This window comes from Globicephala melas, chromosome 12 (genome assembly GCF_963455315.2).
Source record: "Globicephala melas chromosome 12, mGloMel1.2, whole genome shotgun sequence".
NCBI classification, from domain to species: Eukaryota; Metazoa; Chordata; class Mammalia; order Artiodactyla; family Delphinidae; genus Globicephala; species Globicephala melas.
Window position 1 is genome coordinate 14,699,704 of NC_083325.1, and position 70,915 is coordinate 14,770,618.

General features: G+C 53.2%; 1 protein-coding gene across 2 annotated transcripts; it reads right to left on the reverse strand.

Moving 5' to 3' along the window:
• Window positions 1–3,425: 3,425 nt before the first annotated feature.
• ATOH8 (atonal bHLH transcription factor 8) lies at window positions 3,426–37,731 on the reverse strand. 2 transcript variants are annotated; one of them, XM_030837484.2, is made up of 3 exons: window positions 36,848–37,731; window positions 27,093–27,284; window positions 3,426–4,481 (listed from the first exon to the last, which is right to left on the reverse strand). In XM_030837484.2, exons 1-3 carry the CDS (start codon window positions 37,601–37,603, stop codon window positions 4,476–4,478), a joined length of 954 nt encoding a protein of 317 aa, XP_030693344.1. In that variant the 5' UTR covers window positions 37,604–37,731; the 3' UTR covers window positions 3,426–4,475. The 2 variants fall into 2 exon arrangements, with proteins under 2 accessions (XP_030693344.1, XP_030693346.1); XM_030837486.2 differs by lacking the exon at window positions 3,426–4,481 and having other exon boundaries at window positions 27,098–27,284; window positions 36,811–37,731.
• Between the last annotated feature and the right edge of the window lie 33,184 nt (window positions 37,732–70,915).

The window sequence follows — 70,915 nt, forward strand, 5'->3', positions numbered from 1 at the left end:
GCCTGTGTCCGAGTCTCTCAGGGTCTTGAATAAATTAGCTGCTTGGTAGTTATTTGCGGAAGGAAGAAAATACATGCGTGACTTACCATATTTTTCATTTTTATCCATTCATTCGACAAAGAAACCAATATATACATTTTGCAAGGCCTTTTCAAGGATTTGGAGATGTATTTGACCTAATCTTTGCCCTCTAGGAATTCATAGCGCCATGTGGAGATTAGACACATGCCCGCATAGCCGTAAAACAAAGTCGTTATTTATAAATCCAAGTTCCTTGGAGTGCCTGGCTTTAGGGAGGCAGACGTAGCTTGTCTGGGGTCCAGGGGACCAGAGGGGACCCGTGAGAAGGTGAGGACCCTGGGGCAAAGGGCCAAGCCAGCCGCCCCCTCCTCTCCACCCCTTGCCTAGGCAGGGTCTCCTCCATGCCTTCCTGTCGTCCTGGAGCCTGGAAACGGAAAGCAGCTGTGCAGGTGGCAGAGAGACAGAGGGAGAATGGCAACACAAATCCGCTGAAGGAAACACGATGGAGATGTCTGAGTCTTGCTTTGAGAAGGCCAGGCTATCTGTCAGCCGGCCTGCTGGCAACAGTCCCTTTTAGCCCAGGAAGCAGCGTGGAAGGTGGGAGGCAAGTGCAACCCCTGCTCCAGGCCCCTAGCAGCCCTGCCCTGGCTGCCTTACTGTACAGCTCAGCCTATTTAGCGGTACCCAGGTCTCTGCCCTGTATCTCGGGCACACAGGAGCCCTGTCTGCACCTCAGCTCCCTACACGGTCCCTGCTCACGGCTCTGCTACCCAGTTCCCAGCCCCTGAGACCTGCCGGCTCCTGCCTCTCTCACTGGCTCGGAAGGAAGGGGAGATGGGTGGGAGGGATCAGGAAAAGGAATAGGACAGCACAGGACAAGGTGAGGTGGAGGGGGGCGGGGGAAGGAGGAGGTCCAGGACAGCGCAGTGGGCCATGGGGCCGGGAGGAAGGACAGTGTGGGGTGACAGAATCCACTGGGGCCCTGGCCACGCTGTGAGACCAAAAAGGGGCCCAGGGACATGTGGAAGGCCCTCCCCAGAATTCACACCTCTCTTCTGGCATTGTCCGAGGCCGGAACCGGGAAGCAGCGGGCAGCCCATGTGCACGGAGTTTTTGAAGAGTCTTGGAAGGCTCAGCCTTGAGCTGGGGAGATCTCCGACTCGCAGAGGCATTGTTTGTGGTTTTGTCCTTTGGAGAGCAGGAAGCAAGCACGCTGCAGGAACCAGGCATGCACCAGAGCTGCAGACACGTGTGTACACACGTGGCCTCCAACATGGACACCCTCCCTCTGTGGCTGGTGTCTGATGAGCCATCCCCGGCATGCGGAGCCAGGACCCAGAGCAAACAACGGAGCACAGAGGGGGTGTGTGCAAACAAATCTGTGACCACACCCTCGGCTGCCCAGGACGGGCGCTGTCAAGGCCCACGAGGGTGGCTCTTCATAACTTTTATTCTGCTGAGGGCCTTCTTGCGTGGCTGTTTACACAAACTGTTGAGAAGGCTGCCGATGAAATCTGAACCCATGTGAAATGGACTTCCCTTCCCTGGGAATGTACACAGTGGGTATCTGGGTGTGCATATGCACACGAGAAGGAGTGTGTGTGTGTACATGTGTGTGCACAAGAACACAAGCTGCTGTATTGGGAGAGGAGCCGAAAAAGGAAAGAAAAGCGTGGACTTTCAATCACTCATATACACACATACCTGTGTGCATACGTTCGTGCCGTCGTCTGACGGTATCACAATTAGCTTGTCTATTTGGATACGCACGCGCGCGCGCACACACACACACACACACACACACATATCCCTGTACATTTTTGGCACAGCCTGGAGCCCGTATCAGTGATTCTAAATCACTTGTCAGAGATCTCAGCCCACTTCAACCAGTAGCTCTCAACCTTGCCTGCACATTGGAATCACTTGGGGAGCTTTTAAAAATCCCAGATGCCCAGACCACACTCCAGACCAATAGAGCAGAATTTCTAGAGACGGAACTTTGGTATTAATACTTTATGTCAGTATTTTAAAATCTCCTCAGGTGATTCCAATGTCTTTCGAGGGCTGAATACTTCTCTGCATAGAAAGTCCTTCTTCCTTTCCTCTGCTCAGAAAACTTCTATTCATCCTTCATGACCCAACTCACATAGCTCCTTTCTAGGATAGCCCTTCAGGATACCTCCCCAGGGAGAGTTACCTTTTTCTTTCCCGAAACTTCCAACAACACCTTAGTCATCCAACTGTATCACAGTTATTTGCTTGCCTATCTGTCCGTCCCACCTTCTGTTCAGAACTCTGAGCTCTGTGAAGACACTGCATGGGATCCATCTCTCTATTCCTGATACCCAGCTTAGAGTCGGCTATGCAGCTGGTGATCAATAGATGCTTCAGAATGGAAGGGAAGTACGTAATGAAGGCCTTGAGCAGGAGAGGGGTGGGGAGTAGAGACCATTATTGTTTCTGGGTAGAAAGGCCACAGGTCTGCTCCCTTGTCAGCAGGATGGGGGTATCTCCCCAAACCGTTTGTAACAGGGTCCTCTTATGTCAACAAGTTTGATGCAGGTTGGTCCACATTTCCTGCTTCCCTAGGAAATGCCACCAGTGTTACTCAGAGGCTCAGAGGGACACCAGAGTGAGTCTGTCATCTGTGCCTAGAGGCCTGGGGTGACTGTGACCACCTCCCCCCGCAACTCCAAGCCCACTCTACCTGGCCTGTTTCCAGGGCACTGTTGCTCTGAGGAGCTCCACGAGCAGCCTGTGGCCCCTGCTTCTGCCCAGATCCAGCCCAGGAGCCCGGGAGTAGACAAGAGAGGGTGACACTGGGCGGAACCATGGGACAGGTGTGTATTCTGCAAGGGCACAGCCTCCTTCCCTCATCACCTCCCCTCTCCTGGGGCAGCCCTGCCCCTCCTACACAGCCCTCTGGCCTGACAGTCCTTTCCTTGTCCTCTTATTAACCCTCCCCCATCCCCACTGAACCATTATTGCCCCATCTTAGGCCAAGGCCACACAAAGACTTCGGGCACGAGCTGGCCTATGGGGCTGGAGAGGCACTAAGAGCACAGGCAGTGGAGTGAGGCCGCCCTGATGTGAGAACTGTTTCTGTCACTGCCTGGCCCTGTCTCCTCCCCGCCTCAGGTTCCTCATCTGTACAATGGGATTAAAACTTCAGTCCCCACCTTATAAACTCACAGTCTGGAGTGAACGAGGCACGTTCCTGACCTGGCCTCCTGGTCACTAGTCCAGGCCGAGGCCATGGCGAGGGCCCCACCCCCTTACACACATACAGCTCACTTCCCGAAGGGCTCTCAACCTCTCCCTCCTCCCACAGCCCTCTCCAACTGACCGGCCAAAGTCCTGGTCACCCACGGAGTCCATCAACACAAGCAAGTGTTTTCGTTACATGTTGGGGCTTTTACTTCAATTTGAAGCAGATGGTTGAGCACAGATGTGAACAGCTTTGGCCTTGTGCACAAGGAAGGAACAGGCCTTGACTTTGAACATGCCCGCCTCCCCACATACTGGCCCATTCCCCTGGTCCCTTCCTCCCCTCCGCCCCCCTGCACAGCCATCACAGCCCGCCGGCCCCCAGGCAGGGTGCCATCTTGTGTGCCCAGTCAGGAGGGCGGGGCCCTGGCAAGGAGTGGCTGGCTGGACCGGCTGGGGGTCACCTTGGGGCAAGTCCCTGGGGTGAGGTACGGGTGGTCAGTATTGCCCCCCACCCTCCCATTCACTTCTCACGATGCTTAGGGCCCAAGAAGGAGCCTGCGCCCAGGGAACATGGGAAAATCAGGGTCAGAGGCCTGGGCAGCCAGTGGGAAGGAGAGGGGGGCCGGGATCTCAGACCTCACTCCCCACAGGTGCCCCCAGCCTCCCTGTCACAGCCTCCCTATCACCGATAAGCCAGAAGGCTTATCTGCGTCCAGCCAGCTCGGGGCCCAGCTGTAGAAAGGGAGTTCCGGGTCAGAGGGTCAAGCGCTTCCAACAGTCACCAAACGTCCATCCTTTCCACGAGTTCCTAGTGGAACTGCTGACTCTTCTTTGGCGTGAGATGGGACCCGGGCAACAGGAGGAGTAAACATCACAGAGCAACAGTGTGGCTTTTCACTATGGGGTCTTCTCACCCCATTTTGTTCAGTGTCTCTGTCGAATCTTTGGCAATGAATTTCTGCAGCCAGACGGTGGGCCTCAGGCCTGGGCAAGGGGAAGGCTTTGCTCTCCCCGTCCCACCAGGCAGAGAGCAAAGTGCAAAGTCACTGTGGAGTGGTTGCGGGGTGGGGCGGGGGGAGAGGGCGAGAGGAGGCAGGCAAGCTTCTGTCCTGAGAGGTGGTGGTCTGAGCATCCGGTGGCAACTTAGAGAGGACGACAAGGCTGGACTTGGCGAGCTCACCTTCTCCTCAAGCTTGACTGGAAAGAGGGCCCACAGCAGCGTCCTTGGACGAGCCCATGGCCGGTCACTCCTGACAGAAACAACCAATGGGAGGAGAGGGAGAAATTAGGAGGTTGGGATTAACATATACACACTACTGTATCTAAAACAGACAATCAACAAGGACCTACCGTAGAGCACCGGGAACTCTACTCAATACTCTGTCATAACCTATGTGGGAAAATAATCTGAAAAAGAATAGATATCTGTATATATCTATATATAAAACTGAATCACTTTGCTGTACACCTGAAACTAACACAACATTATAAATCAAATATACTCCAATATAAAAAAATAAACTAAAGAAATAAAGAAACAGCAGCTAAGACCCGGCACAGCCAAATAAATAAATAAATAAATGTTTTTTAAAAATAAAGAAACAAACAAAAAATAAAATAAATAAGCTAAAAGGATATATTGTATAGCACAGACATTACAGCCAATATTTTATACTAACTTTAAATGGAATATAATCTATAAAAATTTTGAACCCCTATATTATATACCTGAAACTAATATAATATTGTAAACCAACTATACGTCAATAAACAAGCAAACAAACAAAAAGAAGGGCTTCCCCGGTGGCGCAGTGGTTACGGATCCGCCTGCCAACGCAGAGGACACGGGTTCAAGCCCTGGTCCCGGAAGATCCCACATGCCGCGGAGCAACTAAGCCCGTGCGCCACAACTACTGAAGCCCACAAGCCTAGAGCCCACGAGCCACAGCTACTGAAGCCCATGAGCCCGTGCTCCGCAACAAGAGAAGCCACCACAATGAGAATCCACAAGAGAAACCACCGCAATGAGAAGCCCGCGCACCGCAAGGAAGAGTAGCTCCCGCCCGCCACAACTAGAGAAAGCCCGTGCGCAGCAACAAAGACCCAACGCAGCCAAAAATAAAAATTAAATAAATAAAAATTTTTAAAGAGCCAAAAAACAAACAAACGAAAACCAACCAATGGTCAGAAGTAGCCCCTACTGGTCCTGACTCCACAAGGCCGACCTGTACCAGGTGCCGGCGCCCATGGTACCTCCTCTTACTCGATCCTCGCGGCTGCCCGGGGAGGGGCTCGGGAGGGACTCGTATGGCCCAGGCAGGGACTGAATCTTGAAAGGTTCGGTAAGGGATGGAGCCAGGATCTGGACCCAGGACCGGCTGCTGCCAGAGCCCACGTCGTCCCCTTACTCCCCACCCCTACCTTGCTGCATTTCAGAGCCACTGCTGATTTTGCTGGTTTGGGGGATGGGCGGGGTTGTAGAGGAAGCTCAGGGACCCCTGATCCTGATACCACAGTCCGCCAGGTCACACCTCTGAGGGATATCAGAGTCAGCCCTGTCCCCCCACGGGAATGGCATCCTTACCTCCTTCTCCCTACACCAGGGGTCCCCAACCCCCGGGACCCCTGTACCGGTCTGCGGCCTGTTAGGAACCGGGCTGCGCAGCAGGAGGTGAGCGGTGGCCGAGCCAGCAAAGCTTCGTCTGCCGCTGCCCATCGCTCCCATCACCGCCTGAACCCTCCCCTCCCCCATGGTCCGTGGAAAATCTGTCTTCCACGAAACCGGGCCCTGCTGCCAAAAAGGTTGGGGACCGCTGCCCTACACCCTTCAGACAAGACACTACACCGGCAGCCAAGAGGCTGACTCTAGGTGCAGCCCATCCCCCCGCCAGCTGGGCCTCAGTGGTCTCATCTATAAAATGACAGTGTCTTCATCTATAAGAGGACAGTGTCCTCAGCTGTAGTAGAAATGAAGTCTGACCTGGGAATTCGAACCCAGAAAACAGATGAACACGGTTCTAGTCTATTTGGATCGGGAGAGTACAGGGGACACAGAGAGAGGGGAGCCCAGAGTCTACAGTATTCCTTCCAACGTGGAGCCTGGGGTGGCTGTGAGAACCCAGGTGCTCTGGGGCAAATTGGGAAACCCCTAGGTTAGACCTTTCAGTTCCTTGCAGTCCTGACCTTCGGAAACTTCACACTGGCAGCTGAACTTGGTGTTGCTCATGAGAAAACTGACCAGAGGCATGATTTTGCTACAGGAAGGGACAGGAGATGCGAAAAGGTCCTGGGGCTGCCGGGCTTTAGCTTTGGGGGAGGTCAGAGCTGGTGGGGAGGCTCTTCAGGGGCTCCCAGTCCACCCAGAAGACGCAGGAGAATAACAGCCATCCGCTAACTGGGCACAGCACAGCCCTAATACCGCAGTTCCAAATCCTTCTCTCCCGTTTCCTGCAACAACCCTGAACAAACAGCTAAGCACTTATTTTTGCAGCAAAACATCTGTCAGGCACCTCTGACATGCCAGGGCACTTCTCACGTCCCCAGCTCAGAGGTAAGTGCTACGAGTTGGCAGCACCACGATTCGAATCCAGATCGGCCGTGTTTATTCTACCACAAGGAGCCTGCTCCTGCTGAAAGGGAGGCTCGGGGAGCCGGGCTGCAGCCAAACCACGAGGCTGGAGGGGCTGCTAACCACAGGCCCTAGTGAGCCTCAGGCCTGGGTGGCGCTGGGCAGGCAGCCAAGGTGCGAGGCCCGGGCAAGGCTGGAAGTGGGGTCCAGGGAGGGCGAGGGAGCCCAGCCAGGAGGAGGGAGTGTCCTCCAGCTAACAGAGGCTAAGAAGGGGAAAAGGAAAAGTGAGAGGAGGTAGCATCTTGATGTGGTGAATCCAGGCTCACATTCTCCGAGCCCATGGTGCGTGGCTGGCCCCAGCAGGAATCTGCTTTTTGTTACCGAGTCTGAGGAGGATTAAGAAGCGGAAAGGAAACCCGTGGGGATGGCACTGGGTCTGTGGTCCACGGGGTGATTTACAGCCGCGTCATCCCGGCGCTGGCTGCCTGGGCGGGCCCTGCGGAGGACTGGCCCGGAGTTCCTCCCTTGTTCAGTCTGCCTGCGGTCAGGGAAGGCACGGAAGGCTGGGGCAGCTGAAGCCATCCCACTGGCTGCCCTGTAAAGGCGGCCGCCTGGCCGGGCCCAGCCCCAAGCCCTCCGTCGGCTCTCAGACTCCACTGAAGCCATGGCTACCACCCAAGAGCAAGGGAGACAGGGGTTTCTCTCGCCAAGGCCCGACCTGCAATTCTCAACCCCACCCTTTCCCTAACGTCTACACTGGACCTGCGTTCCCACCACCCACCTTGGTCCAGGAATGCCAGCACATGCATCATCCGTCCAAGGAAGCCTTATGTCAACTGGAGCGTGGTGGGAAGAACACTGGGAGGCCTTAGGTGCCACGACCTTTTTTTGCAATTAACCAACTGTGTGACCTTGGGGAACTGACTCTCCCTCTCTGTGCTTTAATTCCTTCACCTGTACGGCAAGTGCACGTACGTGGATTAGCACTCCCCAAAGGGTGCTCTTCAGGATACTAGCCAGGTGAGGTATATCCCATGAGTTTGGGAAACATCACAGACCTTGGCCCGACTTTGGAAAGTCACCGTGTATATGAACATATTAAAGTCTCTGAAAAGTCCTACAGTAAAGAAATTCGTGTGGCTTTACTTACCCAGTGTTTCCCCAACCCATTTGATTGTGTGACTGCTACCGCATTGTGAGGAGTAGAAACTCCCTCTACTCTTCCCGTTATTTAAGGCTGCACAAGGGCATTTCAGAGGGGCTGGGGGAAAGTCTCAGGAAAGCTTGTTGAACTACGGTAGGGGCAAGCTATGGCCCTTCCCTCCAGGTACCTGCCAACATCACTCAGCCACCTCCAGGCTCTGCTTCTTTCTTGCCTGTCTGCCCATTGGCCCAATCTCTCAGCATCCCAACCCCGAAGACCCAGTGAAGGCAGTCAGTTGGTCCAGCCTCGGTCAGATTCCTTCCCCTAGACCAATCTGGTGTGGCTGAGAGACAGGAGACAAACCTACCTATGCCATCCCTTCAGAAGAGGTGGGGTATGTGTGTGTGTGTGCGTGCGCGCGCGTGTACGTAAGTGTAGGTGTGGATGTGTGTGCACGCACACATGCAAGCATAACTGCAAATACAGGGGAGAGGGCTGGACACACTCCCCACTGTGACAACCACACCACAGACCCCCTTCTCATGTAACTCCTGGCAACATCCTGCTTGGGTCCATGTGAGAAGCACAGCTTGAAAGGGCCTCTTGCGTCCCCTCTGGCTCTGGCCTTCTGTGGGTGGTGTTCCCACTGCGGCCAAGCCTCTGATTATGGCTGGGTAAGGCTCTCACCGTCCTGAGGAGCCCCCTGCAGCGTGACCCCTCCACACAAAAGATGCCCTTTAAACACAGGTCTTGCTGCTCACTAATACAAACTTTAAAAATGACTAGACAAGATGCCTCCCAGGTCCCTTTCAGCAGGTCTGACGTGCTGAGTCCGACTGAAGTGATTTGGTCAGGGTGACAAAGTGTCTGGGTTTATCACATTCAGAAATCATCTTTTTTTCTTTTTTGGCCACAGTATGGCATTCAGGATCTTAGTTCCCCAACCAGGGATCAAACCGTGCCCTCGGCAGTGAAAGTGCAGAGTCCTAACCACTGGACCGCCAGGGAATTCCCAGAAATCATCTTTTTATCTGCTCACTCATTTGTGGTCAGAATGTCAGCTCCACAATGGCAGGGACATGGTCGTTTTGTTCGCTGCTATAGCCCCAGAGCCTAGAACAGTCTGGACACACAGTAGCATCTCAATAAATATTTGTTATTTGTTGGACGTGTGAATATTTCCAGTTACCAGGCATTTTATTTACTGTAGCATTTAAGTACCACCAGATACGTTTCCTATTTCAAATGTAACACTGAGCATTTTTGTAACTGTGCCTATGTTTTAGGGGAACTTTTGGTAATTGTTGTGAACCCAGGAACAATGTTGTATCTGTCTGGTTTTGTTCACTTCCAGTTTTTAAATTTCTAATTATACCTCCTCTGCTTACTAAGTTTGTCCCTGGCTTTAAGTGGATTGGTTTCCTCTCCTCGTCACTTCTATGTGCTTCAGGGTAATTTTATCACTTGAGGGCATTTTTAAAAAAACGATTATTTCTGCCTATAAGTTATTTTACCTTTTAAGTTCATTTTCAGTCACTTCACCTATTTAACCTTTTTGTTTGTTTGTTTGTTTTTTGTTTTTCTGCGGGACGCGGGCCTCTCACTGTTGTGGCCTCTCCCGTTGCGGAGCACAGGCTCCGGACGCGCAGGCTCAGCGGCCATGGCTCACGGGCCCAGCCGCTCCGCGGCATGTGGGATCTTCCCGGACCGGGGCACGAACCCGTGTCCCCTGCATCGGCAGGCGGACTCTCAACCACTGCGCCACCAGGGAAGCCCTATTTAACCATTTTTGACTGTTTTCAAATCATACATCTTTCTGTTTTTAAGCAATTTGTATAGAGCCTTCTATGTGTAGAAAAAGACGTCAAATGGGATTGAAATCCTGAGTTTTTTGCTTTTTATGGTTTGTCCTAAAAGGAGCAGTCAGATTGCAATGTTACTTTAAAACTAAAATATGAAAGACAAGCAGGGAGGGCATGGGAGAAGTATTCTTCAAGCCCCACACTATCAGGCATTATTTTACCTTTCACTTTTACGTACACCAATATATGGGCTAGAAAGGGTTTGGTTCTAAATGCTGACCACTAGGGTTCATCTTGGCCCCAAAGTCAGCGGGACTCTGGGGCCCTGGGCAGGCTGGTTGATCTCTCAAAGCCTCAGTTTACTCATCTTTAAAATGAGCACAGGGGAGGGATAAACTGTGAGATCGGGATTGACATATACACCTATTATATATAAAATAGGTAACTAATAAGGACCTACTGTACAGCACAGGAAACTCTACTCAGTCCTCTGTAATGACCTATATGGGAAAAGAATCGGAAAAAAAGTGGATATATGTATATGTATAACTGATTCACTTTTCTGTACACCTGAAACTAACACAACACTGCAAATCAACTATACTCCAGTAAAAATTAAAAAGATAAAATGAGCACAGTAATAGTATCCACTTTCTAGCTCAGTTGCAAAGAATCAATGGGACGAGAGAGCCACACTCCCAGCAGGGCCTGGCACACAGTGTAAGCACCAGCTCCCATTCCTGCAAAGAGCTGGGTCCTTGGTGTGATTCACTGGTGTTTGAAAACATAAAATGGCATCACAGGCTGAAAGGTCTCAAAAGAAGTAACCAGAAATAGTCATATGGAACCAACTGTCATCTCGGCCAATTTGCTTTAGACGAATTCTTTTTTAAAAATAAGCACAACTTTTAAATTACTTAAGTCACATCCATGACGAATGAATAACCAAAGTGTGGTATATTCATACAATGGAATATTATTCAGCCATAAAAAGGAATGAAGTACTGACATATGACAGAACTTGGATGAACCTTGAAAACAGTACGCTAGGTGAAAGGAGCCAGGCACAAAAGCCCACGTATTACAGGATTCCATTCCCATGAAATGTCCAGAACAGGGAAACCCATAGATTAGTGGTTGCCTAGGGCTGGGAGGGAGGAGATTGCTAAAGCATATGGGGTTTCTTCGGGGGCTGATGAAAATGCTCTAAAATTGACTGTGGTGATGGCCACATTTTAGTGAAAAAAACTAAAAAATCATTGAATTGTACATTTTAAATGGGTAAACTATAATCTCAATAAAAATGTTAAAGATTTTGGGACTTCCCTGGTGGCACAGTGGTTAAGAATCCGCCTGCCAATGCAGGGGACACGGGTTCAATCCCTGGTCCGGGAAGATCCCACACGCGGCGGAGCAACTAAGCCCGTGCACCACAACTGCTGAGCCTGTGTGCCACAACTGCTGAAGCCCACGCACCTAGATCCCGTGCTCCACAACAAGAGAAGCCATCGCAACGAGAAGCCCGCGCACCGCAATGAAGAGTCGTCCCCGCTCGCCACAACTAGAGAAAGCCCGCGCACAGCAACGAAGACCCAACGCAGCCAAAAATAAATAAATTAATTTATAATTTAAAAAACTGTTAAAATTTTTGTAAACGCCTAAGTAGTATATGTTAATTATAGAAAAGTTAGAAAACACAGAAGAGTGAACAGAAGAAAACCATTTAAATCACCTCCATCTCCCCACCGAGAGAAACCATGATAGTGCTGGGTGATTGCTGTTCCACATACTTTTCCTTTTTTTTTTCCTAGTTGATACACAATGCTGTGTTGGTTTCAAGTGCACAGCAAAGTGATTCCGTTATATATATATATATATATATATATATATATATATATACACACACACACACACATATATGTACATATATATATATATTTTTTTAGATTCTTTTCGATTATAGGTTATTACAAGACATTGACTATAGTTCCCTGTGCTATACAGTAGGTCCTCACTGTTTATCTCTTTTATATGTAGTAGTGCGTATTTGTTAATTCCAAACTCCTAATTTATCCCTTCCCACCCTTTTCCCCTTCGGTAACCATGAGTTCGTTTTCTATGCCTTTGAGTCTGTTTTTGTTGTGTAAATAAATTCGCTTGTATCATTTTTAAGATTCTACCGATAAGTGATATCATATGGTATTTGTCTTTCTCTGTCTGACTTGCTTCACTTACTATGATCATCTCTAGGCCCATCCATCCACATACTTTTCCTATGCGTAGGCAGACCTATGTTGGATTTCATGGAGTGAAATCAGCTTGTGCAAACTGCACGGCAAGCTGGTGTTTGTGTTTTCTCCAACACTCCAGCCCATACATCTTTGCATCTGGCAGATCTGCTTCCACCTCTCCAAGGGCCAGGCTCTGCTGAGGTTATTCTGGGCACGAGCATAGGCCTGGGCTTCTGGCCTCCAAACTTCCCAGGGAACTGGAAGCAGGTATGGACCAGCCCACCCCCAGCGCCTCCCGCCTCGCCTGGCCTGGGCGCCACGGGTGACAGGCAGGAAATTTATGAGCAGTTGGAGCTGGCGGCCCTTTGCTAAGGGCAGGAACACGGTGTGAATCAACGACCACACTGTGTCCAGGCTGGGAGGGCTCTCCAGGTGCCAGGATCTAAGAGCTGCAAAGTTATAGCCAGAGCCCCTTGTGAGCCAGGAGAATCCGCCTGGGGACCATGAACTGGGGGAAAACTTCATTCAGTCATCAAAGATTTATTGAGTTCCTCCTGTCAGCTCTGTGACAGGCGTCAGGGTTGGAGGCCCTGCCCTGCAGCAGCTTACAGTCTAACCCCAGGGCAGAGCAGAAACCACCAAAATGCTATCCTGGTAGATGCTGTCGAGTCACCTCTTCCCCCTACCCCCCGCTGTGTCCCTCCAGGCCACTCATCAGAGAAGTGAATATGATTGCCAGGAGCTCCCGGCTACGGGGTGCAGATAGCTTCCTGTGATGCTAGGAGGACGTCCTGCCCTGCCGGTCCAGGTCAGGAGCAACAGTGGGTCCAGCAGTCTAAACCGCTCGCTGACTGGGGCCAACATTTATGTTCAAACCTCAGGGTCAGTCAAGGACATACAGAAGAACTTTCCTAGCTGTAGGAAACAACCACTGAGTAACACTGGGGACCCCTCCTGTGCTAAGATGCTGGAGCTGAAGCTGGGACCCAGGCACCCGGGCCAGCACTAAGAGAGCACCGTCCAGTCCCGGGCGTCCCCTCTGTTCCAGTACAGCCTTGCGCGGAGTACTTCCACCCACGGGAACGGAGGCTCCAGGAGGGCAGGGTTCTGCTGGCTGTGTCCCTGCTGTGTCCCCAGTCCAGGACAATGAGGCCTCCAGTCCAGCTGCCTGCCCCGAAACCCACCTCACTGCAGTCTGGGGAAATGTGTTTCCCCTCTGAAGCCTCCAAGCACTTCATACCGACTCCTCCTACACCCCTCTGTGCTCGAGTTATGGCTGCTGCAGCTGCCATCGCCCACTTGCTCCCCCCACACGGCTCCACCACGGGCTCCTGAGACAGGGGGCCAGGTCATCCTCCCAGGCCTGGGGACAGTAGTCCGTGAATCGGCTGAGGGCGGCCTCGTCCGGAGCCCAACACACTCCTTTGCATGTGCGGTTGTACAGTCCTTGGGAGGTGCTGTCGCTGCTTCCATTTTGCAGATGGGGAAATGGAGGCCCTCGGTCACACGCTAGGATGCAGCAGAGCAAGGCAGACCCCTCAGTCCCTAGAGGATTCAGCTTCTTCACTGGCAATCGGGACTAGAAAGTCCTCAAGCCACCCCCCCAGCTGCCACCTCTCTTGGTGCTAAGAAAGCCTCAGCCTTCATCCCCTGGGGCCTAAGGGAAGGTGGGAGGCCCGGCGCTTGCAGAGCCGGGCCAGAGCTCAGAGGGAGAACCCACGCCTGCAGGGGACGGGCAGGGAGACCCCAGGGGCCGCCGGGCCGACCCTTCTCGGGCTGCAGGCTGACCATCTCTGCTTCTCTCTCCGTGCTCCCGCCGCGTCTCTCTGTGCCAGCTCTCTCTTGGCCTCCCCTCTACTTCTCTCTCCACGTCTGTCAGCCTATCTGCCTTTCTTGGTCCCCACCTCACCCCACCCACAGCACAGGGCACGGCAAGGGCCGAGCTGGCCTGGGTGAGGCCTGAGGCCCAGCTGCTGCAGCTTCCCATCTGCTCCCTGTCCTGTGAGGTTGTCCAGCCAATTCCACTTCGCTGCACGCTGCCCTTCCAGATCCCAGAAGCTCAAGGAGCTCCTGCCCTTGCCCCATAGCCAGAGAAGGCACCCGGGCTGGAGGGCAGCAGATAGCTGGGCAGACACGTGGCCCAGCCAGGTGAGGAAGGCCCTGCTCCCTGGAAGCGTCCCTAGGGCCCCGACTCATGACCCTCACACACGCCCCCACCCCCCGCCAACACTACACATATACACACACCCCCAACCACAGTGTCGGGGGTCCCCGGGGGCCCCATCATGCTTCAGCATATCTCCGTGCCTCCCCTCTCCCCAATCCTTTTTTTTATTTAATTTATTTTGGCTGCATCAGGTCTTGGTTGTGTCACACAGGATCTTCGCTGCAGCACGCGGGATCTTTAGTGCTGGCCCGTGGGATCTAGTTCCCTGACCAGGGATCGAACCTAGGCCCCGCATTGGGAGCGCGGAGCCTTAGCCACTGGACCACCAGGGAAGTCCCTCCCCTCCCCTCCCCAATCCTTATAGCAAAGCGACAGCAGGAGGGAGGGGGCATCAACCAGACAAGCCAATTCATGCTAAAGTGCCGGCCCACAAGCCTTTGCAAAGCCCACAGCATGTCTTCAGGAGACCCCCAGTCAGAGTCTAGCTGTGGATAGTTCAGGATCAGTGGAGGCGATAATGGGGTGGCTGGGAGAGGCCACCAGGCCCCTGGACAAATGATTTCTGAAAAAACAGTGTGCAAACCCCCCCTCTGGCCCCTCCCATCGTCCCTAAGCCCCTCATAGCCAGACTCTGGAGATACCGTGGGATGCAGGAAAGGGTAGGACATCTCTGATCAGGGCTCTTCACTCACCACCACCCTGACCGTCAGTGACACCACAACAGTACTGGGAAGAGAAACGGATCTTTCACCCACACACACACTTAAGTGCACGTACATACGCTCCCTGACGCACAAGCACCCTCACGGACGCAGTGCAGCGGAGTGGCTAAAGGTGCCGGCTGTGGCATCACACAGCCTCTGTTTGAATCCTGACTTCCCCATTCCACCAGCCGTGGGACCTGGAGCACTGACGTCACCTCTCTGTGCCTCGGTTTCTCCACCTATAAAATGGCAATAATAGTAGTCTACTGTCTGAGGCTGAAGAGAGGATCAAAGGTCACAAAGGCTGCGAAGCCAAGCACTCAGGGTGAGGCAGCCACATGTCAGTACACACACGTGTGTATGTATGTGTGGGGGGGGTCTCCCCCCATTTGCATGTCAGCTCCTCAAGGCAGGAACTGTGTCTCCCCATCAGGTGGCCAGGGCCCCACTGGGGACACGGCAGAGAGGAGCTAGCTGCCCATGAGATAGTGTGGAAGGCAGCTAGAAACACCTCACTTGCTTGGGCTTTCACGCTTCCATTCATTCGGCAAGCACGTACTGAGTGTTCAGACTGTGCCCGGCTCCATTCGGAGCACGGGGGGCCCCCCCACCGTGAGCAAAACAGACAAGGACCCCGACCCGCCCAGCGCTGCCCCCGCAGGAGAACAAGCCCCTGAGCAGGAGTGACTTTCCCTAGAGAAAGGAAGCCGTGTGTTTTCTGTGCCCAAACAGCTTGGACAGGTCCCAGTTCCCAATAATTGATGCACTTCCCTGCATTCTCCGTCAGACGCTACTGGATGAACTTCAGCTTCCCCTTGACAACTCAAGGTCAAGCCTGGGAACGTCAGTCTACAGAGGACTCCCCAGGTCCTTGAGGCTCCCGGGGCCCCTCACCCCGACACTAAATGGCTCCAATCCCTTGGCTTTTCTGAGCCCCTGGTGTTGCCCTCTTTGTTCTCTGTTTCCTCCCACGCCATCAGGCCACTGGCTGTGATTCTGGGGGCTGTCACTGCACCTGCTCCAGGAGCTGGTCTCCTGGTTGTTTCTGCTCAGCTGCTCTGACCCAAGCCTCCAGGGAGGCAGGCTTGTAAGAACTGTGCACAGAGCTAAGCACAGTGGGCTGCGAACAAGGTCCTGCAGGGCTCTCCTGTGAGCTTTCCTGCCCGGGCTTTGTGTCGTTCAGCCTGAGTTCCAAAGGGTGGGGCCTTTGTTTTGTTCTCCAGAGTGACCCAGCACCTAAAACAATGCCTGGCACATAGTAAACACTCAAAACTGTTTATTCTCAAATAAACGTACAGCGTCCTTCGAGCTTAATTCATCTTTTTCTGCTTCTGTTGAATAAACGAACCACCACTGCGTATAAACGTGGAGGGGGTGGGTGGGTGCCAAAGTGGATCCTGACCCCTGGGGGAGAGGGGAAGCTCTGAAACCCTTGAAGACCTCCGGGCACCTCCCCAGTGCCAGACACTCAGTCCACCATGTGGGAGGCCCTCCGTCTGATCCTGGCAGACAGTGCCTACAGATGCCCCAACAAACCTGTGCACATACACACACACACACACACACACACACGCAGCAGAAGGACGGACTCGGTGTCTGCTGCCTGGCAACAGAGTCAAGTCCACCCAGTCTAAGTCCCTGGGTGGGGAGGGGACACTCAAGGTCCCTCTTCCCACCTTCCGGATGGACAGCAGTGTCCTCCAGGAGCCCCAGTGACTGCGTAGTGCAGCCAGTTGACGTAGCCCTTTCATGGCCATCATTTCCTTGAACCCTCCTCACCCATGGACATTTCTATCCACGTCTCATGAGGAAAGCGAAGCTTGGAGAAGGCAAGTGCTCGAGCTGACAGAGCTCATGAGTGGCTGTGCTGAGACAGACCCGCGTCACTGCTAGACCCCCTCACCTTGGGAGAACAGAGGGCAGTGATGGTCTAGATTCAGAAGCGCTTGTTTCACGGGGCTGGATGAGCCTAGGTCCTGCCCGGCCCCACCCAGCTGTGTGGCACTGAGTGACTTCACCCCCCGGGTCCCAGCCTCCTCGTCTAGCTCCCATGGTTAGTGACGTGGATCTCAGGAGGTCACTGCAAAACTCAGGAGGATAAGAGGCATGAGAAGGCTCTGCAAACTGAAAAGCACTGTGCAGAGGAACCAGGTCACCAGTGGCCTAGTCACCTAGGTTCCCTGAACCTCAGTGCTGTCAACTGAAAACAGGGCTACTGGCCCTCACTTTGCGGGGCTGGGGGGAGGAGTAGGCAAACTCGCAGAGATGGGGTTCTGACACTGTGGTTGAGGTTATGATGACATCCGTCAGCCCCATTGGGAAGAAAACCACTCTGTCAAAAATCAGGGTCAACTTTCCAGGGATGAGCCACGTGGCCGTTTACCCTACTGTCCTCCCAGATGAGAGGCCCCAATGTCCTCCTCAGTTTCAGGGAGAGCACCCCTTCTTCCAGGGCAGGTAGGGGATGGCTGGACAGGACTGACTGAACTGGTGAGGAGAAACGCTCTTCCCAGCAAGGCCCTGCCCTGCCTTGGATGTAGCGTGTGGATGAAGTACTCAGTGCTGTGGCAGCCACTGTGCAGTCATGAGGTAAAGACCAAGAAAGAAGCCCGAAGCCTTAGCATCACCAGAGCCTTGGAGCCAGGGAACAGTCTCCTCACTTCACCTTTCCTAACTGTGAGAAACAGGAGCCCTGTTAGTTTAAGCTGCTGCTAGAGGCGTTTCTGTGATCTGAAATGCAAAGCTTTCTGCACTGATTCAAGGCAACAAGAGCCCAAACTCCCCAAACAGGAGCCTGGGGGAGCCCAGGGGCACTTCCCTGTCTGTGTCCTAAAGCCCCTAGTTCACGCTTCCCTAGAGTCTTTGCCTTCAGCTCAGGAATATTCAGCCCCAGAGTGTGTGGATTTTCGTGGAAGGAACGCTGTGCATTACTTGGCAGCCTCCTCTGTGCCAGGAGCTGGGACACAAAGATGAAAGGGCTGACAGTCTAGCTAGAGAGGTGTCCTAAACACACATTGTGTGACAGAAGGTAATGTAGTACAGAGTTTTAATATCACATAATTTATCAGGTAACATATCACCTAAAAATACAATAAAATGAGCCCTCAAATATCACATAATGGAGTATCACATAATATATCATGACTTCATACTGTATCATAGGATGCTCTCCTGAATTAGACTCTACACCCCCCTATGGTAAGGGCAGGGAGGTGGCCATGCTATGGGGCCCTGCGGTGGAGGCTGGGGTAGGGGTCAGGGAGGGCTTCCAGGAGCAGGACTTAGCCAGACAGACAGGGTAGAAGGGCATTCCAGGCAGAAGAGACGGCGTGAGCACAGAGGCCAAAAATAGCCCCTCTGGGCGAGGAGTTCTGCGTTGATGGAGTGTAAATTGGGACACCGGGAGTGACCGGCTGGAGCCAGGTCACTTAGGGGGAGGGGCAGGTGCCCTGTAAGGGAGTCTGGCCTCTACCCTTGGCCTGTGGAGAGCCCCTGAGGGGTCCTGAGCAGGGGGAGTGAGGCAGTCAGACCTGGCTTTCAGCAGAGCTGCTGGGAGGGGCGCAGGTGGGTATGAACTGAGCCAGGGAGCAGCTGGGCGGCAGGGCCAGGCCCCAGGTGGCCGTGAAGTCTGGGCAGAGAACTAAGCACCGTGAAGGCAGGAAAGGCTCCTGCTTCGCCCTCTAGAAACGTTTATACTAGGAGGTCAGGAAGGCAGGGATTTATACCTTCCCCTAGAACCAGCCTCCAGTCTGCAGGGGGAGGTAGAAAAAGGACAACCAGGGCCTGCTGGCGCCCCCTGTGCCAGGCGATCCACTGTGCCAGGGGCAGGGGCTCAACAATGGGCAGTGGGAGGGCAGCCCTGCCCTCCATTCTCCTCCCACTGCTCCTCTGGAAGCTCCAGGTCTAGAAAGCAAGTTCTGGTCACTGGTCGGACCCCACGTCATCACCAGGGGCCTGGGGCCAGCGGCCACGCCTCCTTCCCCAGGCCCTCCTCACCTTCGGCTCCACGGGGACCAGCTTCTCAGGCAGCAGACACGGGAGGGAGGACAGAGTTCACAAAACAGTTTCACATCCTTTGTGCCACTGACCCCTGGATAGGTGGGCAGTCAGGCTGGCATCTCCCGGATACGACACTTGAGCAAGGCCACCCAGCTACGCAGGCCCCTGGGCAGAGACGAGACCAGCCTCAGAGTCCAGATAGGTAGCTGCCCACCCAGGCCTTAGCAGGGAGGGGGGACCTCGGCCCATGCCCAGCCCTGCAGACGGGGAGACGAATGGCCCTGAAATTGTGATAAACTTATATATATTTTGTCCTGCCAGAGCTGCCACTTCTCCAACCGAAACTGGGAAGAGAGGAGAAAGGAGTGAAGTACGGCGCCTGAGTAAAGCGCAGAAGAAACGCCCTCCGTAGCCCGAGCCTCAGCGTGTGAGGACCGGCCACCCGCGGCGATGTGGACGACAGGCTTTTTCCACTGCCGGGGTGAGGGGCAGCCGAGCTGCTGGGTCTCACGGGACAGCGCTGGGGCAGGCAGTGAAAAAGGGGTGCCGGCACTGAGAAAGGAAAGGGGAAGCCCCCAGTCCCCTGCCCCTGCCCCGTGACCCCCCATGAGGTCACGCCCATCTGACACCTGGGAGGTGTCCCTCTCCCCACCTCCACCTGGCAGCCCTGGGCCTGACTCTCAGCTCCCCCTCAGGGGTCCAGGGGGTGTGAGGAAGGTGGCCAGGCCTTGCCCTCCCCTCCCCACCGCCGCCAATGCTGGCCTCCCAGCTGCCAGCCCTGCCCCAGCACAGCCCAAGGGCCCCACTCAGGCCACCCGGTGACTGCTCCCAGGAGGTGCCCAGATTCCAGGCAGACGTCTCCCAGAAGTTTCTGGCGGTGGCGGCGGTTCTTAAAAAAGGCTTCCTGTCATACTGCAATCAGCTGGGGCGCCAGGCGCTGAGCGTTTCATTAATGCCACTGCTCTCCCAGAGCGTCTCCGTGTTGCCTTCCGATGTGTTGATGGCAGTCTCCGCGCTCTCTCTGCCCCCGACCCTCCCTCGGGTTGACGACTTTCTGCTGCCCTGCCCACACTGTGCCCTCCCGGGCACCTTCTTTCTGCCCCGTCTCCTCCAGCCCGGGTTTTATGACAACAGTCACTTCTAACCGCCTCCCGTTTTAAGAACTTTGGGAAGGAAAAACAGTTCGGCAGCGTCCAGGATACATAATTAGGTGGCCTTCAGGCACCTTAGAGGAGGAAGAAAAGTCACAACTGGTGCAAGAAGGGGAAGAAACACCATTAAAAGAAAACAAGGGGAAACCAAATAAAGAGCGGAGATAAAGAGTCGGGAGAAAACAGCGGCGCCTGAGAAACACGGATTCCAGCCGCCAACTTTTACGGCGTCCAGCCCTGTTATTCATAAGCGAGTTTCCTCTCTCACAAAGGACCTTTTGCACGGTTTTCCCTGCTGCCTCCAAACCAGCTGCTTGTGCTGTTGTATCCTGAGTGATGATGAGGCTCTGAAAGGGTTTTTTGGGAACAGATGGCCAGGGGAGAGCTGGGGAATGTGCCAGCAGAGCGCTGGGCGGGCTGCCAGGGCCTGCGGTGACTGAGTGCTTGGGCTTCCAGCTCGCGTGCTTTCCCTGCCCTCTGCCCTCCGTGGCGCCAGCAGGCCTTCCCAGCGAGCGCTCGGAACATCTGGAGTCTGGGGCTGCCAGGAGGGGGGGCCGCGGCGGCCGGGCGGGGGACCCTCTGTTCCAGCGGAGCTCCCAGGGCCTCGCCACCAGGCCCGCCTTGTGGAACAGCTAATCAAAACCACAGCGCCCGAATGGGAACCAGGCGCGCTCCCAGCTGCAGCCAGAGGCCGCCAGGGCAACTTAACCCCGTGTCAGGCCTCGCTGGCGGCGGCACTGGGGGCGGGGGGCTGCTGACACCACCACCCCCACCGGCCCGGCCCACCCCTTGCCACCCCCAGCGGTCTGTGGGCTCCCCGCGGCTCAATGGAGCCTGCAAGCGCCACAGCCTGGCTGCTTACATAAGAGCTGCTGCTCCTGACAAGGCCCTGCACCCGCATTTGCTGGGGGTCTCCGGGCTCAGGCCACCCTGCTGGGCGGTATGTGAGCTTCAGGGCCCGGGCGCGGCTGAAGAGCTCGGAGTTTGGAACCAAAGAGACACGGGCTCAAAGCAGCTCCACCACTTCCTCGCTGCATGGCCTTGGGCAAGCTACTGCCCTTCTCTTGGCCTCAGTTTCCCCTCCGTGCAATGGGGAAGTGGTGCTAACTTGTGGGGTCAGCATAAAGGGTAGAGATAAAGTATGGGAGGTGCTCGGCACGTAATGGGCACCCCCCACTCGGTCAGCGCGACTGTTGGTGAGAGTCTGTTTATTAGCATTATTACCACGTACAACCACACGTTATGCATGTTCTTTGGTATGAATCCGTGAACTTTGAAAGCCCAGGGATTTCTGGACTGGCTAGGTGCTCGCCCCCCTTTAAGGATGCAGGGCCAGGGGGTTTGCCCCGAACGCCGGACAAACAGGAGTCCCCCATTCAGAATTATTTGCCCTTATCTGCCCTTTGTCTGGTCATTCATCCATTCCAGGCACTGCCCTTTGCTGAGATGATCCTTCCTGGGATTCCATATGAAGTTGTTACCTTGTGGCTGTAAATTCCTGAGATTTCCCTTCTGGCACTGAGAAAAGGCCAGCCCTTTCTCATACTGGATCTCCTTTAATCCTTCCAGCAAGGTGGCGAGGAAGGTTTATAAGCTCACACTTTACACACGAGAGAACGGGGGATCAGAGAAGTTAGGTAACACACCCAAGGTCACATGGGTAGGAAGTACCAGTGCCATGATTCAAACCCAGGTCTCCAGCGCCAAAGCCTACACTTCCCCTACTTCGTGGTCTTGCCAAGGGTCTCCCTGTTGTATGTGCCTTAAAGTTAAATGACAGCACCAGAGAGAACTGAAAGGAACTATAGGGTTCTCTCAACTCAACACCCACCTGTAGCATCCTGGACCACTGAGCCTCTGAAGGGGTTTCCAGAGGGGCACTGGCTCGAAGAGATGCCCTGGAGGTTAGAGCATCAGAGGGGACTTTGCACGTCTCTGACTTTCTGAGCAGGAGAGGTTGGTCCCTTCTCACTGTCCGAGACCCCAAGTTTTCATTCATACACAGCACGGTGGGGAGAAGGGTGGTGTCTGTGAGTGCGTGTCAGCGGGGGAGAGGAGGAAGAGGTGAAGACAGTGTGAAAGGAGAGGGGAAAGCAGTGCCCCAGTCTCTCCCCCACCTCGGGACCACCCGGCGAACAGCAGAGGGCCAAGTTCTGCGTTCCAAGGAAGCTAACCTGGGGGGCTCCCCAGCCCACGACCCCTCCATCCCAGTCCCTGCCAGCCGTGTGGACTAACGGTGTCAACCGAGAGAGGAGAAACGGCAGCTGAGAGAACACTCCGTGTTAGAACAAACAGCTGGCGACAAACGTCTATGTAATTGGAATGCCAGAAAAAATAAATTGCATCCATTTTTATGACAAGAAGGGAATTTAATGGTGGTTTCCCACCCACCCCCCTTCTTTCCCAGCATAGACGGACTCCATGGGCTTTGAAAGCACATGGTATTTAACTCAGTAACATGGCTCGGAGGATGTGGAAACAGGACCTCCTCTCACCACCCCATTTCCATGCGGGGGGCGGGACAGGGAAGTGATAGGAGCCCCGGGCACCTCTCCTACTGGCCAGTTCCTCGGGCCTCTGAGCCTAAGATTCATTGTTCCTGGGACAACGTCAGGATCCACCTTGAAGGGGTGGCGGGAGGAGTCAACGGGGTGATCTGTCAGAAGTACTAAGCACCCAGCACCTCGCCTGGCGTGGGATCCAGGCTCTAAGAACGTCAGGTAGTATCAGGATTCTCCGGGTGCACTGCACTGGGGTCCCGACAGTCTCTGTGAGCAGCTTTCAGATCTGTGTGAAATGCCCGTGATGGGCAGAGGGGAAGGGAGAGTAAACGCCTGTTGTCATTGAGACAGAAAAAGGAGCTGAGGTGACCTCAGTTCGGAAAGTCTGACCAGAAGGGGCCTTAGAAATCACTTCTGGGGTCAACTCACCTTACAGAAGTGGAGACCAAAGCCCCAGTGGGGGTGACTGTGTACGTGGCATGTGGGGACAGAGACAGGACAGTGTCCCTCAATGGGGACTCTGGGGATGCAGGAGACCCTGCACACGAGGGGCTGGATCCAGCCAGAGCAGGAGCTGGAGACTGCCTCACATACTCTGGGGCTCCGGAACAGACCACAGAGAGAGCAGGTGCCACCAGGTCCTGTCCGAGGCCTGGTTTCAACCACCCAGACAGAACCCTCTCGGCTCCCACTGACCCCCCAACCCAAAACCAATGTGCTACCTCAGCTGGCCCCCAGCACCAAAAGTACAGAAGTCTGCACCCAAGATGTTCTTCCCAACAGGGGTCCGGCTACCCTCGAACCTGCCATCACCACGAAAAGCCTCCCCTACCCAGAAAGCAGCACGAAGAGAGAAGATGCGGTCGAGCTATGCCAGCCTCACTGCCTCCTCTGGCACTGGACCACCCACAGGGTGAGAAGCAGCCTCTGGCCTTGCAGAGCCAGCCTTCCCTGCCCAGCTGGCACACACGGCTACAGCCACAGCTCTGGGGTCACCAATCGGTGCCCAGGTGTCTGGTAGGGCCCTTAGCTCAGCGCACCATAATGAACTTATCTCTCCCCCCACCCCACCCCGCCAACCTGGGGCCTGTGAGAAACCTGGGGGCAGGAACTTACTGGCCATTTACCGCCAGGGCTTAAGCTATGCCATCAGTGTCAGTAGCTGCTGCCGCTGTCATTATTATTATTATCATTATTCACTAGAAGGCAGGGCCCTAGACTGTGGGAAACTGCTCGTCTCCTATCCCGCAGGCCCGGCAATGCCCACCCTGCCCAGGTGTGGAACAGTTCTGCTTCTCTTCCCTTCTCTCCTCCTCAGAAGCTCCCAGGAGTCGCTGCTTTAAAAACAGGAGCTGCGGAAACATGGCCCAGAGCCAGGTGCTTAATGTGCATTATCTCCGGCTGCAGCCGGAGCTCGAGCTGAGATCTGCAGAGCCCTTCCACTCCTCCCACCTGTCTCTCCGCTTGGCAGCCTCCGACGAGCCTCTCTGCACGACCAGGGCTTCCAAACGGACCCTGGACCCTCAAAGTCACCTCCTGTGAGGTCCAGATATAGAGGACTCACCCGTCAAGGTCCCCACCCCCAGCAAGGAAGGGCTGAGACGGGCAAAAGGATGTGCCTGGGGCCTAGAGGGTAAGGAAAGATCACTTTAAATCCCACTCTTAACACAGGTCTGGAGGGACAAGGCAGCTCATCAGGGAACACTGAGTACAGTCTGTCAAGGTGGTGTTCTGGAAAAGGGTCGCCCAGCCTCTGGGGCACATGAACGGTGAGAGAGCCACGCTCCGTGGGACAGCTCAGAGCGCCATCAGTGGCACTGGTGATGACCATTTATGAAAGACTTCCTTTCAGCTGGTCACTGACATCAGCATCATTTTCTAGTTTCTTCCTTTCTTTATCCTCCATTAGAATGTAAGCCTGACTCACTCCCATCCCCAAACCCTCAGGCCGCCCTGAATGGCTGCAGGGGAGGGGCAACAGGGGCTTGATTTGAGCCTGACATCCACCTGCCCCGTCCACAGGGACTAGGGAGGGTCAAGCCCGCCCCATCGCAAATACCCGTCACAGTGCCCACGTGCTGAGGATGGGATTCCCCAACACGGAGCTCACTGCCGCTGCTCGATAGACACTGAAAGAATGAATGTATGAACAAATGAAGGAACGCGTCTCCAGGGACACCAGCTCCCTTGGTTCTGGTTAACAAAAGGATGGCCTATCCCAGGCACTCAGGGCCACTGGGCGGGTCACTGAAGTCCACCCCTGAGGGCATCCCTGAAACTCACCTACCTGCATGGTGACAGACGCAGGAAGGCACACACACCAGGAGTGGGGTGGTGCTGTGATCCGCCAATCTACCAGGGCAGTTACAGGGCCCAAGAGGCCTCAGATGCCCCAGCAGCCCCAAGACCCTGTCCCATCCCTCCCTCTAAGTCCTCTGGGCAACGGTGGCTGTGCAGGCATGGTCCTCGGGAGATGGCAGCCTCAGGACAGCCCGCTCGGCAGGAAGGGCTGCAGGATGCAAGGGGCCCCTTGCTCTTCAGAGGTGAGGCAGGACCTCTGCTCGTAGAGTCAGACTAGAAAGGGCCTTGGACATCTCTGATGTTTCCACCATCCCCGTTTATTGAGGAGAAAACTGAGGCAGTAAAGAAATGGGTCCAAAATGATACAGCTAGTAGGTGGTGAGCCAGGCCTTGAACTCAGGGCTGTTTGATGCTCTTACCCACAATCTAACACCTCAGTCTCCCAATCTGGACAATGGGGAGGCTGGACCAGATAGTCTCTAAGGTGTCTTAGATTTGATGTGATTTCAGGGGAAGCCAAAAGCTCGTCTCTGCTGGGCATCGTCACCCCACCACCCCCCTTCTTCCCCCTCACCTCCCAAGTGTCTAGTTTCCTCCCCAGCCCAGGGCACTTGCTCCAATCAAAGAACAGGGAAGGAGGGGGACCCAGCACTCTGGCCTTTGGTGGCTGACGGGAGGACTTGGGGAGGGGGGATGAGAGGCAGAGATGGGGGAAATGGCGCTTGTCCATCCTGCCCATCCACACCTCCGACCGACCACCACCGAACGCCAGGGGAAGTTCACCGAGAGTTTACAACCCTCCTTTGTCACCGAGCGCTGCATGGGGCCATCAATCACGCCCTTAATTTACCCGCGTCACCTTCCAGAGGAAAAGCCGCCCTGCGAGCAGCCAGTGGCGCTTCCTCTCTCACCCACTTGAGGAAGATTTCATCTAATTGGTCCACATTAAATCACTCCCAGGATCGCAACGTGCCATCACCCCAGCAGCGGCAGTGGCTGGCGGTGGGGACGTGCCGGGGCCCTCCCTGCTGTGGGCAGGAGAGTCCACAGAGGGCCTCCCTGGCTGGAAGCCTCTTGAAGGGGCCCCTGGGAAACCTGGAGAACCCAGAGAGGGGCCTCCTTGAAAGGGGGGCTGGGGGAGGAATGTCAGGGATGCGGGGAGGGGCCGGCCAGGAAGGAAGGAGGAGGTGGTAGGAAGGAATGAATGGAGGATGCCGGAGCCACTTGGCTACCCCCCCCCACTCCCCATCCCTGGATGCCCAGGGGAGTCAGGCATCTCTAACCCCTACCCTCTTCATGGATGCAGACTGGGTCCCACCCTCTGTCTCTCTCCCTCTAGCCTCGTGGGCACAGAGATCCAGAGGGTTGCCATGAGCCTTGCTCCGCACAGCCTGGCAATGACCCCCAACTGGAAATGCTGGGAGCCTAGGCCATCTGGGAAGCGTAGCTGTGCCCGACACCTTTCCTCCCGCCCGTATTTCTCCAAACACATCAGGCTTTGTACAGGCTGTTCCCTCTGCCTCAGATACTGTTCCTGCTTCATCTGCCCGGTGACCTCCTTGTTGTCCAGCTCAAACACCACTTACACAAAGATGACCTTTCCAACTCCCTCGGGCAGGAGAGGTCACCTGTCCCTTCTCTGCCTGGCCTTCCCCTGCCCCAGCACAGGCCTCCAGTGCCTCCTTTCCTACACTCTTCTGCCCTTATCCACAGGCAGGAGGGTCTCTGAGCATCCTGTGAGCTGCAGGGGTGCTGCGACCGTATGTGTATCATTTTTATACCCCTGCCCGGCAAGCGCGGCACATGGCTGGGGCTCAGCAAATCTCTTCAGAACAAATGAATGAATATCACGTGCCTTAAGGCGCGGCCCCAGGTAACCCACAGGCCAAGTCACATTACCAAAACACACCAGAGGGCTCTCCTGGGCTGTTACCAGTTCAGGAGATCTCCCCCGATATGACATCCATCAGGGGTCGCATGGGGGATTCATCCTAAGAGCACGTAAGGCCAGAAAGAGCTTCAGAGATAAGCTGTCCTCCTCAGTTAAGTGATGAACACACGCAGGCCCAGGGTGACTGTCCCAGGTACCCAGCAGCCCCGTTCCCAGGAGCAGAGTCACACACAGTCCCAGGGGTCTGAGGAGCCCTGAAGCTGGCGCGAACCCCAGCAAAGCTCCTAAGGGCCGAGCTCACCAGTCCCTCTGGAAGCCTGGGGGGAGTGAGGGGCTCCCCAGGCTCCCGTCCCCACCTCTCTGTCTTCCCAGGAGGCTGCCGCCTGCGTGGCTGGCACGTACCTTGCGCTTCTTGGCACGGCCCTCGGCCTGCAGGGTGCGGGTGCAGCGCTGCACACACTCGGAGAAGCTGAGGTTGCTGTGGTCGGCGCTGTAGTCCAGGTCGGCCAGCCGTGCCAGGGACAGGATGTAGTTACAGGCGATCCTCAGGATGGCCAGCTTGGACAGCTTCTGCCCATATGAGTAGCATGGCACCTGGAGGGTGAGAAGGCGTCAGGAGGGGCTGCCAGGCTCTCTGCTGAGAACGGCCTGGGGGCACCTCAGCCAGGCAGGGGTAGGGCCCCTCTCACTGACATCTGCACCGCCGGGCAGGGGACTGCAGGGCGGCAGAGGTGGCCCATCGAGTCCCTCAACCCGGATTTTATTCCCTGTTCTGAGCACCTGCCGTTTCCACACTCACCACCTTGGGAGGCATCCACGTTCCCACGTCACAGGGGAAGTAACCGAGACTTAGCTCTTGCCCGAACGTCAGTGCGCACGAAACACAGTGAGTTCCCCCAGGACAGAGCTCCACCCCCCTCCCTCCCTGAGAAGGAATCTCTCAGAGAGAACCGATGTTTTTTAGCTCTGAGGGTCTATTTACTCATTCAGTGGCACTTGTCTTGCTGGGCACTTGGGGTCCGACCACAGATAATAACTCGGGTCTGCCATCAGAGAACTTACACTCAAGAGGGATGTTATAACGTCAGAGCAGAGTTAGGTGCCCCGGACTCTGGGAACAGACCAGAAGCAAAGTGTCAGTGCTCAGCTGGGGGGCCCACACACGATTGGCTTTCTTTTGCTCTTCTCTTTTTCTTTCCGCCCTCTGGACCTGGGGCGCTGCTGGGCATTGCAACAGGACAGCCCCAACCAGACTTGACAGCCTTGACGTTCATCACCAACTAGACACTCACTAATGGCACAGGGATTTGTATGCGTGAAGCGATGGGGTCTCTAACATTGTCCACCAATGCTCCTGCTACTTGAGCAAAAAGCTACAAAGACTGCAGCAGAGTTCTGTGTCGTAACATGGAGACATCACCACAAAGTCCACCCGACAGGTGCTAACCAATACAGCTGCTCTGACGCGTCGTTCACCTAAATGGCCCAAACGTGCACTGCAGCCAAGGCTGCGGCATCCTCCTCTCTACGGCTCTCCAGGATCTACACGCAGCGTCCATCCCCACCACGGATACCTGGTACTAACCCTCAGCCCACAGAGAGTGGGGCGCCTTGCAGGGACCACTCAACAAGCACGCCGGGCACTGTTCTGAACCAGCGGTTCTCAACCAGGGACAATGTTGTCCCTAAGGGGCAGCTGGCAATGTCTGCAGACACTCTTGATCGTCACCACCGGGGAGCAGGCGGGGAGGGGCTACTGGCCTGCAGAGGCCAGGGAAGCTGCTAAACATCGTACAGTGCTCAGGATCCTACGGTGCCTCCACAGCAAAGAATGACTCAGCCCAAAACGTCAGCAGCGCTGTGGTCGAGAAAGCATGATCAAGAGAGCCGCTTCAGATGAGGACACTAAACGCGTCAACATCTTGATCTCACGTTAAAGCTCACTTCGTCCAGCAGCTTTCCCTGACCTCCCACCCAACCCTACCCCGGGGACTAGGGCTGCCTCCCCTTGATGGTGCTCTGATAGCCCGCCATCTGTCCTTAACTCCTGATTACTGGGACTCATTTAATGGTCAGTCTCTGTGTGAGCTGTCAGGGGAAGGCCTCTGTATGCAGAGCCTAGCCCTGGTCCTGCCCATCACCGGCCTCCAAAGGGTTTGTTGACTGAGGGAATGAATGAACAAATGAACGCTCTCCCTCCATATCTATCAGGTGACTCCAGAAGGTTTAGAACTGGGTTCAAAAACCGTTCTCTCTCTCCCTCTCTCTCTCTCTCTCTCTTTTTCTTTTTGGCCACACCGCTCAGCTTGTAGGATCTTAGTTCCCGGACCTGAGATTGAACCCGCGCCCCCTACAGTGGAAGCATGGAGTCCTAACCACTGGACCGCCAGGGAATTCCCAAAATTCTCTGAGGATAAAGATTTAGTTATTTGGTGCAGAGGTGAAGCTCATACACCTTTTGGTCACCTGGGCTAACTCTTGGCTCTAGCTACAAACCCTGGGCAAGAGACATAACCGTTCTGAGCCTTGGTGTCCTTGTCATATTGCCAACAGGACTGACCACAGAGCGTGGTAAGGACTAAAGGAGATGGCATATGCGCTGCACATAGTAAGGCCTGATACAAGTCAGTGGCATTATTACGGTGGGTGTTGCAGAGGGTCTCTAAAGAGGGTCTCCAGAGAGGGTGAGAAGCAAGAGATCTGGAGCCAGGACATACTGCCTGCTCATCCCCCACCCCCTGGGGGTCCTGAGACCACAGGCCCGAGGTGAAGTTTGCTGTCACCTTTCAAAAATCCTCTAGCACACATATATATGGAATTTAAGGAAAAAAATGTCGTGAAGAACCTAGGTGTAAGACAGGAATAAAGACACAGACCTACTAGAGAATGGACTTGAGGATATGGGGAGGGGGAAGGGTAAGCTGTGACAAAGCGAGAGAGAGGCATGGACATATATACACTACCAAACGTAAGGTAGATAGCTAGTGGGAAGCAGCTGCATAGCACAGGGAGATCAGCTCGGTGCTTTGTGACCACCTGGAGGGGTGGGATAGGGAGGATGGGAGGGAGACGCAAGAGGGAGGAGATATGGGAACATATGTATATGTATAACTGATTCACTTTGTTATAAAGCAGAAACTAACACACCATTGTAAAGCAATTATACTCCAATAAAGATGTTAAAAAAAAAAAAAATCCTCTAGCAGCCAAGGAGTTGTCCTTCACCAGGCCAGGAAACGCAGGGAGGGGCAGGGAGGTGACACAGGGACCACCAACTCCTGTGCATTCCCCTTCCCCCTCCCAGTCCTGGCCACAGCTCCAAACCCATCTGAGAAAAGCCTGCAGAACAATGCACGTTGCCTGTTCTCATCCAGAGTCCAGAGAATCCTGCTTTATCAGCCTCAACAAATGAACAAGGTCTGTGGCACAGAAAGGTTCCCTGGGGCAGGGGCATGGGTCTCAGGGACCAGCCTAGCACCTCTGCCTCCCCTGCACCCAGGGAGGGAGTGCCTGCCTGGTGGAGGCTCTGGACACCGGGCACAGCTCTGTGACACAAGCCCTAGTGTGTTGTTACCCAGAGGCCATGCTGGGAGTTACCCAGCTCTTTGAGCCCTGGGCCCTGAGCAGCTGGGCTTCCCTGCCAGCAGGGAGCAGGGATCTTGGAAGGGATCTGCACATGGGGATCCAGGGTCATTGCGGGACCACCGAGCAACAGGTGAGGCCAAGGCTGACCTAGGGACTCCCGTGCCAAGTTCTGATCCAGTTTTGCCCCAGATTTGTCACTCTGTCCCACTGCTTGTGTCAAAGTCCAGGTCTAACAAGAAAACCATCTATTGAGGGGGCTGCCCTTGTGGTGCAGTGGTTAAGAATCTGCCTGCCAATGCAGGGGACACAGGTTCAAGCCCTGGTCCGGGAAGATCCCACTTGCCACGGAGCAACTAAGCCCATGCGCCACAGCTACTGAAGCCTGCACGCCTAGAGTCCATGCTCCGCAGCGGGAGAAGCCGCCGCAATGAGAGGCCCGTGCACCGCAGCGAAGAGTGGCCCCTGCTCGCCGCAACTAGAGAAAGCCCTACGTCACGCTGCAACGAAGACCCAATGCAGCCAAAAATAAATTAAGAAGCAACTGTGGAGTTTAAAAAGAAAACCAACCCATCTATTGAGCTCTGGTTGTTTACCTGGCACCGTGGTCACTATTCACAGGTAGTTTCAGCCCGTTGAAACTTTCCCTCAAATAAAGATTGTTACCCCATCTGCACATGAGGAAACAGAGGTGACATATTGGGCCCCAGGTCACTCAGCTAAGACCCGGTTGGAGCCAGAAGCTCGTGTGTTTATCGCCCAAGGAAGGCGGGCTCCCCAAGCTCCCACCAGGGGCTTGGCCACTGGGCTCTCCAAACTCCCACCACCAGCGGTGGTGATGCTGGTGCCCACGGCCCAGGATGCAGGAGCTGGGCCCCCAAAAGCCCAGCTCAGAGGCACCCTGGCCTATGAGGATCTGATTCTAGGAGGTTAAGGTAAGGCAGAAAGAGCTGGTCTGAATCCCAAACATCGGGGTGACTTTGGACAGGTAGCTTCACCTCTCTGAGCCTCAGTTTTCTTATCTGGAGAGCGGGAATAATGCCTGGGTACCCTGGATGACTGTTGGAACTAGGTCATCCCCTTGCTGTTTCTTGTGATCTACTAAGGCCAGGCAGAGGGCTGGGTATTGTGAATATAATTCATCTTTCGACAGCGCCATGAGGTAGAAATGACGACTTCCACTTTACAGAGAAGCATTTGATGCCCAGGGAGCGTAAGAACTTCCTGTATCTCTCAGCTGATGAAAGATGAGCTGGGTCTTGAACACACACCTTACTTAGCTGGGCTCTTTCCAATCAGCCAGAAGCGATGGCTTGGGGGTTTGGATGAGCATCTATAGCCTATGGTGGGGAGGTGGGCAGCCCCCCCTTCTGAGCAGGGGATGGAGAGTCCTGGACTCCACGGGACCCCAGCCTTAGTGCATTACCTCTCTGAGCGTCCACAGCGTGGCCCAGAGCCCAGCCATCCCACCACCTGCCGGAGACCACACAGCAGTCATCTGCTCAGCCTGGGCAGGGGACAGAAGCCAAAGGAGGCAGCAGGGCCGCTCGGCTCCAGCTACCGACAGGCAGCAAATCTTCCTGTAAAGGAAAAGGACCTGCCTCATGCTCACCCCACAAGAATCGTTACGCTTCAGAGGAGCAGGTGCAGTATGGGGATTTTTCACCAGGTCCCAAGTGCCCCTAAAAGATTCCATCCCACCTACCCCAAGTTGGACCCTCTCCTGGCTCCAGCAAGTGGGAAAAGGCAGGAAGGGCACTGGCCTGGGATTCTGAGGACCTAGCTCTACTCCGGGCCATCCACGTGATCTTAGGTCCGCAACCATAGGGGACCTCAGTTTCCTCACCAATAAAATGGGCATCAGAATACCTGCTACCTCAGAATGGAATCGCCATGGGCAGATGTAGGGAGGCGCTACAGAGAAGCAAAGCCAGGAACCAACCAGCCAATGCAGGGGAGGCCTGGAAGCCCTCCACCCTCTTGCCTCTGTGCCAACTCCTACCCCACCCTTCAGACCCAGCCCAAGACGCCCACCAAGACTCCTGGACCCACACAGCTCCAACATCACTACATCCCCGGCACACAGCCGAGCACTTGATCCCATCTGAAATTTTTCTCTAATCGGCTCATGTCAGTGAGTGCTGGCTCCCTGGGATGAAGCCGCTCTACACAGGCTGTTTAAGGTCCTTGTCAAGTTCTATTTAAACAAAATCCCAACCTGCTACACAGCAACGAGGCTGGACCCTGAGAACCTGGGTCTGAGTGGTTAAGAGCCATGGCCCAGGGCCAGACAGGACAAATCCTGGTCACTCGCTCCACCTCCATAAGCATCCCCATCTGTGAAATGGGAAGGCGGCACAACAACAGGGCCAGGTAAGGCACCTCGCCCCGTGCAATGAGGCTCAACAAGCTACTGTCGTGGTGACTGTGGATGCGAGGGGGCAGGAGAGAGGCTTTTGTCACCCTCTCCCATCTGGATGCAAGCAGGTCCGTCCCCCATTCCCTGAGGAAGGGGGTACAGGTTGCAGTGGGGCCATGGGCCCCTGGCATCCTGTGGCGTCTGAGACTGAGGGAGGTGCTGGGCTGGGGGTACCGTCCTCATGCCCCCTCCTGGGCCATCCTGAGTTCACTTGCTGAGGAGCCCCTGGGACACTCCAGGGGCAGCAGAGGAGGGGCCACTGGTGCGGTACTTCAGCAAGTCCTGAGGGCTCCTCCTTGCCGCCCCAGGCCTCTGCCTGGCTCGGCTGCCATTCCTCCATCAATGCTGAGAGGAAACCTGCAGCACACACACCAGATGCCCCGAGGGTGAGCACAGCCTGTGAACCAGAAGGTTCTGCGGGGGAGGCCGAGGCCCACAGCTCTGGCCCCTCCCCTCACCCGCCCAGCAAGGCCAGGCTTTCCCTTGGACCCTCTCCCACCCGGCCTGGAGCAGCCCTGCACATGGGCCAGGCCCAGCTATGCACACATGGCCTTCACGTGAGGCGGCGGGGGGGGCCCCGAGCAGCTGGGCTGGTGGCATGTGCTGCGGCCTGACCATCTGCCCCGCATACGCACCCCCTGGCCCCGCTGCCGGGGGCCTCCCTCTCCCCCACCTGCACTTCTCATGGCCAAGCGGCCCCCCACCCCATTCCCTTCCTGGTTGAGAGCATGACGGGTTGGACAACACAGAAGACTGTCTGGCTTCCCCCTGCTGGGGGTGGACAGCTCCCGGGTGGTCACCAGGCTGAAGAGCGGGGCCGTCAGGAGCCTGGGCCCTGGAGCGACTCGCTGACTCCGATTCGAATCCAGGCTCTGCAATGACAGTGGCACACAGCCACGCAGGCTGTGACTGCACCATGCCCGGGAGGGCGCCGGCACCCCGAAGCCTAGTGAATGGCAGGCCGGGGAGGCATGCAATGCAAACCCAGGAGGCCTCATGCGGTGGCCAAAGGCTGCGAGACCTCCACCAACTTGCAGAAGTTCCCTGAACCTCGGCCTCACCATCCGTGAAACAGGGGTGGGAATGAGGGCGGGGGGGTGGGGGGGTGGAAACGATACCTACTTCATTAAATGAACTAATACGCGTAACACGCTTAGCACACGACCCAGTACAAAGGAAGCATCTGATAAATGGCAGTTTCTATGATTCTTATTAAAATGATTACAGAATTCTTATTTCTACATCTGTCAAGGCCTTTGCCCAGCCCTGAGGACGTTGCAGACGTTCGAGAAATGTTCATTCCTCCTACGGCCCCCATTCCTTTCTTCATGCGCTCTCTGCAGAGAAGCGGTGTATGAGGTAAGCATTAACACCGTTTTCCAACTTTAGCAACTGAGGCTCAGAGAGGGAAAGTGACTTGTCCACGGTCACACAGAACGCATACAGCAGAGGTATAACTCAAACTCCGGCCTCCGGACTCCCCGCCCAGTGCTCTTTTCACCGTACCAGGAAGCTGCTCAGAGAAATGAAGCCCCAGACCAGAGCCACAGCCCCAGACCTGACCTCGGTGCTGCAACAGCCATGGCCTCATTTCAGGAAAAACCATCCTTCTTCCTCACCCTCCTTTCCCAGGGTCCATTTCAGACAGTCAAGCCTACGCCTAGATCCAGAGTCACAGCCTGCCTGGATAAGGGCACACACACACACACGCACACGAGTGTGAGTGTGTATTCACGTGCGCACTTTCTACAGGTGGGATACTGAGGTCCAGAGGAGGAAGGAGTGCCTCTGAGACACAGGACTTTCCCCATCGGATGGAGGCTGTGATGTGGACATGGTGAGTGTGCCCTAGCGATACTTCTTTCCCTCGCAGACAATAGACCGGTGCCCACCAGCAGCCTTTTTGGGGAAGGGACAGATGGACTGGGCAAGGGGGGGAACAAACCAGAGGAGGTGCTTCTGATCACGCATTTGTGTGTGCTCTTGGGCACTAGTACTGATCGTGTGTATAGGTACAGCTGTTTGTACCTGTGTGTGTGTGTGTGTGTGCACACTTTCTCCCTGAATTTGTCCCTCTTATATAGAACTTCCGCACAAGAAGGGTGGAAGGGAAAGGAAACCACGATTAACCATCTCATCTCAGAGAGTCAGCCATGTGTACACCCACCTTCCGACTTAACAATACTGCGAGCGCAGGGCCCACAGCGCTGATACAGCTGACATTGTGAGAAGCATTTGGCCAGGCGGGCATTCCAGAAACTTCTGTCACCTTCCCTAACCCACTAGGTGATCTTGGAAGCGTTTCCTTCATTCTTTCTCCAGGCCCCAGTTTTCCATTCCATTAAATGGAAAGCTAATTCAATCGACAGGGATGTTAAGATCAAATAAGATGGAATTTATTACTGAAAGAAGTTAAAGCCACTGGACAAATGAGATGTAGTTGAACACACAGAGACCGTGAATACTTTCTCGGAACTGAAAGAGGCAGCTGGAGGAGTAAAAAGGACGCTGAACTGTCAGTTAAAGGACCTAGGTGCCAGCCCTGACCGTCCTCTCACCAGCTGTGATGCTCTGGGCACGTGGCCTACCCAATCTGAGAGGGGTTGCCCTAGCTGCAAGGTGAGCAGGTGGACAGTCATCTCTCTGCCATCTCATCCTTCCATCCTGGGCGGTAGGTAGCAGGATGCCCTCCAGGCTGCCACCCTCTGACACAGAGCCACTGCCTGAGGGTGAAACTGAATTCTCCACTGGGCCCACTGCCCAAGGTCCCAACTGTCTATGACAGTTATCTGACGCCTCCACTCCACTCCACCTCACTGACCAATCATCTTACTCAAGCCCAAATGTGACACTTTGGCTCAAAAGTCATAGAAACTCTTTTCCCCAGGAGTTTAATTCCCTTCCCATGGATGGACACAGGCACCTTCCCTGCCCCACCCACAGGAGGAAGAGGAGAGTGTGTGATCCAAAAAGAAGATCATGTTTTCTGAAATCCTTTGTTGTTGGCTAAAGCCCAGAGAGGGTAAGTAACTTTCCTGAAGTCACACAGGAAGTCAGCTGCAGAGCAAGCAAAAATCCTGACCATTCAAACCAGTCACATCCACCCCCCCCAACCCTTCCCCATGCCCTGTGTGGGCTGGGGGCAGGGGGCACTTACCACACTCTTCTTAGATCTCCGCTCTGTGAAAATGCCCAGCCTAGAATCCCGGGGCAGTCTCAATCTTGTCTAAGTGGAATTGTAAAACTGCCACTCCCCACTATGGGTAACTCTTGGACAAATATTCTTTCCCATCGGCCCCAGAAGACAGTGTCTGGTGAGGACAGCCCCCACCTGCCCCAAACTAAGAAGCCCCTAACCCACCCAGAACTAGTTTCTGAAGATTCCCCAAACCAATCAGTCCCCTCAGCAGACCTGCCGGCTTCAGCATGCGGCGGGCGGCGAACGGCAGCAGTGGAGGGGATCTCCTGGAAAGGCCCTCTCCAGCCAATTCCTGAGGCCGCCCCTGCAGAGGGGGCTCAGGCTTGTACCCCGGGTCCTTAAGGGACACCAGGAGCGAGGGGTGCAGAGCGCAGAAGCAACCTGAGTTCAGGGGCATCCCTGCTGGGAGGTGGGGGCTGAGGAGGTGCTGACAGGTTCCCGCGGGCTGCGGGACCCTTATGTTCTGGCAAAGCCAGGACCACACCTCCGCAGCGTTCCGGGCCTCCAAGACCACGCCAAATTGCCAGAAGGGTTAGGGTCTTCCCCCTTTCCCCGCCGGAGACAGATTCCCACATTGCCCCTCTCCACTCCCCACCGCGCCCAAGGGACCCCGGGAGACGAATATTCGCTGCCATAAAAGTGAACTATGAGGGGTGAAGTCAGACGCGCAGACAGGGTCACCCCAGGGGGGACGCGGGTGGCTGTAACCAGGGCGTGCCCGAGCCAGAGATCTCGAACCTTCACCCCGACTTTGCAGACTAAGAGCCGTACCAACGCTGTGGCAAAGGTCACTGCCCCAGGAGGACCCAAACCTGTCTGGGCCCTGGGGCCGACCGGGCGGGGACAACTTGCCGGTTACCCACGCCCTCATCCTCCCTAAAGTCCCCCAGCCACTTACCCACCCACTCCCGCAGTCATACCCGGGCGCAGTGAGGGTGTGTGGCTGGGAGCCGGTACCTGCTTCCTGAGCGCCTCGAAGGCTGCGCTGATGGTGTGCACCCTCGTCCGCTCCCTGGCGTTCGCCAGGAGCCTCCGGGTCTGCTGCAGGGCTTTGATCTCGGAGGAGGCGGCGGTAGCTTCGCCTGGCCGTTTCCTAGGCGACGCGGAGGAATCCGGGTGGTTATTGTAAATTACGTGTGAAATTGACGAGTAAGAACTTTCCCCAGGGCGCGTGGGGGGAGCCGGGCGCACTGAGGGCTCCGGGGGAGCAGGGGCCGCCGACGGCGTGCGGCGTGCTGGCGGTGCGCACAGCAAGATGCGGGGACGTAGGCCGGGCTCCCGGAAAGGCTGTGCCTCGGGACCCCCAGGTACCTGGCCCTGGGGCGCTGGAGGCGGCGGCGGTGGCGGCGGCGTGGGGAGTCCCGGCCCCACTGCGCCCAGGGCGAAGCCGCGTTTCCGCGCGTCCAAGACCTCCGGAGCCCGGACGCCCCCGCGCTCCCCGGCCGTGTCCGCGCCCCCACCTGAGGGAACGGCCGGCGCCACCCGGGCTGGCACCGGGGCCGGGACCGGCTGCAGCCGCTGGGTCCTGTCCCGCAGCCCGTCGGTGGCGGCGGCGCCGTGCTCGGGCGCTTCCAAGTCCAATCGGAAAGTTTTATAGCCGTTCGCGCGCCGCGCCGGCTCCTTGCCTTTCCTCTTGAGCTTCTTGAGGCCGTTCAGCTCCTTCACACACACGGTCTTCCACGGCCCGTCCTCGAGAACCGGGATGTGCTTCATGGCGCGGGCAGCGCGCAAGGCAGGGGCGTGGGGCTGCCCGGGAAGCGCGCCCGCCGCGCTCGCTCTACACGCTGCGCGCCGGCTCTGCCCGGGCGGCCGCGGCGCTCAGCGCCTCGGAGTCTCCAGCTCTCCCCCTGCTCGCTCCCTCCCTCCCTCCCTCCCTTTCTCCCCCTCGTCCGGGGCAGCTGCGCCGCCGGCTCCGCGAAGCCGCCAGGCTGTCCGTTCCCGGAGCGCTCAGAGTGTCATCTGAAGTCGCTGCCGCCGTGCCAGCATTTCTGGAGAACGCCCGCTGCGCTCCATCTGTGTTTGTTTAGCCTCAGTTTACACAGAAGCCCAATTCGCGAGATCAGTCAGCGCCGCCGCCCGGAGAGGAGGCAGCTCCCGCCGCAGCCTCCCCAGCCCCGGCCGCCCGAGCCGCGAGCGCCTTTAAAGAAACAGGAAGCATTTTTCAAAACAGCTGGGCTGCTGGCCGCCTCCTTTGTCCGCGTCCTCTCCACCTCCCCCCACCCCCATCCCTTCTGCCCAGAACCTGGTCCTCTGACTCTCCCTCCCCGCCCCCTCCTCAAGTCCGGGGCGCTTCTCTGTCCCCAGAGGACAGTCCGCTCCCGAGCACGTGCCCTCTAGGCCCTTCGGCCCTTCCCCAGATCAGAGCCGGGCCTTGTCTCCCTGGCCTTGCTGACCTCTCGGTGACGCAGCGTCGCCTTCCGCACCCAGCACCTCCACGTCCAGCCCTCCACCCCAGCTTGCCAATCGAGAAAGAAACAGAATGGCGACTTCTCCTGGGGGGCGGGGGTGGGGGTAGGTCGACGAGGGAAGGGAAAGGCTCTGGGGTTGCCCGAGACCCTCACTCCCCCTGCACCGCATCCCCATCCGCTCGGGTCACTTGCTGGAGCAGAGAGACCAGGAGCAGAAGGGCTAAGCGCCAGGCAAACTGAGGCTCTGAAAAGGAACGGGCTTTCCCACGGTCACGCAGCGAGTTAAAGAGGCCGAGCAGCGTGGAAGCTTTGGTTTTAGACGCAGCATCTGGGAGAATCTCAAGTCACCTCACCGCGGGTTGCCCGCTGCGTTGCTGTGGGGAATTCAGCCCCAGGCACATAGGGGGTACCGGTCAAATGGAAGCTTTGGTTATTATTAATAACAGAGGCAGAATAGCTTCTAGAGGCAGATTTCCTGGGTTCCAATGCCAGCTCTGCCACTTACAAACTGAGTGTCGTTGGGCAAGTCACTGAACCTCTCTGTGCCTCCCTTTCCCCATCTGTAGAATGGAAGTAACAATTGTACCTTCTTCCCGAGGTGTTGTGAAGATTAATTGAGCATATATGTGCAAAGCGTTCAGAGCTGCCTGGCACAAAGTGAGAGCTTTGCAGGTAGGTGCCCACTGTTATTGGCAGGGGACAGAGGTCGACTACCCAGACCTTCGGTCCCAGTGCCATCCCACTGGAGATTCTGGGGGGAAATAAAGAGCAAACTAGTGGGCCCTCACCCGAGCCCACCTCCTGGAGGCTGCCCTGAGGACCAGCACACGGTCCTTCACTCTTCGCGGGTCCTTTCTCTGTGGTAGTAAGTTCCTCCTTGGTGGTGGTTGCTTTAAGCAGTTTGAGAGAAGATAGACCCTTGACCCTGGCCTTGGGCTCTGACCTCTGCAGCCACTGGAATCTTTGTCTTTCTGGTTTCAGTCCTTCACTCCCATCCCCAGACCCACCAAACCCGGTGGGGTTTTTCTGGTGAAAATGCAGGTTCATCAGAGTGCCTTCTCTCCTCTAGGGGAGAATGCCCTGGGGGTGGGAGGAGGCAGATGACATGGTGACCTGTGCCATACAGTGTCCTGTGAGGTAGGATGGGGGTCCAGGAAGAAAGTTCAGGGACAAGAGCATAGATTGTACTTGGCTTTTCAACTCTCAAGCTCCATGACCCTGAGCAAGACAGTTCATCCCACTGGGGTTCTGAATCTGTCCTTGAGGATGATATTTCTGTCCAGCCAACCTCTCAAGATAGTTGGGGAAGTAAAAAGAGATCACAGATGTAAAAGGACTTTGACATAAGGCTTCAAACATCCCTTCACACGTCAACATTCACACAGGGACACACGCAGAGGCATGCAGTTTTCTGATCAATGCAAAAGCTCATTTTTTCCACCGGGATGGGTCCCGGCATCATGAAACGTGTGCTGGCTGAGGCACCCCCTTCCCTGGGCACTCAGCATCTTCCCATACCTTATCTCTTTCCTGAAGACCAAGGGTAAGCCCCAGCGAGGAGTCCCCATTCTCCTTCTGTTTCCCCCACCAGCCTGGGACCCTCTGAAGAGAACACTCTTCTCACTCTTTGATGACTGGCTCCAGTCTCCCCTCCTCCTGTAAGCCTCCCCTCCTGCTGTAAACCTGGCTGGTCAGCACAGCCCCCTGTCACTCTTGCTGGCCTCTGCATGTGGTCACTCACAAGAATTGCTGCAACTTGCCCTCCACTGAGGTCCTGCCTGAACCCCTGGGTTTGTGAGCTCCCGAAAAGCCACTGTTTCCTTCCTCCCTGTCTTCCAGGAAACTTTTGCTGAAGGCTTCATGCCCTTTACATTCTCCAGATCGCAAGCAGAAGCTGAGACCCCCGCCTACCCACTCCTCACGCACCCAGCCAGTCGGTGGCAGAGTTGGGGGGAAAGCCAAGACCCCCTCTCCAGAGCTGCTGAGGTCCTCTCTGAGCCTCAGTTTCCCCCTCTGTAAAATGGAGATCGTAATATTGTCTCATTGGGCTGGCATGAGGATTAAATGAGGCTGCAAGTACAGCACTGAGCCTGGTAGGTAAGTGGGATGACGGTGGCCTTACGCACCCTGGGTTAGCACAGCTGCCCAGGCGCCTTGCATCCCAGCTTTTCCCCCCAGGCTCGGGGTGCATTTGCAGGCTGGGGTGTCCATGGCTAGTTAGGGCGTGCAGAAGTCTCTTGGCAGGACTGAAAATTGTCCCTAAAGAGGCCAGGCTGTGCTCCAGGAAAGTCACGTGTCTTGGTTGAATAGCGAAGGCTCCACACTCATGCTGATCCTGAGCCTGTCACCAACTCTTCCAAAACAGAGGAGAAGGTCACTGAGATCCCAAGGGGTGGAAGGAAGAGAAGGGAGTGGATAGGAGTGGCCATCTGCACTGGGTGGAGGTAGACGGGACTCAGACCCAGCCAGTCTCCCAGGACATGCTCCCTCGCCATGCTGCCTCTCCCGCCGGTCAAATGGCGGGGCCCAGGGGTTGGCATCAGGCTAGCCTAGTGCTTTGCCACTCACCAGCAGCTGTGTGGCCTTGAGCAGCCCCTTCACCTCTCTGAGCCGCAGTTTGCTATCTGGGCGTTATCCCCTTAGTCATAAGATGGAATGCCATGTACCAGAACAGGAGGGCCCAAGTGATGTGAAGGGTCCCTGTTATTGTGATTCTCAGCCCACCAGGTGGCAGACCTTCGAAGTCCAGGCTAACTGCCCAAGGTCCCCCAGCCTAAGGGCAAACCGGCCACCCAGGGCTCCCTTCCCTCAGTCTCCTGGAGAAGTGGAGGGAGACCAGCCTGCCAGCACCCCCTGGTGGTATGTACACTGTCTGGACTACACACAACATAGCCGTCTCCCCACAAGGATTTAGAGCCAGGAGTGGTAGCCCTGCAATGACAGCAATTTGGATTTTGTGAATTCATAGAATTTCCAGGATAGAAAGGCTCTCCAGGCTCTAGGTGGTCTCACCCCCTGTTTGGAATGGGACAACACAGACATCCAAAGAAAACCTATGCCCTACATTAAAAACATCCCCCACTGAATCAAGTGTTTGTGGTTACTCTGGGCTAGCATGATCGTGCCACTGGGAGGTTCCACATCCCCTGTATGGCCGGTCCAGGGAATAGGAATGAAACTAGAAAGGGAAGTGAAGGCAAGAGCTTAGAGCTTAGGCCACTGGGAACAAATGTTAGAAAGCCAGGCAGCAAAACTCACCACCACACAGGGAGTGACTACAGGCTCTAGTTCACTAAATCCTTATAACAACGCAGGGAAGTAAACCCATTCTACAGATAAGGAAACTGAGGCTCCTAGACCAAAAAACAAAACAAAACAAAAACTTGCCAATGGAAAGGAAATAACAGAAGTGGGAGTTGAACCCAGGCCAACGGACCCAAAGACTTAAGCTTTGAACCATTGTGTTTTGCTGCCTCCTGAGACCTCCGTGAGTAGCATCTGGGGAGATGAGTCACTGGGCCATCTACAGGGGTGGCCTCTCTGGAAGCCTGGCTGTCCCTGCATGTGCCACCAGCCTGGGTGAGCTTCTTGCTATCCTCTTCTCAAGGGAAGCCACTGTCCTCCTTTGGACCAGCTCAATGACCCTCCAGCTCCTTCCAGGTCAGGGTCAGATGGCAAGGGCAGTGCCTCTGGACATTTGATGGTCTCAGGCATATGGATCCCAGGTCTTATCCAGGTACTGGTGCCCTCCTAGCATGGCTGGGTGGAACCTGCCCAGCAATTCCTAAGTGCATATGCACCACCCATGGGTGAGGACAGGATAGCTCTGCAGGGCGACATCTCAAGATTGCCATCTTCTTGGCCAAATGGGATGGAACCTTGGATACTTGCTACATGGAACATTACATTCCTGAATCCGGAGTTCCTATTTCCGGCTGTCTAGATTGTTCCAAAGTGGGTGTGTCATCCATTCGAGAAAGGGAGGAAGAACAGAAATTAGACTGCCAGAAGGCATGTGATCGGTGCCTTCCAGAGTTGTGCTCGTAGCCACCCTGGATAGGACCACCCAAGGGAGTGAGCAGAAAGCAGAATACAGTCAGCCTGTGGCCCCCAAGGCCCCTCCCTACCTTTCAGTCGCGGTGTCTGCACTGCCCCCATTAGCCAGCAGGATGCTGGATCCAGGAGACAGGAATGAGACATCCAGGCAGAGAGCTGTTCCAGGCTCACTCTCCAGTCTTCCTTCCTACCTCTCTCTATCCAAGTGACCATCCCCGCTGTGGAAAATTCAGAGAGCCTTTGGGGCTGGGAAAGGGGCTGGATAAGGGCACGGCAGGAGGGAGCGAGGAAGGCCTTCAGCAGCCCCTCTCTGGGGCTGCCTCTCTGGGGCTCCCTCTCTGGGATGGGCTAGGGTGCACCTTCTCAGCCCTGAGCACATGCTCTGTGGTTAATGGAGCAGTTTCCCCTGCAACAGGCAGAGCCCGTGGGGCGCACTTAGTCCTGGCTCCTGTGGTCAGGGAGGAAACGGCAGGGTTGGCTCAGGAGAGGAGGGGTTCAACAAGCACCAGAAGGAGCCTGGCACAACAGGCTGGTAGGTGCCAGGTTCCCACACAGTTGGCCAGATGTCCTTTGAAACCTAGGACACATCATGTCATTCCTCTGCTCAAAACCTCTCCGTGACTTCCTATTTTTCTCAGATGTATTAGGAGCTGCCAGCAGTCCTCGCCCCCTGCAAGCTTGGAGACGGGGGTCCGTCCCCTCACCCTGGGAACCTGGATTGCCTTGGCTAATGGAGGCCTGAGGGAGTGGAGGTGACACCGTGCTTTCAAGGGCACTGGCTGTTTCAGCTTGCTGTCAGTGGGAGCCCTGAGCCACCGTGTGAGCAGTCCAGGTGACTCCGCTGGAGAGAGAGGCCTCGTGGGGAGCACCGTGGTGCCTGACCTGTGAGTGAGAAAGGCGCCTGGACACCTGGCCCAGGGGAGCCTTCAGACACCTCCAGCCCCAACCTCTATCTGGCTACAGCCACATGGGAAAACCTAAGCGAAAACCGCCCAGCTGAGCCCGGTCAACCCCCAGAACCATGGGAATGAATCCTGAATTGTTGTGTTAAGCCGCTACATTTTGGGGTGGTTTGATATGCAAGCAATAGAGAACTGGAACATTCAGACAGGCGCCAAGGTTGGCATCTGGTCCTCCCTTTCCTCTCTGACTCATCCCCTCAGTCCTCCCCCACCACCTGCCCCATCCCTCTGCTCTCACCGCACTGGGCTTCTTGCTACTCCTTGAACTTACCCAGCAAGCTCCCTCCCGCCTCAGGCTCTTTGCACTGGCTGTTCCTGTGGCCTGGAATGCCAGGTAGCCCAGGTAGACTCGTGGCTTCCTCCCTCACCCCCTTCTGGTGTTTCTATGTCACCTTCTCAGGGAGGTTGTCCCTGGGCACCCCATAGAACCTCCTCTTCAATATCTCTACCTCTTCCCTGCTTTAATTTTTCAAGTACTTACCATTATCTGACATATTATGTTTGTAGGTGTATAACTGGGTTTTTTGTTTATTTGTCTCCCCCACCAGAGTGTCAGCTCCATGAGGGCAGGGATTTTTACCTGCCTTGTTCACTGCTATATCCCAGGATCTAGAACAATCCTGGTATACAGTAGGCACTCAATAAATATTTACTGAATGAACGAAGGCTCACTGCTCAGTTTGGACCAGGTCTTACTCAGCTAGTCAACCAGCTGCTTTAACAGAAGAAACCAGTGGATCCAGAGTTGATCATGTCCCAGGGACAGCTGCTCTGACCACCGGGAACTGGTGGTTGGTCCAATTCACTCTCTTTTCTCTGGTTTCGTGTCTCCTGGCCTGATAAACAAAGTGGGGGACAATGGGTGCAAATCACCAGTCATTCATTCACTTGACAAACCTTGGACCGAGCCAGGCCTCACGATGGGACTGGGTCAGAGAGATGAGGTGTGTACCATCAGGAGCGCAGGTGATTCCCATCTCCAACTTGGTCCACCTGTGGCAATTCAACACACATCTGTAGACACCTACTGAGGCTGTCTACACCTACAGCACAAAGACAGCTACTGAGGGATACAGCAGTGAACAGAGCAAAAACCCCTGCCTCACGGAGCTAACATCTGGTGAGAGGGCACGAGGTATCCGCCTCAAGGCATTCCAGGTCCAGCAGAGAAATTACACAAATCTGTTAAGAGCCGTAAACACAGCACGAAGCGATACACTCTGTAGGGAAAGCTGTGGGAATCCTGAGCACGGCAGAACTGCTCTGGGAGACTTCCCGAAAGAAGAGGCATTTGAACCAGGCTGGAAGGTCCATGAGATCTGGCCAGGCAGACCCCTGGCCTGACAAATGCCCATGGCTCACTCCCTTACCTCCCCCCAGCCTCCTGTTATGTCACCTCCTCATTAAGCCCTCCCCTCACTACCCACTTACAACTGGAACGACCACCAGCCCTTTTCTCCTTGTCACACGCTTACGCATCACGTTTATGGTCTGCGTTGCCACCCACAGGAGATAGAAAGTGGCAGGAAGGAGCAACGCCTGCTTGACGTTATCCATCATAACTCCATGCTGTTAATGTGAATTTTATCACCTTTGTAGTTTTGTTTATTAATTCATTGACTTATTTCCATTTATAGTTACATAAGAATTAAAAGCATAAAGCATAAGTGTATAACTATGTCTCAGGGCTCTGTGACAGTGTGTCACCTTTTGAGACAGGAGCACACGTTACCCAGATTCAAGAAATTCTGGGCAGGACATTAGCAGACTTGTCCTGCAGCTTTGACTTTCTGGTCTGGGAGTCAAAAGATACATTCTCTTCCCAGGACCAGCTATGTACCCTTCCCTTGGGCACCTGCTTCCCCTGTCCCCTGCCCCCTGCAAGCCTCACTTTCTTCTCTTTTCTCTTTTGGCCACACCGCGTGGCTTGTGGGATCTTGGTTCCCGACCAGGGATCGAAACTGCTCGCCCTGCATTGGAAGCGGAGAGTCTTAACCACTGGACCACCAGGGAAGTCCCAAGCCTCAGTTTCTTCATCTATAAAATGGGAAGAGTGAGAAGGTGATGGCACCTGCCTACCCCGAGATCTTCCCATCCCCAGCATCTTAGCATTTGTCATAAGCCTCTCCAAAACCCAGAGCACAATGGGGGAAAATGAAACATTCACTCGCTAGAGAGAAAACTCTCCTACAGGTCTAACCCCTATTGCAGGCAAGAGAAGCTTTGTCACGAAGCCATCAATCCCACTGGAACACCGAAGCTGGATCAGCCAGGGGTCGGGCGGGGAGCAAGCCAGAGGCCCTTTAGTGCTTTCCTCATCAGGACCTAGTTGTCAACAGCCTAACAAGACCTGGCTTAAGCCAGTGATCTCCCGGGAGCTGTTACCAATCCTCACAGGCGTGCTCTGTGGCTAGATGTGAAACCAGTGTATGATAAGTTCTTCTTCTTCTTCTTCTTTTTTTTTTTTAGGAAAACAACATTAAATTCCCCAAGGAGCACATTCCTTCATTGTGAAGTATTCCCTACCAATCTCCCCCATTCCCTCAGAAAAGAAAGGAAACAAAAAAGGCTTGGCTACTTCTTCTGTACAGGCTCCTTAAAAAACTATTTTTACAGCTCTCTAGAAAAGTCCCCTCTGATGGCGGCAGCCGGAGCACATGAGGGGGCAGGACGGAGCTGACGCAATGCACATTCATTAGCAATGTGGAAAATTAAAAAGGTACTGGCTCTTCCACGGCCCAGCTCAAGGGCAGGCCCACAGACCTGGGAAGCCCCAGTGACAGCTGTTGATCTGGTGGTCTCCAGGCTGAGTCCTCAGACGCCTCATCAGTTGCAATCCTAGATTGGCACAGCTGGAGGGAGGCTTGGAGACCATCTAGTGCCCGGGGGCCAAATACTTTTTTTTCCTCTCTCTTTTTTTTTTTGAATTTTATTTTCTTTTTATACAGCAGGTTCTTATCAGTTATCTATTTTACACATATTAGTGTATATATGTCAATCCCAATCTCCCAAAGGACAAATGCTTTTTATCATGCATGCCAAATCTAATGGATTGGTAGGGGCTGCTTGAAGCCCTGTGTTGAAAAGGATTCTGAGGCTGGATCTGGGTCCCATGGGAATGAGTGCTGTAATTGATTAGCAATGTCTGCCATGGATGAAAGAGGAAGAGGGCAGTATCTGTGCCATGTGTTGGCCCCTCCTGGTCTAGTCCAGTCTTCCCATTTTATCGATGGGGGAGACTGAGTCCCAAAGCCCATTGTTTGTAGGGTCTTCCCCAGCCTTCTTGGGGGCTGGCTGTTGTTGGTAAGTGGCAGGGAGCTTAAATATCTCTGAGGTCCAAAGATGTCAGATCCGAAGACCGTCTCTGAAAACCCGAAACAATGATTGCGTTTGGTTAATACAGTCAATTGCCTGTTTCCTGGAAATAACTGGTCCAATCAGTCATCTCGCAGGATTGAGTCAGTTCAACCAATGAAGACGATCTGGCAGGCCCAGGTGACCCCATGCCAGTGTTTACCTAACACTAATGGTTAGATGGCCAAAAAGAATCAATGGGTGAGACTCACCAACTATTTGGCCTCAGGACAATAAAATCCCCAAATGGCCAGTGGAGTCGCTCTAATCAAATGGACAGCTATCCATCTGGTCTCTACCCGACGAGCTTGGGTCTAACCATCCTGTCCATTACTCCACTCCCTCACCCCCATCTTCTCCTCCCTGCCAAGCCTGGCTTATTTCCTTCTCCTCTCCTGAGTCTGGGAGAAACCCTGCCATAGACTCTGCTTTCTCTGACCAAGAATCCTTCTGAGGTGGGTCAGACACCCACCCTCCCACCAAATACCTGGATATCAACTCTGCATCTTAGATTCTCTCCTCCCGTCTATGACAGCGCAGGGAACATACAGACCACTCCTCAGGGGACAGACTCGCTTGACATCACTGAGAAGTACCGGTGCCACTGGGTCCCCCGACTCCAGCTCTCGGGTCATGTTCGTTGCCCTGGATAAAACCATTCTGTCTGGTCCACCTGGGTTTCATGCTATCAGACTAGCAGATAACTTCTGAAGACCCCTGAAGGGGGCAGTCCCACGGTGAACATTTGCGGTAGGGAAGAACTTGGCATGTGACGGGGGTATGCCGAGGAGTGCGGGAGGGGACACAGGTCATTGATAAGGTGAGCCAGGCTATTGGGGAGGCCTGGCTTGCCAGGCACCCTGGCAGGACTGCCAGCCGTCACCTCCTGGGAATGGTGAGGCAAAGCAACTTCCTCTCGGATCTCCCAGCGCTTGTCACACTGCCCTCTGGAAAGTCTACCTTGGCATCTTAGATCCCCAACTCAGATTGAACAGTTCTTTTTCCAGGGACAAAAAAATAGAAAAACAAAGACAGGCCCTTACTCAGAGAACTTGGCTAAGCGGGAAAAGACCCTCGACGGTGGGCAGAAGTCATGCTCTCATGTAGGACAGCTCTGAGCTGAACCCGCCTGACCACGTACAAGCCAGGGGCTTGGCCAAGTTCCCTAATCGCTCTGGGCCTCAGTTTCCTCCTCTGCAATGTCGGATAGAAAGATCCATGACCCTCATGGGTTGTTGGGAGGATAAGGGATCGTCACTGTAAAGGGCTCGGCACAGCCTTGGCCCATGGCTGCTACTAACAGTCTCCTGCACACCTCTCCTTTCCTTTCAACACAACACATACGGTCCCTGACTTTCAACGGTTCAACTTAAGATTTTTCGATTTTATGACGGCGCGAAAGTGATACACATTCAGTGGAAACTCTTCTTGGAATTTTGAATTTTGTTCTTTTCCTGTACGCGCGGTACATACTCTCTTGAGATGCTGGGCGGCATCCGCCGCAGCTCCCAGCCAGCCCCGCGGTCACACCAACGCACAACCATTCTGTACCCAGACGACTTCTGTTTTTCACTTTCAGTCCAGTATTCCATACATGACATAAGATAGGCAATACTCTATTATAAAATAGGTTTTGTGTTTGCCAGAATAGGTTTGCGTAGGCTGATGGAGTGTTCTCAGCACGTTTAAGGTAGGCTAGGCTGGGCTGTGATGTTTAGTAGGTTGGCTGTATTAAATGCATTTTCGACTTAACAGCACTTCCAGCTTCTGATGGGTTTATTAGGATGTAACCCCATTGTAAGCAGAGGAAGAGCTGTACTTCGTGCTTCAGGGCTGGGACCCTACCACACCTCCTCCAGGAAGCCTACCCTGAACACCCTCAGCCATTCATGCAGCCTGCTCGGGGGAACTTCCAGGCTGGCATGACTGTGTCCTGTACTGGGAGCCTTGTTTCTCCAAAGAGCCTATGGGTCACCGGGGGCCAGGGTGGTCTGCACCTCCCCTTGCTCCCGAGAGCCCCCAGCTTTAGGCAGAGAACACAGTGGGTGCTGGATAAAGTAGCCACACAGATCCTGGCATCCTCTTCCCCCACCCACCCACCCACCTAATCTCGCTGGTCCCCCTGATTTTCCAAACCTCTGTCTAGTTTCTTCCTAATGATTCTGTCTCCACGTCTCCAGGGTTCTGTTTGCATGAGGGAAAGAAGTCTACACACACACACAGAGCTCAGAAAGCATTCAGTTGCTCCCGGGCGGGCTGCCAGCGATTGAGTGACCTGCAGCTTCCCCCCCAAATCACATTCCACTGGCACGGATCTTGCCCCGCCTGACGCCAGCCTCCGAACTCGCCCCCAGAGCAAACATTTCCAGTTGGCAGCCCGGCCTTGTTTTTCTGAGGCCCTGATTCAGGCTCCCTTGTAGAAAACAGAAAACAAAATGCAAGGGACCAAAAAGGAATTCAAATCAAATGTGAACGGAGGGGGGTGAGGTGGGGAGGCATTTGCTCCAAGGCACAGGGAAAAATAGGAGCTCGGGGATGTGCAAAGATTTTCTAAGAAGCAAACGCACATGCTCACAAGCCCTCCTTCCCTGCTGGCTTGGAGGCTGGGATCAATTCATTTAGGCCACTGCCTCCTGCTAAAAGACTTACTCTGTTCTCATTCACAGCTGCGCGGGGAGGACGGGGGTGGGGGGCGGCAGGCTGCGGATCTGAAAGGAGAGGGTGGTCTGTGTTACAGGACTGGTGTTTGTTCTAAAGGGGAAATTAAAGGAAGAAAAATAAACACGGCCAGCCGGATTTTCACGCCAGCGCGTGTGGCGTCAGGGCGAGGAGGGGTGCGTGTGTGCATGTGCTGGCGTGTTTGCCTTCTCCAAATAAGAGCCGCTCAGTGGAAAGATGTCATAACCCAGGCTCGGGTGCTGGGGGACAGGCCAGCCAGGGGGAGCTGAGGCTGGCGCCCGAGTTTACCCATGGGGTCAGGCAAAGGCCAGGTGTCAGGACAGGGACGCTCAGCCAGGACCCATTAGTCAGGGCTGGGCGTGTGGGGACCAGACTTGGAAGGTCAGCCCCAAACTGGGGGCTCGGTCCCTGGGGAAGAGGTGGGCTGAGGAGCGTTACTAGGGAAGGATGGACTCAGGCCTGGAATCTGGGTGCTCATCTCAGTGGGAGAGGACCACGAAGCAGGGAGGGAGGGATGGGAGAGGCCCAAGGGACAGGAAGGGGCTAGGTGGGGTGGTAGGGTAGGAAAGGGAGTGGTGAGGATGCTTAGCGGACTCCAGAGTGAGCGTAGACTGGCCACAATCTGGGTCAGCCACAGAGCCGGTCAGCAGGGCTGCAAACAGCCCCCTGCCCAGGGACAAGGGTCCCATGAGGGCACCGGGGAGGAAAGAGGAATCCCAGGCCTGAGGGCCTCTCAGGGCCTGGGCTGGGATATAGGGTCCCAGGTCCGGCAGAGCCCGAGAAGTGTTGTCAAGAGTCAGGGGCCCTGAGCGAGCGGGCTGTCACATGGGAAGCTGTGAGAGGCAGTGAGGGCTGGCAGCTCAGAGCTCCCACTGGGACCCGTGTGGCTGTGTCCCTTCTCCATAGTGCCAGCTTTCCCACACAGGGAAGGGCCTGGCATCTTAAAGGCTTCACCTGGCGGTAACGAAGAGGTCCCAGGGTGAGGGGCCCGTGAAGTTTGCAGAGGCTGTAAGTGCTCAGCTGTGACAGTCCAGTGCTGCCGGAGCAGAAAGTCACACAGCCAGTAGAAGAGATTCAGGAACCGTGGTCCAGTGTTCCCCAGAAAATGTAGCAGGACAACCATGTTTGCATCACCTGGGGTGTATAATAAAATGTACATCTCTGGCATTCTTTCCACCTGCTGGACCAGACCTCATCTGATTGGGCTACCGAGGAGCTGCACTTTGGAGCCCAGGGGGGGTTCTCCTGCCCTCCACGACAGTTCCAAGATCTTTCTCCTCCAGCCCTTCTTCTCTGGCTGTACCCCTACCTGTTCAGACTCCAGGAACCATGGGACTCACCACTTTTCCTCTATCACAATCTGTGAGGAAAATAGTTAACAAACCTTTCCCAAGGTTACTCTGACTCCAATTCAGGACATTTCTAACCTCAAAGAAATGAGTCTCTAATGGTGGAAATTCAGGCCTGGAAGAAGCCAGAGGCAGGTTTGGAGAGTACATGGGAAGCCTTTCAACTAACCCTTAACTTCACTGTATCATTGGGATGCCCCACAGGTAGCTTTTTGAAAACTTTTTTCCCTTTATTTATCACTTCTCGGAATAGTGAGTTAGTTTTCTCTAAGCAGCCTCTGAATGTTTTTTATTATTATTATCATATTTTAATTCATGGACTTTAAAAAATATTTGACGTGGGGCTTCCCTGGTGGCGCAGTGGTTGAGAGTCCGCCTGCCAATGCAGGGGACATGGGTTCGTGCCCCGGTACGGGAGGATCCCACATGCCGCGGAGCGGCTGGGCCCGTGAGCCATGGCCGCTGAGCCTGCGCGTCCGGAGCCTGTGCTCCGCAGCGGGAGAGGCCACAACAGTGAGAGGCCTGCGTACCGCAAAAAAAAAAAAAAAAAAAATTAACGTGTTTCAATTCATTGCAGGGTTTTCGTTTGTTCAGTTTTGTATTTGATGCTCAAATGATCCCATTTTATCCAGGAGGAGCTCCTTCAGTCTGGCATCTGTGTCCTTTTGACACGACCTCAGTGGTGTTTGACAGCTGTCTTACCTTCTAATAAAAGATGCTCTGGGCTTATCTTATATAATTGTTGCTCTGGACCTGGAAACAGCCAGTTCTCCAAGAAGCCTTGGTTCCTTTCAGTGAGAAAGGATCCTTGGAGACCACAATTTGGTCACTATATGTGCTCAATCGAAAACAGCTTATTTTCTTTCAATCTCTCAATCTTCTCCAAGTAGGACTTGAGTCTGGGCCCAAGGGCATCTGAAGGATACCACACCCTGCCCCATTAAGTATGTCTTTCCTCCTTGGAGGTAAGCTCTCTACCCACCTGAGGCAGCTTCCCCCTCCCCTTATCTTCTCCTCAGAGATTAACCTTGGTCCCCCAGGCTGGCCCATCAGCCCCAAAACCCACCTCACCATCTTTCTTGGATGTATACTATCATGTGAGGAGCATAGATACGAAAATCAGACCTCAAGGGAGTTGCCACAGTTTCTATGCCACAGTTCCTTCATCTGCAAAGTGAGGTCAAAAAGTATTTTAAATGAGATAATTCAGGCAAAGTTCTTAGCACAGTGCTTGGCAAATAGTAAGAACTGGAAAACTTCATAGATATGGCATTCCCTGCCGGGGAACCTCCGAAGTCTTCATGTGCAAATAGAGTTTCTCCGAAGCCTTCTTTGACATTCCCGAGGCAGAAGGGCCTGTAGATCCCCACCTTGCTATAACACAGAGACACAAAGATGGTTTGTACTGGTTTTAGGCTTTCTTTCTTTGGCTGCACCTCGCTGCTTGTAGGATTTTAGTCCCCTGACCAGGGATCGAACCCTGGCCCTCGGCAATGAGAGTGCGGAGTCCTAACCACTGGACCGCCAGAGAGTTCCCCACGTTTTGCTTTTGAGGAAGGGAGTCCCCAAGTGGGAGAGTAGCATTCAAAGGAAATAAGAAGTCCCAGGAGGGAGGTCTTAATTTGCAAGAAACAAACAAACGTACGTGTGGAGGATGATGGGCATTGCAAGGCACGTGTGGGACAAAAAGGGCGATGCAGGTGTTGTGTGAATACAGTCCACGGTATGGCAGGGGCTCGTGAAATCTGGACCTGTGGGATCTGAGGCTGCTCTAGGGACCAGCTCCCCTCTCCGTGGACATCAATAAGGCTGCTCACAAATGCTCAAGCTTTTCCTCTTTCCACGCATACAGTAGCATCGCACGACTCTTCTGCCTTTAAAATTAGGCACAGCCATGAGATTTGCTTTAGCCAATGAATTGTAAGCAGAAGGGGCATGTGTCACCTCCGGACAGAAGCCTTAAGAGCTGACATATCATTGGCTGAATTTCCTTCCCCCACCTCTGCAATCGTGGAAACCCGGGTCAAAGTGGAGCCTCCGTTGGCCTGAGTTCTCACACAACCACAGTGCGCAGGGCCTTCCCTGCTCACCGGTGATGGACAAGTCGTGTATGGTCAGGAAAAAACCCTTGTTGGGTTAAGCCACTGAGATTTGGGGGATGTTTGTTCCCACGGCAGAATCTAGCCTATCCTGACTAATTGTTCTCCATCTCTTTCTCCGTAGCTTCACTCCCTCTGTCAGGGTGTCGGTTATTCTTTCCATGGACTCTAGGATAGCTCTTCTCTCCTTGTAGCCTCACCTGCTCCTCATTTCTGCTCCCTGAATAACTTTTGCTAGCTTAACATTCTCCCACGGCCCCGCCTCTGCTCCGTGGCCCTGCCTGAAACCATTTCCTTCTTCAGGATATCTCAGTTCAGAGAGAAAAAGAAAGACTCTGATTGCCCCAGCTCGCCTCTTCATGTCAGGCCACACGTGGGTTCTTGCCCAGTGTCTAGACCGGCTCTGTGGGCTAGATACCAATTCCTGGTCCAAATAACTGTGGAGGAAGGAGACAAGTGGGGTAGGCGGTACCGCATGATACAAATCATAACGCCTACCTGAGGATTCGGGTGGGACCTGACTATCCGGACGTGACTAGAGGTGGGCAGGCACCTAGATGGGGGGCAGGGGAGGGAGGAGAAAGGGGGAGTATTTGCTTTTAAGCATTAAATCCTGTTAACCCTCCATCTACAAGATATCCAACATCTGGCTGAAACAAGAACATTCGACGGAACATCTGGATACTTACTCTGCACAGTGTGAAACAGCTGGATCCTTGGCAGCATCTGTGTGAGTAACCAATGTGGGGTCTCCCCCGTGTGTTTAACGTCACATTTGGGCTTTCCTTTGCCTGTAACAGAAAACCAGACTCAAACTGGTTTAAATGTCTTAAAGGGAAATTCTTAGCTCAGTGGACTGAAAAGTTCTGAGGGGAGACTGGCTTTAGGTAGGTGTTAATCTGGCAGCTGAACAATATTACCAAGGACCCAGTTTCTTGTATCCTGTTAACAGCTTTATCCCCAAACTGACTCCCCTCAGAGGTCCCAAAAAAAGCTACCAGAAGTCCCATGGTTACATTTACCCTGTTCAGTCACAAGAGTGGAATCATGTCTGACCCAGCATCCCTAGCAAAAGGCTTGACATCTACTCTGATTGGACAGGAGGGGGGTCACACGCTACAACCGACCCCGTCACCGTGACCTAAGGGTACTGGAATGTGCTGACAGGCTTAGTCACATGCTCCACCCTTGGACCCTGAGAAGGAAGCAGCTTCTTCAGAACCCCAAGGACACTCAAGTACAAGCTGGAGAATGCTGGGAAGGGGAAAGGGGCATGGAAGTTTACATACTGCTAGACACAAGGTTGGGACTAAGGTGAGGCCAGTGAGGAAACCAGTGCACAAAGTCTAGGGAGGCACTCATTTTCAGGGTTGGGTTCCTCACTTGCTTTGCCCTAGTCCCAGCTCTGGCTGCACAACGAATTACCCCAAAACTTGGTGGCTTCAAACAATAAACATTTATTATCTCATAGTTTCTGTGAGAAAGTCAGGAGTTTGAGAGTGGCTTAGCTGGAGGGTTCTGGTTTGGGGTTTCTCAAACCCCAAAGTTTGAGAAGATGTTGGCCGGGACTGCAGTCGTCTGAAGACTTGACTGGGACTGGAAGATCCGCATCGAGCATGGCTCCCTCACATGGCTGTTGGTAGAAGGTCTCAGTTCCTCCCCACATGGGCCTCTTGGTAGGGCTGCTGGAGTACTCTCATGGCATGGTGGCTGGCCTCCCCCGGGCGAGTGATCCAAGAGAGAACAAAGCAAAACCTCCACTGCCTTTTATATCTAGTCTCGCAATTCACACACCATCACTTTTGCCATTTTCTGTTCATTAGATATGAGTCACCAGGTCCAGCCCCTGCTCAAGGGGAGGGGCATATGCTGCCACTTTTTGAAGGAAAGATTGTCAAAGAATTTGTAGACATATTTAAAGACACCATGTGAGTCAATAAGATGACTGGGTCACTAAAGATACCCTGAATTATTGCTCCCTTACTTCACAGTATCTGAGGCCGAGACGACACATGCTTTATCTCCTGTGCCAACTTTGATTGACAATGACTGTCAGAGAAAGAGAGCTATAAGTGATTAGTAATGTCTTCCCTAAGCCTAACCAAAAGCCATGGCTCCCTAAAGCACGGTGCCCTATTCCTTTGATAACAGAACTTGTCTGTTGAGAATCCAGATGCAGTGTACTCAGAGAAGATGGGCCCCAGATGATGAATCATGATTGGCCTAAACCAACCATCGTGGGAAGGAGTAATCCCATTCCCCCTTGCCAGTACTTGATTGGGGGACAGAGATATAACCCAGTCTGGCCAAGAGGAGGGGAATTCTGATGGAGAGGTTCTGGGAAATGTTATCCTTTCAGATACAATGACACTGGTGAGGAAAATACTTCCTTTGAAAGCAATTTTGGGAGGACATAATGCTTGGAAGTCCAGATGCCATCTTATAACCAAACAGAAAAGCTATGAGAATTTCTGGAAAATGGAATCAGAGCGCAGACATCACAGAGCTATTGAATTAACCGATCCTGGAACTACCCTCCTCTGGACTTCTTGTTTTGGGAGATAATAAGTGCTCTTATTGAACATTTTGGTTGTGTTTACTGTTACTTGTGACCCAGAGCAACCTAGTTGATAATGTGAGATGGTCCCATGTCTTATGTACCTTCACGTACCTTGAGGAAAACTGGACAAGTTCCCTCCTTACATCCTGAAAGAGTTTGACTCAGTATGACTTATCACATCCTTCCCCATGACTGCCAGGTACACTCCAGAGCCTCTTCTTGGCTAAGTGGGAAAGCAAAACCCTGCACTTCATTTTCTTTCCTTTTATTAGATGCAGACCTTCCGCAGAGACTTCACTGAAGTAGTCACAGCCCACTTCAGATCTGGGCCCCAAAAGCAGGTTAATCAGTCTTTGAGAAGGGGAAGGGCTCCTAGCCCCCAAGGAACTTGCCTATGACAAACCCCTAGACCTGGTCACCCTGGGGTGGAGCCAGGTGTGCTGGGAGGTCAGGTTTAGCCACGAGTACAAGCTGTTCCAAAGGGTTTTGCCCTCCTTCCCTTCCTGTCCCCGCCCCTCCTCCTTCCAAGCGCTTCCCTTCCTTTTTATTTTCCTGCCTCTATATCCACTTTCCTTCTTTCTCATTCCTTCTACTCTGGATACGTGGATGCTCAGAACAAAGACGACGATTCCCGGCTTCTCTTTCAGCTAGACGTAGCCCTGGTGACTACATTCTGGCCGGTGAGCTGTCAGGGGAAGTGACGTGTGCAATGCCCACTTGGGTCCCTAAAGCGAGGGGCGTGCCCTTCCCCCACCCCTTCCTCCACGCTGCAACTTGGAATTGTTAGGAATGGTGGAAAAAGAACGCAAGCCCTGGTTTTCACTCTAGCCCTGGACTAGCTCCCTACAGCTGTATGTAAGGAAAGCTGCCATCTTGTTTAAGCGTCTGTTGCCTGTAGCCTTCCTCGCCCCTCTCCTCCCTCTCTCTGTCCTCTCCTCTCTCACATCTTTCTCTTCCTTCTACCTTTCCCTCCTGAATTTTAGATCCCCTCACCTTCCCTTCCTCTCTTCTCTCCAACCCACTGGCCCCTTCCAAACAGCAGGCGGCAGGAGCAGGTGGCCAAGGGCCCAGATGGCTCTCTTGTTCCCCAGTCCCTGTGAACCCGGTCCTGTCCTGAGGGTCCTGACCAGCTGGGGGTTTGTTCCAACCCCGAGGTGTCTCCCACTGTGTCCGGCTGTGTGCTCAGCCTGGCCTGCTCCCGGGGAGGGGCAGAGCCAACCAGGGCACCACCCCCAGGCAGCCCATCCTGTGGCCCAATGCCCAGTGCCCAGTTCCAGTCTCATGATTCCACGGTGACCGCTGTGCTGCCTAGGACTGGACGCTTGCCTGGGCTGTAGACCATCTGGTTGTGCCCTCTGGCTTCCCCAGAAGGGAAGGCTCTTGATGTTGGGGAAGCCAAAGCCAGCCTGAGCTGGGGGCTGATCACTTCTAACTCTCTTATTCTTCAGCCCCAGGTCCGAACCCTGCACAAGTGGGTGATGGTGGCAGAAGAAGAGGGGGTAACAAGGGCGCTCTCTCCCCAAGGGCACCCCCAAACCACCATGACCTCCGCCTCCCAGCCCTGCCTTCTGCGCTCCAGTGCCAGCCTCCTGTTCCCGCTCAGCCCTCGGAGGCAACAGATGGTGCCTTGAAGACAAGCCCTGGGTCCGGGCGGGCGCGGATGTCAGCTGTGGCCGGGCTCCCCTTTCACCCTCCGGCAGGCGGCTGGGGCAGCCCCAGCTCTTCACCTGGCTCAGCCCGGCTTAGCAGAGCTCGCAGGGCTGAGGCCAAAGAAGCCACATGCAGAGTGTCAGTGGCCCTTTGGGAGTGGAGGCCTGGCCTGCGGGAGGAGAGGTGGCCGAGGCCCCAGGTGGGTAGGAGAGCGGAGGGCAGCCAAAACGAACCTCGCCCACAGCCGGGGATGCGAGGGCGGGGCCTCCGCTGGGCTCAAGTCACAGGAAGCGGAGGAAGGGCATCCGTTTGCCTCTGGGCTGGTCCTGGCGATGGTCTGGACACCCAGAAGGCCCCTCCCTGTGCCACCCCTAGGTTCCAGATCCCCACCCGCCAAGCCAAGCTCCTTGATCTGAGCCAGCCCTGGACAAGGGGCAAGGTTGGCAATGACTTCACCTGGCCTCTCCCAGATCGGTTACCGCCAGCGCAATGTCCTGACAGTGTGATGTCACGTCAGAATTCTCGAAACACTTTCCATCTGGAGTCAACACCATCCTTGCAGCTGCTCTGAGGGCCGCACCCCACTGCCAGCCACGGGATGGGATCAAGTGTCCTGGTGGAAGCCAAGCTTAGGGCAGGCTTAGGAAGAACAAAGTCGAGGCGGGAGCTGCTGAGGGAACAGGGAAGCCCTTGTGGGGCTCAAGTGCAGAAGCCCTGAGCCCACAGGGGAGCAGGGACAGACCCATAGAGGTCACAGCTGGGCCACGAGCCCTGAGGCAGGGGCTCAAGGGGGAAATCAGGGACCAAAGAAAGTTAAGCGAACATACATGGAGCCTCTCTCTCTGTCTGTCTCTCCGTCTCTCACAGACACATGCACTTTCATACCCGTACCGTCCTCTCTGTGCTTCACGCTCCCAAGCCTCTGAGGTTTGTTCACGTCGTGCTCTTGCCAAGAGTGCCCTCCCTCCGCCTGGCGAATTTCTCTCACCCTTCAGAGGACAGCTCCCGTGTCACCTGTCGGTGACGCACCTCCGCACACGGACCCCCTCTGCCCCTCATCCACTGGCAGGTTCGAGAGCCCTCCTCTGAGCTCCTCAACCACGCTGAGCTCACCCGGCAGGGCTGGCAGACGGGTTCACAGCCTACCTGCCCACTTCCTCCTCTGACGAGGGGCACCCCGAGGGCACGTCGAGGCAGCCTGGAGGAGCTCAGGCGTAACTTGGTCCTCCATAGACACGGGGTCCCCAGGGCCTGCCCTTGGAGGGTTTAGGGACAGGCATGAGGACACGCTGGGGGGTCACTCAATTGCCCCATGCTGAGCACACAGTTGGGGCTCAAACAAAGAGTTACCGACTGAATGCGTTTACACAGGCCTTTGTCATACACCCACACACAACTCACAGGTCTCTCCCTTTCCTTTCAGTGTCTTGGGGTTATTTGGGGTTTGGCCTTCAGGGTGGGGGAAAGATGCCGCAAAAGCAGTCCAGCTTTGTTGGAACAAACAAACGAAATGAAAGCGGCCCAGGTGTTTCCCACACCACAGAAGCCCCAGGAAGAAGAGGGAGGCCTGGGGGCCGAACACCAGAGAACCTCGTGGGAGGCCCGTTCGCCACTCACTCACCACGTGGGGCTAAGCCCCAGTCAGAGCCTCAGCTTCTTCCCTGGTCCAACGAGAATATCTATGGTAATGATATTCCCAGTGTTGTTAAAAGAAACAAAATGAGGGAACGTGTGACCAAAACATGTAACACATTAATGTCGTAAATTTTCATTCAGCCCCAGCTCCCACTTATTTCTATTTATTTATTTGTATTTTGGCTGCCCACAGGATCTTAGTTCCCTAACCAGGGATTGAACCCATGCCCCCTGCAGTGGAAGCACAGAGTCTTAACCACTGGACTCCCAGGGAAGTTCCCATCTCTCACTTCTTTAATTTCTAGTTCTAGAAAACCAGTGGAGTAGGAATCCATTAATGCCCTAGAGAAGACAACACAGGGAATTTCCCAGCAGTTTAGTGGTTAGGAATCCTTGCTTTCACTGCCGAGGGCCCGGGTTCAATCCCTAGTCAGGGAACTAACATCCTACAAGCTGAGTGACCAAAAAAAAAAAAAAGAGAGAGAGACTATATAAAGGTAGAAAGACTGATCCATATTAATTATTAAATATTACTAAATATTTATGGATGAGATTATATTTTAGAACGATTTCTAACTCCAAAAGTCTAAAATTTTTTTTTTTTTTTTTTTTTTGCGGTACGCGGGCCTCTCACTGCTGTGGCCTCTCCCATTGCGGAGCACAGGCTCCGGACGCACAAGCTCAGCGGCCATGGCTCACGGGCCCAGGCGCTCCACGGCATGTGGGATCTTCCTGGACCGGGGCACAAACCCATGTCCCCTGCATCAGCAGGCGGACTCTCAACCACTGCGCCACCAGGGAAGCCCAAGTCTAAAATTTTAAATGTACTAAGGGTGACCCTTATTTAACCAGAATGGCTTGGTTAACTGAACTCCAGCCCCTGGGCTGGTCCAAGCTCTTCTGCTCTCCCTGGGGATGAAGGACTGTGGCTGCCATTGTAAACAAAGGGTGGTAGGAGAGGCTGGGTCTCTTCCCAGCTAGCTTTGCTGGGTCCTGGAGCCCACTGACCTTGACAACGGACCCTATAACCACCTCCCAACTACCCTCCTCCACCCTCCCTCACCAGCTTCCTGAGCCCAGGTTAGGTCTGCTTCAACTGTCCCAATTCACACCCTGATGCAGGACTTAAGAGATGCAAACTTTATGATTTCTAGAACACTTGACATTCTCATCGCATCTAATATTTTTCAACCTGGGACCCCTTACCCTCTAGACCAGCATTCTCAGCCTCTTTCTCTGCTTCTACTCACGGGAAAGATGACTCCTACAGATGGGCACACTCCCTTGGGTTACCTCTGAGCTAAATCCCTAAGATATAATTCCAGCCCTCTTTCTCCCACTTTGTGCTGACGCCACATCTCACATGTATATGTATTATGGCAGTTTACACAGTGTACCTTGGTTATTTATTTGTGACAGTGTCCCCTGGGGGTAAGACCTGTTTGATGGGGTGTTTTTAAAATCCCAGCACCCAGCCCAGCATCACACATGCTGTCTGCAGGCAGTGTCCCTGAAGCCTTCTCCTCACCGGCCAAGATAGAACCTGTTTGAGGAAGATGGAAAAAGTGCTCTGTGAGCAGGATTGTGAAATGATAGGGATGACGTGAGGGGCTTTCGAAACCCTGGGAAGGAGCATCCACGTGAACTACAGCCCCTGGCTATTCTTGGCCACCGGCAGTTCAGGTTTTGAGTCAGGACAGCTGCCCGGAGCCTGCAGTCAACTGGGGACATGGCCGTCCTGGCCAGTGCAGGCCTCTGCTGCCCCCTGGTGGCCCCCAGGGCCTCAGCTGAGCAGGGTCTCCAAGGCCTCCAGCTTCCGCTCTCTGGGAAACTTCTCAACTCCAATGGAGAAGACAGAGATTTTTCACTGGACCCCCCACTTCACAGCTGTCTGGGAAATGCCTCTTTGCAACATGGTGCCAGGCACAGCTAAGAATAGAGCCTTAGGGCTTCCCTGGTGGCTCAGTGGTTGGGATTCCGCCTGCCGATGCGGGGGACACGGGTTCGTGCCCCGGTCCGGGAGGATCCCACATGCCGCGGAACGGCTGGGCCCTTGAGCCATGGCCGCTGAGCCTGCGTGTCCGGAGCCTGTGCTCCGCAGCGGGAGAGGCCACAACAGTGAGAGGCCCGCGTACCGCAAAATAAAAAAAAAAAAAAGAATAGAGCCTTAGGTGTTTTTCAACCCAGAGCTTTGCAGTTTCACTCATGGTGTGATCTTCCGTGGCCTCCTTCACCTATCGGAGGCTGTTTTCTCATCTGTAAAATGGGGATGATAATACAGATCCTACTTTATGTGGGTTTTGCGCAGAGTAGAGAAAATAATCCATGAAAATCGTTTCGCACAGTACCTGGCACACAGTAAAGACCCAAGGCAGTAACTATTGCTATTATTATAACAGAGAATCTTGGTGACTCTCTTGTCTCATTCCTCTACTCTCTCTGTCATCCCCTTTCTGCATGAGACCCTCTCTCCAGTAGTCTGTCTCCCCCAGCCCACCTCCTGCCTGCTACCACCTCCCAGTGCTGGCAAAGAATCTGCACCCAAAAAAATAATTAGGATGCCCATGGTGGCCTAGACATCTGCAAGACCAAAATATGATGACAAGTGAAATACACCAGGCCTGGCTCAGGGACTCCTGGCTTGGCTGGAGAAACTGAACAGAACTGCCACACTCCCCCCAGCCCACCCAGGTCCGCCTACTCAGGGAAATAGGGCCAGGTGCCAGTGTTTTGCACCTTGGATGCTCTGGAAACCCCAAACCTGGCCAATCTGGGGAGGTGGGGGTGAGGTGGTCGGTGGAAGGAGAAGGAAGTCAATTTAGGAAAAGATGAATTTTTCTGCACCACCTCCTCCACTGTTTTCCCTTTCCTTTGTACTTTTCCTCATTAAAAAATTTTAACTTACTGGACTTCCCTGGTGGGGCAGTGGTTAAGAATCCGCCTGCCAGTGCAGGGGACACAGGTTCGAGCCCTGGTCCAGGAAATCCCACATGCCGCAGAGCAACTAAGCCCATGCGCCACAACTACTGAGCCTGCGCTCTAGAGCCCGTGAGCCACAACTACTGAAGCCCGCGCACCTAGAGCCCGTGCTCCACAACAAGAGAAGCCACCGCAATGAGAAGCCCACGCACCGCAACGAAGAGTAGCCCCCGCTCACAACTAGAGAAAGCCCGTGTGCAGCAACAAAGACCCAACGTAGCCAAAGATAAATAAATTAAATAAATACATTTATTTTTAAAATTTTTAATGTACTGTGATGATGAAATTAAACATGTTATTGTAGAAATTTTGGAATATACAGGAAATTATTGAGAAGAAAATCAAAACCACCTATAACATATTCACATATTTGGCAGATGTTTGTAAGTAGTGACAAGATCCTGGGAATGGAAAGGTGAGTAAGAGACCGCATCTCAACCCTCCCAGAAATCACGCTTAGGTAAGGCAATCCCATCATCCTGAGACAACCAACTACAGTAAGTCCCCTACATGTGAACGAGTTTCGTTCCGAGAGCACATTCATAAGTCCAACAAAGTTAGCCTAGGTACCCAACTACCACAATCGACTATACAGTACTGTACTGTAATAGGTTTATAATACTTTTTACACAAATAATACATTTTAGAAAACCCACAAAAAATCAAGAAAACATTTAAAATCGTACAGTACCTTGAAAAGTACAGTAGTACAGTACAACAGCATCGAGTGAACAGGCAAGAAGAGTTACTGACTGGAGGAGTGAGAGGAGGTGGAAGATGGTAGAGCTGAAGGATCGTCAGCAATAGGAGACAGAGGACAAGCTGCAATTCCACTCACGCCTAACGTGATTGGACAGGCGAACACACGTTCGCATCTTTGAAAGTTCACAACTTGAAGGTTTGTATGTAGCGGACTTACTGTACTTATAATAGTCTGATGTGCTTCCTCAAGTCTTTTTCCTAAATATGCCTAAATATATATCTAGTTATTTTAAACAACACAGAGGTCATACTGTCTATATCTATACATGCTATCTATCAAAAACTTCTGGCAAGGGCTTCCCTGGTGGCGCCGTGGTAGAGAGTCTGCCTGCCGATGCGGGGGACGCAGGTTCGTGCCCCGGTCAAGGAAGACCCCACATGCCGCGGAGCGGCTGGGCCCGTGAGCCATGGCCGCTGAGCCTGTGCGTCCGGATCCTGTGCTCCGCAACGGGAGAGGCCACAACAGTGAGAGGCCCGCGTACCGCAAAAAAAAAAAAAAAAAAAAAATTCTGGCATGAATTAATAGCTGAGTAGTCCAACGTATAAGTGCAATATAATCTAACCAATCTCAGTTTGTCAGTTATTAGCTCCTTTCCAATTTTTTTTGGCAATTCTAAATAATACTATGTGAAAAATTGTTTTAGATAATTCTTCTGATCTGCTTTATTTCTCTAGGGTATTTTCATAGGAAAGGAATCATTGGATCAAATGGAATAAACATTAGAAACAAAACAAAACAAAGAAACACTGAATTTTGGTTATAAAGTAATATGTGCATTTTGAAAAATAATTGACTAAATACAGAAATATACAAAGAAGAAAATAACGCTCACCTGTAATTCCATACCTGCAGGTAATCTCTGCTAATATTCTTGAGACGTATTTTTCCAAATTTGTAACTGTATATAAAGGTTTTTAAATCCAGTCTGACAGAATTCATCTGGTAGCTGAAGTAGTACATTTTTCTGTGCACATATACATAATATTTTTTCCAGAATAGAATTTTACTGTAAATATTTTGATTCTGTACTGTAATCTTTCGGTGATATATTATGAGTTACTTTCCATTTGCACAAGTACGTTTCTACCACATCATTTTTAACCGCTGCACGGTTGTATACTATGATATTTATTATGGTTGTATACTATGATTTATTAAATTAGTCCTCTATTTTTAGAAATCTAGGTTATATAAATTTTCTGCTATTAGAAACCATGTGATAAATACTCTCACATGTGCATTTTCATGTGTTTTTAAGATTTTAAAAGACTACTTGTCCCTAAAGTTCTCTAGTTATCTGTTTCAAGGGGAAAAAACATACATACTGACTATTCCATGTGGATATTATATTTTTTGAAGTTTTCCTCTATTTCCTACGTTGACTTTATTTCCCTTCGTAAGCCTGTTCTCCTTTTGTTTGCCTTGGTTTTTCTTTCTTATTCAGACAGAGCATTTCCTCAATCATTAGCTGATCTTTGGCTGCTCATGTATAAAAGGGTGATGTTAAAAAGCTGATTGGAAGCTTCCAGGTTAAGAGACCAGGTTGAGCACACACATGCAATGTTTCTCCCTCCTGAACCCCACCAACATTATAGTAAAGAGATTAAAGGGGGCGGGAGAGAGAGACATCAAAAAGCACAGAAAACAGGAGATGGGACCATGGCAGCCAAACTTTGGAAGTTGGAAAACAGATGGGTAAGGAGGGATTGATCGGACAGAGCACAGGAGGAGCTGATGCCAGAGGTAGAGAAAACTAAGAACCACTGCATCTCTGCTATGAGATTTTCAAGAGATCAGGAGATGGCAGCCCCCAGAAACTCTCGGATGGAGGGCTCAGGAGGATGAGGGGGAAGCTGTGTGAGAGGCAGCTGGTCCTTCCTCCCCTCCCCTGCAACACTGGGCAGCTCCTTTCCCTACCCGTTCAAGCCCCGAAGTGTCTTCTCTGGAAAGGGGGATACTGAGGGTCTCAGGCCAGAGGTCACTGGCACAGGCGAGGATGTGAGCTGCAGGAGGGAAAAAAGTGGGTTTGCTGTGTGCTGAAAGCTGAGGCCCCCTGGCTCTCCTTCCCCACCGGCCCCGAGATCAACCCAGCTAGACCTTTACCTCTAGGCGGGAGATTTGAGAAAACTTCTCCAGGGAATCTGAGATCCCAGAAGGAAAGACCTAAAGCCCTTCACACACACACACACACACACAGAGAGAGAACAGTAAACAGCCCAGGAACAGACAATATGTGTGTGTGTCGAGAGGACTCTTATAATGTTAATATAGTAACATCTTCGGAGAGATGAGAAAACGTACTGTATCCATCAAATATTCTATCAATAGGAATAGGATGCTTGTTTTTTCAAAGTGCAGTAAGAGAATTTTAAAAAGCTTTTAAAGGTGAAAATTGATAGCAGCATTGAAAAACTCAACAGAAAGAAAAAAACTGAGGAAATTTCCCAGAAGTAGAACAAAAAGAGAAAATTGGAGAACCCAGAATAGGAAGTCCAACATCTAAATCACTCTGAGTTCCAGAAGGAGAGATCAGGAAAAAACAAAAGGAAGGAACCAATAAAGAAACAAATTAAGAAAATTACTCAGAACTAAAGGATGTACATTTCCAGATTGAAAGGGCTGGTATATACCCAGACAAACAGATTAAAATAGACCTACACCAAGGTACACTGTTGTGACATTTGAGAGCACGGGGGGATGAGGGGAGATCTGACAAGCGTCAGAGAGAAAAAACAGAACATGTGAAAAAAGGATCAGAACCAGAATGGCTTCTGACTGCTTCATAGTTACCTTAAAAGCAAGAATACATTGAAGCAATTTTACAAGGAAAATTATCTCCAATCTAGATGTTTAAACCTAGAAAAATCTCAGTCTAGTAGGGAGAAGAAAAAAGACTTTTTCAGACATGCAAAGTCCCAAAAAATTTACCTAGAATACAGCTCTTCTCCAAAAGATGCTGGAGGATATGCTGGACCACAGTAAGAAAGTTCAGAAGGACAGAGGCAGGAAACAAGGCAGGAGGAGGAAGGCATCCAGGATGACTGAAGGGAGAGCGGGGAGGGAGCTGGGCACTTGATGTGCTGGGTGATGGGCACCAACGGGCACAGTGAAAGCTGCCATCCCCAAGGTGCCCACTTCCTTACACTATCTGAGGACAGAAGGACGCCCAGGGCGTCTGGCCCAGGCTCCACTGCTCATCTGGACTTGGCTGATGAAGTAAGTTCCTGTTCTCCACTCCAGGAGGGAGTTCAGCTTCACCCCACAGGTGTTCTGCTCTGACCTGCTCCTGAGAGCGGGGGATGTGAGCGGCTGTCCTCTGACTGCATCTCGGCTGGAGATCCACCCTGGTCCACACGAAGGCCCAGCCAAATCCCCTGCTCTGTGGTGGCCCTGATCTTTCAAGGTCCACTCGTGACCTCACCCAGTGACTTCTGCAAAGGGTCTCTGGGAAACTCCCAGGGAGGCTGAAGACAGACTTTGTTCAGCTTCGCCTCTCCTAGGAGCTTGTGTCCAATGGTGCAAACTGCCCTTTCCTCACACAGAGAGCTCTGAGCTTGTCACTCAGCGATTCATAACTAAACCATACGCTGCTTAGGTAGGAAGAGATTTACTGGGGATAAAACTATAGAGAAAGGCAAGAGGATGATCAAGACAGAGGTCCAGATAGTGTTACGGGGTGAGGGGATGGGATGCCACACCAAAGGGACCAGGGGTCTCTCAGGTACCGGTTCTATCCTCCTACCTGCTGCTGGGTCCCTGGTAGACTGGTGGTGCATCTTATTGTCACTCTTTTTTTTTTTTTTGGCCGAGCGGCTTGCGGGATCTCAGTTCCCCAACCGGAAATTGAACCCAGGCCATGGCAGTGAAAGCCTGGAATCCTAACCACAAGGCCACCAGGGAACTCTTGTCACTCTTGAAACTGTACCTATACATTTTGTGCTCTCCTCTGTATATGTGACATGTCCAAATTTTAACAATTTAAAGCCGGCTGGAAGCTCTCTGTAGGGCAGCAGAGCTTGTAGACTCCACACTTCATTCCAGGGTTATTCAGCGGGACTCAGCCATTTCCTTCATTAATTTAATCATACCGTTTTCAAGTTCTTGCCTCGCCCTTGCCTCTGCTGTGCCCAGTGTCCTCAAGTCCAGCATCCCTTGGCTCAGTTTCTCTAGAGAAGAAATGCCTTGCCTTCTGCTGGCGTCAGTACAAGTGTCTGCAGGATCAAATACAGACTTTTAGCCAATCCGCTTGTATTCAGCCCTACCCCTGCCCCAACCCTACTTTTCACATTTAGAAAACCCAGGGCCTCTAATCCCTGAACTAGTCAGCAGCTCTATGGAGTGAATCAGGTTGCTTTTTTTTTAATTGAAGTATAATGGACATATAATATTGTGTAAGTTTAAGGTGCACAAACGTTAAGGTGATACACATATATGGCAATATGGTTACCTCCTGCGGTGTTATTTAACACCTCTAGCACCTTACAAAAGTGTTATTTCTTTTCTGTGGTGGGAACAGCTATGATCTAGTGTCTTAGCAACTCTGAAGTTTATAATACAGTATTGTTGACTCTAATCACTATTCTGTACAATAGAATTCATCTGTTCTTCCTCTGAAGGCAGTTGGGTTTTTGCGTTCCCCCATCACCGAGTTTTGTTTCATCCATCAACACCCCATCTTTTGAATTTGTTGACACCTCTCTCCCGTGTTGTCCTTGCCTGTCTTCTCCTTGTCCAGTTGCTCATTCTCCCCCAACCTCATGGCGACAGAGTTCCCAGGCTCATCCCCGCACTCTCCTATTTGTCTATAACTGTTCCCGAGGTAAGCCCATCTCTCCCAAGGTATTAATCTGTCCCCATGGGCACCTGATACAAGCTGAGTCCATCAGATTCTCCTTCCAAGAATTTGGAATACTGACCTGAGTGGCAAAGACTGGGGCTGCTTGGAAGTAAATGTGTTTTAGCAGCTCTCTAGACCAAGCAGTGATACCCAAAGTATTGTCTCAGGCCAGAGGAGGTCTGTCCATTGTTCTCAGCCCTCAACAAGGTAAGCACAGAAATTGAGTAAGCGTTGAAAATCTTTTATGGCCATTTAACAAGTAACTTTATGTTTGTTAAACCCAAGAATTTAAAATGGGGTTAGTATTATGTATATCTTTTAAAATTTCATTTTTCTAGTCTTTTGCTTTTATTGCGTTTTCAAAAGCATTGGAATGTGACGTTTGGAATTCTTAAAAACCTGATCCTTCAACCACAGAGAGTTTGAGCAATTCTTTTCTAAAAGGAAAGTTCGCAAACCCATTGCTAGCTGTCCTGGATCTGGCTTTATCTGGCCCTGCCTGAGGTCAAATGCTCCAGTTCCACCCAGAAGCCGTGAGCCGCTCCCAGTCTTACCAGTAAATTACCTATCAACTTAAGCTAACCAGAGGCAATTCTGATATTTGCTGCAAAAAGAGATTGTAATTAGTACAATCATTATCCCCACTCTGCAGATACGAAAAACAAGGCTCAGAGATGTTACATAACTCACCCACAGGCCCTAAACTAGTAGCTAGCAGGAGCTAGGATTCCAACTGAAGTCAGCCTGCTTCCAAGTTTCAGCCTTTCCACTGCTGCACTGAAACTTTGAAAGAGCCGCAAGGATTCAGATGCATTTGGTATTGGTGAGAGATGGGGAAGCAGGAGTCCTATATATCATTGGTGAAAATGTCAACTGGTAAAAAGAAAAAAAATTTTGGAAGGGAATCCTGACAACCCCTATGAGAATTTTAAATGCACATAGTCTTTAACTTTTTGGAGGAATTTATCCTACATACATACTTGCACGTGTGGGCAAAGGCGCCTGATCTAGGATAATCATTACAGGTTTGTTTTTCTAACACAAAATTGGAAACAGCCAATTTAATAGAGAACCAGTTAAAATAAGTTATTGTACATTCATACAATAAAGTAATGCAGCCATTAAATACAATAAGGCAACTATATTTGTACTGAGATAGAACAATCACTAAGTAATATTAAGTAGAAACAAACAAGTACTATACAGAACAGTATATATAGAATGCACTCATTTTGTTAAAAAAAAAATAGAGAGAGAGAGAGGCAGGGGACATATACATGCTTCCACATGCACTAAAAATTTCTGAAATGATACATGAGGAACTGGTAATAAGTTTTCACTTCGGGAAGGTGACCCAGGAGACTGGGTTTGGGGTGGGACTGAGATTTACATTCCCACATACATCCTTCTCTACCTTTTAGATTTTTTTTTTTTTTTCGGTGCGCGGGCCTCTCACCGTTACGGCCTCTCCCGTCGCGGAGCACAGGCTCCGGACGCGCAGGCCCAGTGGCCACGGCTCACGGGCCCAGCAGCTCCGCGGCACGTGGGATCCTCCCGGACCGGGGCAGGAACCCTCGTCCCCCCCATCGGCAGGCGGATCGCCAACCACAGCGCCACCAGGGAAGCCCTAGATTTTTTAAAACTAAATTCTTTGGGCTTTCCTGGTGGCACAGTGGTTGAGAGTCCGCCTGTCGATATAGGGGACACGGGTTCGTGCCCCGGTCGGGGAAGATCCCACATGCCGCGGAGTGGCTGGGCCCGTGAGGTGTGGCCGCTGGGCCTGCGCGTCCGGAGCCTGTGCTCTGCAGCGGGAGAGGCCACAACAGTGAGAGGCCCGCGTACCGAAAATAATAATAATAATAAACTAAATTCTTTGAGCTGTTAGCTCTGTGACTTGGGCAGTGGGTTCATTCCAGGGGTCTCTGCCTCTGGGAGCAGTGGTCAGGATATACTTCACTCCCCGTTGAGTTGGCACCTTCTGGGGTCAGGACATCTGCTCCCTGGGTTGGCCCAGGGCTCTCAGGTACCCCAAGCTCTGAAAGGGCAACGGCCTATCTGGACAGGCAATGATTCTGCGTGGGAGTGCAGGGTGTCCTGAAACAAAATGCTTTTGGCAATTCTTTCCCCTGGTTTTTATGTAAATGGTAAGGCAAACATCAACTTAGACATGGGATATTTGGATATAACATGATTTAGGGAGTATCTATTATTTTTACCACCCATATCAATTCATCCTTCTGGAATTTGTACATTAACTTCCCTCTGGGATCAACCTCCTCTCCCATGGAATTTCTGGGGTCATGGACCCCAGATGAGCAGCACATCCCAGGCTAGGACAATCAGAGCCCTGAATTCCCTGGCTCTGGGATTAGTTCGGACAAAGAAAGAAACACGACCGAATGCAAGCAGTGGTGATCCTGCCGAGATTCCTGGGCAAGAAATACATACTCTTCTACCTGCACAAGGGAGCAGGGCTCAAGCTGAGGCAGCCGTCTTGCCCCCTGGGCCTGTCTGATGAGAGCTTAGGAACGGGGAAGAAAACTAGCTCCTGAGACATCCTTCAGGCTGTACTTCTCCACTGGACTGTCTACACATGCTGTATCCACTTCCTGTCCTCCCGTTCATGCCTCCACCCACACTAACGGGGCTTTCCCTTCCACCGCTGGACTAAAAGCTGCTTGTGTCACATCTGGGGTCACTTCCTTACCTCATCAGAATGCACCTCTTAGCAGCCTCTCCAGCTTTAAAAACCCCCAAGTTGTCTTGTGTCTGTGGCACACACACTCCTTTGGCTTCTCCTCTTCTGCTTGGCTGGCTGTTCATCCTCCCTCAGCCCCATGGTGATGGGGTTCCAGGGCTCATTCTTGAACCCTCTTACTTGTCTGCACCTTTTCCTGAAGTGAGCCCATCCACTCCCAAGGTGTTCATCACTACTTATTTGATTACACCCCAATTTGTATCCGGCCTGAACCTCTTTTCTGAGCTCCAGATATTTTGCATAATTCAGTTGCCATCTTTGACATGTCCAACTCCAAATATTTCATTCTGGTCCCCATTCAAAACTTGTTTCACACCCAGTGTACTCCTTAGCAAACGGGACCACCAACCAGGCAGATGCTTAAACCACGAGCCTGGGAATCATCTAACCTCGTCCCTCAGCTCCACCACGCTCTACACATAACTCATCAGTAAGACCTGTTACTTTTACTTCCAAAACATATCTTGAATTTATTCACTTCCTCCGTCTTCACTCTCATGGCCTGTGATGGTCATGAGTGTGGTCCAGCTTTTCTCCTCCTGGGGATATGGGAGGATGACACTTTCCCACCCCATCTGAAGTTAGGCAATGCCTGTATGACTTACTTAGCCAATAACATGGAAAGGATGAGGCATCTGTCACTTCTGGTGGGGAATTTTAAGAGCCAGTACACTTCCCTTCCTCCTGCCATGGGGATTATGGAAATTGTGTTGAGACGGGGACCCTGTCAACCTGAGTCCCTGAGTGATAAATACGAGCAGAGCCCATCTGCTGACTCGCAAAAAAACTGAAAATAAATATTAGTTCTGTTAAGCCATTGAGGTTAGGACCTGTTTGTTACTGCAGTGCAACCTAGCCCATCCTGTCTGATACACTATCTTGTCCAAGTCACCCAAACTCCTGCAGTAGCCTCCTAGTCTACTCTTCTCTCCTTCC

Excerpts from the sequence above, each read along its gene's own strand:
- ATOH8 (XM_030837484.2), bottom strand. The coding sequence starts at position 37,603 with ATGAAGCACATCCCGGTTCTCGAGGACGGGCCGTGGAAGACCGTGTGT. Across the intron at positions 27,285-36,847 it reads TCGAGGCGCTCAGGAAGCAG|GTGCCATGCTACTCATATGG; the intron begins GTACCGGCTCCC and ends CTCACCCTCCAG.